The following is a 72,089-nucleotide window of genomic DNA, read 5'->3' as shown; positions in this document are numbered from 1 at the left end:
GGATGACCGACTGTCCCACGAGTGACAGAAAACTGAGCCAGTCATGACAGAAAACTGAGCCAATCGGGCACAATGCTCTGTCTTGCCTGCTGGCTAGCCCCACCACCACAGAAAGCACTGAGCTTGGCTGAAACACCTGCATTTTGGAGCTGCCTTACTCAAGAAATCAAAAAAAAAAGATTATGTTTGTATGCGGCTTTATTAACTCAATTTGTTTTTTTAAATTGTTTGCAAACTGATATGTGACACGTATTAATGCCAAAATAACAAGCAGAACATGCAAGCCCCCCCCTGCCCTGAATGACAGTTCGCCACTGCATACAGTACATAGCTTTAGCATGGTTACCAGAGTTGTCACGTTCTGACCATAGTTCTTTTGTATTTTCTCTGTTTTAGTGTGGTCAGGGCATGAGTTGGGTGGGTAATCTATGTGGTGTGTTTCTGTGTTGTATTTCTGTGTTTGGCCTGATATGGTTCTCAATCAGAGGCAGCTGTCAATCGTTGTCCCTGATTGGGAACCATATTTAGGTAGCCTGTTTTCTGTTGGGTTTTGTGGGTGGTTGTTTTCAGTCTTTGTGTGTCTGCACCAGATAGAACTGTTTCGGTTTTCACTTTGTTGTTTTTGTATTTTGAGTTGTTCACTTCCATTAAATAAGATGAACAATTACCACGCTGCGCATTGGTCCTCTGATCCTTCAAACTTCTCCTCCTCAGACGAGGAGGAAGACGACAGCCGTTACAAGAGTACTATACATGTTTTACTAAAAGTACTTAGTATTTAAAGATCATAAAGGATTTAGAACTGAGAGCAAAGAATTACCAATACACCACCTGCTGTTGTTAATATTAGAAACCAAAGTTTCTCATGGTTTGAGCCACAGATAGAAATATTAGACAGTTATTTCACCGGATATATAAATGTGAAGCATCTGGTTGGCTTTTCCACTCAATATGGTGGTGGGAGGAAGCCCAGTGGCCGGCAGTGGGGAAAGATGGCTCGACATAGATTTTGGCCAACATTCTGATAATTTTCTCATCGATAAAACATTTGCTCTCAATACAGTTTTCAGTTTGAAAAACTACAATATGTTACAAACAGAGTGGACTAAGTTTTATTGTCATGCCCTGACCTTAGTTAACTATGTTTTCTGTATTATTTTGGTCAGGTCAGGGTGTGACGAGGGTGGGTATGTGTGTTGTGCATTGTCTAGGGTTTTTGTATATCTAAGGGTTTTGAAAGTCTAGGTAATTGTAGGTCTATGGTGACCTGAATTGGTTCCCAATCAGAGGCAGCTGTTTATCGTTGTCTCTGATTGGGGATCCTATTTAGGTTGCCATTTTCCATTTTGGTTTCGTGGTTCTTGTTTATGTGTAGTTGACTGTTTCAGCACTCGGTGTATATAGCGTCTTGTGTGTTTGTTTGTTTGTTTGTTTGTTTAGTGTTCTTTATTAAAATAAGAATGTATTCATATCACGCTGCGTCTTGGTCTCATCAATACGACGAACGTGACATTTATAGACTCGACCCTTTGCCAAAGTTTGACAAAATTGCGTTGTTTAGAAGGAGTGCAAGGGTGAATTGAGTTATTGCACACACGCACTTCACAGGGAAGGCGTTCCCTAACGGAAATACATGTTAGAACGCGCCAAAAGACTCTCGCTAGCTCGTGTTTAGCTCTGCCCATCTCCTTGATTGTTCTGCCCACTTTGATTAATTTGCTCCCATTGGAAATGACAGGCTGTTGTCTATCTTGGGTTAGTTATACGTCCCCATGCTAGTGAGTCAGCAACACAACATGGACAACAAGTGGAGTGATTTGTACATTGGGTTTTATTCAAAACATCCTTCAGGTCAACCAGTGCAAATGACACAACAACCCTCCATTAGGAGGCGGAGGCTGATGTTTTATTTGGTCCATGAGGGGGTTGGTCCCTCAGTTTAGTGATCCAAATAAATCTTGGTTCACCGTCAAACACGTGGGAGGCATCATAATAATTTAAAGGCCCAGTGCAGCCAAAAATGTGATTTGCCTATGTTTTATACAGTTGAAGTCGGAAGTTTACATAGACTTAGGTTGGAGTCATTAAAACTTGTTTTTCAACCACTCCACAAATTTCTTGGTAACAAACTATAGTTTTGGCATGTCGGTTAGGACATCTACTTTGTGCAGTCATTTTTCCAACAATTGTTTACAGACAGATTATTTCACTTATAATTCACTGTATCACAATTCCAGTGGGTCAGAAGTTGACTGTGCTTTTTAACAACTTGGAAAATTCCAGAAAATTATGTAATGGCTTTAAAAGCTTGTGATAGGCTAATTGACATAATTTGAGTCAATTGGAGGTGTACCTGTGGATGTATTTCAAGGCCTACCTTCAAACTCAGCGCCTCTTTGCTTGATATCATGGGAAAATCAAAAGAAATCAGCCAAGACCTCAGATTGGGTGATTCATCCTTGGGAGCAATTTCCAAACGCCTGAAGGTACCACGTTCATATGTACAAGCAATAGTATGCAAGTGTAAATACCCTGGGACCACGCAGCCGTCACCGCTCAGGAAGGAGACGCGTTCTGTCTCCTAGAGATGAACGTACTTTGGTGAGAAAAGTGCAAATCAATCTCAGAACAACAGCAAAGGACCTTGTGAAGATGCTGGAGGAAACAAGTACAAAAGTATCTATATCCACAGTAAAACGAGTCCTATATCAAGATAACCTGAAAGGCTGCTCAGCAAGGAAGAAGCCACTGCTCAAAAACCGCCACAAAAAGCCAGACTATGGTTTGCAACTGCACATGGGGACAAAGATCGTACTTTTTGGAGAAATGTCCTCTGGTCTGATGAAACAAAAATAGAACTGTTTGGCCATAATGACCATCCTTATGTTTGTAGGGAAAAGGGGGAGGCTTGCAAGCCGAAGAACACCATCCCAACCGTGAAGCACGGGGGTGGCATCATCATGTTGTGGGGGTGCATTGCTGCAGGAGGGACTGGTGCACTTCACAAAATATATGGCATCATGAGGGAGGAAAATGATGTGGATATATTGAAGCAACATCTGAAGACATCAGTCAGGAAGTTAAAACTTGGTCGCAAATGGGTCTTCCAAATTGACAATGACCCCAAGTATACTTCCAAAGTTGTGGCAAAATGGCTTAAAGACAACAAAGTTAAGGTAGTGGAGTGGCCATCACAAAGCCCTGACATCAATCCAATAGACAATTTGTGGGCAGAACTGAAAAAGTGTGTGCGAGCAAGGAGGACTACAAACCTGACTCAGTCAGTTACACCAGCTCTGTCAGGAGCAACGGGTCAAAATTCACCCAACTTATTGTGGGAAGCTTGTGGAAGGCTACCCAAAACGTTTGACCCAATTTAATGGCAATGCTACCAAATACTAATTGAGTGTATGTAAACTTCTGACCCACTGGGAATGTGATGAAAGAAATAAAAGCTGAAATAAATCATTCTCTTGTCACGTTCCTGACCTGTTTTCTGTTATTTTTGTATGTGTTTAGTTGGTCAGGGCGTGAGTTGGGGTGGGCATTCTATGTTTTGTGTTTCTATGTTTAGGTTATTTGTAATTAGCCTTATATGGTTCTCAATCAGAGACAGGTGTTTGACTTTTCCTCTGATTGAGAACCATATAAAGGTAGGCTGTTCACACTGTTTGTTTGTGGGTTGTTGTCTCCTGTGTCTGTGTATGTGCACCACACGGGACTGTTTCGTTTTGTCGTTCGTGTATGTAGTCTGTTCCTGTTCGTGAGTTCTTCCTGTATTTATGTAAGTTCCATGTTCAGGTCTGCCTACGTCGTTTTGTTATTTTGGTAATCCTTTCAAGTGTTTATCATGTTTCGTCTTTTCTTTAATAAATTCGTCAAATTTGTCAAACTTTCATGCTGCGCTTTGGTCCAATCCCTACTCCTCCTCTTCGGACGAAGAGGAGGAGGACAACCGTTACAGAACCACCCACCAACCATGGATCAAGCAGCGTGAGACGAACCAGCAGCAGTGGCCAAAGAACCAGGACTCGTGGACTTGGGAGGAAATATTGGACGGAAAGGGACCCTGGGCTCAACCAGGAGAATATCGCCGCCCCAAAGCTGAGCTGGAGGCAGCGAAAGCAGAGAGGCGGCGATATGAGGAGGCAGCACGGAAACAAGGCTGGAAGCCCGTAAGTCAAACCCAAAAATTTCTTGGGGGGGGCTCTCTGGTAGTTTAGTTGGGTCAGTCGGGAGACGTGAGCCAACTCCTCCTGCTTACCGTAAGGAGCCGGTGAGGGCGGATTTGGAGGTGAGTGACGCAGAGACAGTAAAGGAGTTAATGGAGAAATTGGAGGAGAGAGTTATGAGGGATGTACTGGTTTAGTGCATGAGGCACGGCATCCGTCCGAATGAACGTGTTGGTGAGTTAATGTCACCGGGAACAGCTTTCCATACTCGTCCTGAGGTGCGTGCTAGCCGTCTGGTTAAGACAGTGCTTACAGCACGCACAAAGCCTCCTGTGCGTCTCCAGAGTCCTGTGCGTCCTGTTACTGCTCCTCGCACTAGCCCTGTGGTGCGTGTCCCCAGCCCAGTACCACCAGTGCTGACACCACGCACTAAGTCTCCTGTGCGTCTCCAGAGCCCTGTTCCTCCTCCACGCACTCTCCCTGTGGTGCGTGTCTTCAGCCCAGTGCATCCAGTTCCGGCACCACGCACCAAGCCTCATGTGCGTCTCCAGAGCCCTGTATGCAATGTTCCTTCTCCCCGTACTCGCCCTGATGTGCGTGCCCTCAGCCCGGTACCACTAGTGCCGGTACCACGCACCAGGCCTATAGTACGCCTTGAGAGTCCAGTGTGCCCTGTTCCTGCTCCCCGCACTAGCCTTGAGGTGCGTGTCTCCAGCCTGGTACCACCAGTTCCGGCACCACGCACCAAGCCTCCTGTGCGTCTCCAGAGCCCTGTACGCACTGTTCCTACTCCCCGCACTTGCCCTGAGGTGCGTGCCCTCAGCCCGGTACCACCAGTGCCGGCACCACGTACGAGGCCTATAGTGCGCCTCGAGAGTCCAGTGTGCCCTGTTCCTGCTCCCCGCACTAGCCTTGAGGTGCGTGTCTCCAGTCCGGTACCACCAGTTCCGGCACCACGCACCAGGCCTACTGTGTGCTGTAGCAGGTCAGAGTCGGCCGTCTGCTCAGCGCAGTCTGAGCTGCTTGCCTGCCCAGGGCCGGCTGGGCTGCCTGCCTGCCAAGTGCCGTCTGGGCTGCCTGCCTGCCCAGCGCCGTCTGAGCTGCCTGCCTGCCCAGTGCCGTCTGAGCCATCCGTCTGCCCAGCGCCGTCTGAGCCATCCGTCTGCCCAGCGCCGTCTGAGCCATCCGTCTGCCCAGCGCCGTCTGAGCCATCCGTCTGCCCAGCGCCATCTGAGCCGCCCGTCTGTCCCGAACCGTTAGAGCCGCCCGTCTGTCTCGAGCCGTTAGAGCCGCCCATCTGTCCTGAGCCGCTAGAGCCGTCCGTCAGTCAGGAGCCGCCAGAGCCGCCAGCCAGTCAGGAGCCGCCAGAGCCGCCAGCCAGTCAGGAGCCGCCAGAGCCGCCAGCCAGTCAGGAGCCGCCAGAGCCGCCAGCCAGTCAGGAGCTGCCAGAGCCGCCAGCCAGTCAGGAGCTGCCCTCCAATCAATCAATCAATCAATTTTATTTTATATAGCCCTTCGTACATCAGCTAATATCTCGAAGTGCTGTACAGAAACCCAGCCTAAAACCCCAAACAGCTAGTAATGCAGGTGTAGAAGCACGGTGGCTAGGAAAAACTCCCTAGAAAGGCCAAAACCTAGGAAGAAACCTAGAGAGGAACCAGGCTATGAGGGGTGGCCAGTCCTCTTCTGGCTGTGCCGGGTGGAGATTATAACAGAACTATGCCAAGATGTTCAAAAATGTTCATAAGTGACAAGCATGGTCAAATAATAATCATGAATAATTTTCAGTTGGCTTTTCATAGCTGATCATTAAGAGTTGAAAAACAACAGGTCTGGGACAGGTGGCGGTTCCATAACCGCAGGCAGAACAGCTGAAACTGGAATAGCAGCAAGGCCAGGCGGACTGGGGACAGCAAGGAGTCACCACGGGCGGCAGTCCCGACGCATGGTCCTAGGGCCCAGGTCCTCCGAGAGAAAGAAAGAGAGAAGGAGAAAATTAGAGAGAGCCAAGATTTTCAAAATGTTCATAAATGACAAGCATGGACAAATAATAATCAGGAATAAATCTCAGTTGGCTTTTCATAGCCGATCATTAAGAGTTGAAAACAGCAGGTCTGGGACAGGTAGGGGTTCCATAACCGCAGGCAGAAGAGTTGAAACTGGAATAGCAGCAAGGCCAGGCGGACTGGGGGCAGCAAGGAGTCACCACGGCCGGTAGTCCCGACGTATGGTCCTAGGGCTCAGGTCCTCCGAGAGAAAGAGAGAAGGAGAAAATTAGAGAGAGCCAAGATTTTCAAAATGTTCATAAATGACAAGCATGGTCAAATAATAATCAGGAATAAATCTCAGTTGGCTTTTCATAGCCGATCATTAAGAGTTGAAAACAGCAGGTCTGGGACAGGTAGGGGTTTCGTAACCGCAGGCAGAACAGTTGAAACTGGAATAGCAGAAAGGCCGGGTGGACTGAGAACAGCAAGGTGTCAGCATGCCCGGTAGTCCTGACGTATGGTCCTAGGGCTCAGGTTCTCAGAGAGAAAGAGAGAACGAGAGAATTAGAGAGAGCATACTTAAATTCACACAGGACACTGGATAAGACAGGAGAAGTACTCCAGGTATAACCAACTGACCCTAGCCCCCCGACACATAAACTACTGCAGCATAAATACTGGAGGCTGAGACAGGAGCGGTCAGGAGACACTGTGGCCCCATCCGAAGAAACCCCCGGACAGGGCCAAACAGGAAGGATATAACCCCACCCACTCTGCCAAAGCACAGCCCCCACACCACTAGAGGGAAATCCTCAACCACCAACTTACAATCCTGAGACAAGGCCGAGTATAGCCCACAAAGGTCTCCACCACAGCACAACCAAGGGGGGGCGCCAACCCAGACAGGAAGTTCACGTCAGTAACTCAACCCACTCAAGTGACGCACCCCTCCTAGGGACGGCATGAAAGAGCACCAGCAAGCCAGTGACTCAGCCCCAGTAACAGGGTTAGAGGCAGAGAATCCCAGTGGAGAGAGGGGAACCGGCCCGGCAGAGACAGCAAGGGCGGTTCGTTGCTCCAGAGCCTTTCCGTTCACCTTCACACTCCCGGGCCAGACTACACTCAATCATATGACCTACTGAAGAGATAAGTCTTCAGTAAAGACTTAAAGGTTGAGACCGAGTCTGCGTCTCTCACATGGGTAGGCAGACTGTTCCATAAAAATGGAGATCTATAGGAGAAAGCCCTGCCTCCCGCTGTTTGCTTAGAAATTTTAGGGACAATTAGGAGGCCTGCGTCTTGTGACCGTAGCGTACGTATTGGTATGTACGGCAGGACCAACTCGGAAAGATAGGTAGGAGCAAGCCCATGTAACGCTTTATAGGTTAACAGTAAAACCTTGAAATCAGCCCTTGCCTTAACAGGAAGCCAGTGTAGGGAAGCTAGCACTGGAGTAATATGATCAAATTTCTTGGTTCTAGTCAGGATTCTAGCAGCCGTATTTAGCACTAACTGAAGTTTATTTAGTGCTTTATCCGGGTAGCCGGAAAGTAGAGCATTGCAGTAGTCTAACCTAGAAGTAACAAATGCATGGATTAATTTTTTCCAGTCATGAGCTGCCCTCTAGCCATGAGCTGCCCTCCAGTCATGAGCTGCCTTCCAGTCATGAGCTGCCCTCCAGTCATGAGCTGCCCTCCAGCCATGAGCTGCCTTCCAGTCATGAGCTGCCCTCCAGTCATGAGCTGCCATTAGTCCGGAGCTGCCCTTCAGTCCAGAGCTGCCTCTCTGTCCGGAGCTGCCCTTCAGTCCGCAGCTGCCCCTCTGTCCTGTGCTACCTCTCTGTCCTGAGCTACCTCTCTGTCCTGAGCTACCTTTCTGTCTTGAGCTACCTCTCTGTCCTGAGCTACCTCTCTGTCCTGAGCTGTCTCCTCAATGTAGTGGGGACCTTGGTGAGGATTCCTAGGCCAAGGTCGGGGGAGAGGGTCGCCACTCAAAGGACGCTAAGGAGGGGGACAAAGACAATGGTGGAGTGGTGGCCTCGTCCTGCGCCGGAGCCGCCACCGCAGACAGATGCCCACCCAGACCCTCCCCGTGAGTTTTAGGGGTGCGTTCGGAGTCCGCACCTCAGGAGGGGGGTACTGTCACGTCCTGACCATAGTTCTTATGTGTTTTGTTTGTTTTAGTGTTGGTCAGGACGTGAGCTGGGTGGGCATTCTATGTTGTGTGTCTAGTTTGTCTGTTTCTGTGTTCGGCCTAATATGGTTCTCAATCAGAGGCAGCTGTCAATCGTTGTCCCTGATTGAGAATCATATATAGGTGGCTTGTTTTGTGTTGGGATTTTGAGGGTGGTTGTTTCCTGTCTTTGTGTTTTCTATGCACCAGCTAGGACTGTATCGGTTTGCCACATTTTGTTATTTTGTATTTGTAGTGTTCACTGTTTATTTGTTTAATTAAACATGTTGAGCACTGGCTACGCTGCGTGTTGGTCTGATCCCTGTTACACCCCCTCTTCTAATAACGAGAGGGAAGGCTGCCGTTACATTCTGAAGGCACTGTAAGTATCTTACTGTGATTATTTCCAATTCAAATGATACTTTTTTTTTTACAAAAATTGTTTCTTAGCAAAGAGAAATTTCTCAAGCAAGAATTGAGATAGGACTGTCTGGTAGTGGTTTGAGTGGGGAGGGGGAAACTGAAAATGAGCTGTTATTGGCAGAGGTTTAGAACTCTCTTTCTTATTGGTCTGTTAACTAATTTACCACCTGGTGATGTCACCAGGCAGGCCAAAACTCCATCCCAACAAAACAGGCTGACATTTCAGGCAATCTTTTCAAACAGTTCTTACACTGAAAGGGCATTATCGTAATTTCCACAATTTCAGAGTCTTATTCCAACCTCATAGTGTGGAAATATATACAGTTGAAGTCGGAAGTTTACATACACCTTAGCAAAATACATTTATATTCAGTTTTTCACAATTCCTGAAATTTAATCCTAGTAAAAATTCCCTGTCTTGGGTCAGTTAGGATCACCACTTTATTTTAAGAATGTGAAATGTCAGAATAATAGTAGAGAGATGTAACGGTTGTCCTCCTCCTCTTCGTCCGAAGAGGAGGAGTAGGGATTGGACCAAAGCGCAGCATGAAAGTTTGACATAACGAATTTATTAAAGAAAAGACGAAACACGATAAACACTTGAAAGGATTACCAAAATAACAAAACGACGTAGACAGACCTGAACATGGAACTTACATAAATACAGGAAGAATTCACGAACAGGAACAGACTACATACACGAACGACAAAACGAAACAGTCCCGTGTGGTGCACATACACAGACACAGGAGACAACCACCCACAAACAAACAGTGTGAACAGCCTACCTTTATATGGTTCTCAATCAGAGGAAAAGTAAAACACCTGTCTCTGATTGAGAACCATATAAGGCTAATTACAAATAACCTAAACATAGAAACACAAAACATAGAATGCCCACCCCAAATCACGCCCTGACCAACTAAACACATACAAAAATAACAGAAAACAGGTCAGGAACGTGACAGAACCCCCCCCCCCCTCCCCCCTCAAGGTGCGAACTCCGGACGCACCACCAAAAGTCTAGGGGAGGGTCTGGGTGGGCATCTGTCCACGGTGGCGGCTCAGGCTCTGGGCGTGGTCCCCATCCCACCATAATAAATCCCCGCATTTTTAGCCTCCTCCCAATGACCACCCTCCAAATTAACCCCACTGGATTAAGGGGCAGCACCGGACTAAGGGGCAGCACCGGACTAAGGGGCAGCACCGGACTGAGGGGCAGCACCGGAATGAGGGGCAGCACCGGAATGAGGGGCAGCACCGGAATGAGGGGCAGCACCGGAATGAGGGGCAACACCAGAATGAGGGGCAACACCAGAATGAGGGGCAACACCGGACTGACTGGCGGATCCTGGCTGGCTGGCTCTGGCGGATCCTGGCTGGCTGGCTCTGGCGGATCCTGGCTGGCTGGCTCTGGCGGATCCTGGCTGGCTGGCTCTGGCGGATCCTAGCTGGATGACGGCTCTGGCTGGTCATGGCTGGATGACGGCTCTGGCGGATCCTGGCTGGCTGGCTCTGGCGGATCCTGGCTGGATGACGGCTCTGGCTGGTCATGGCTGGATGACGGCTCTGGCTGGTCATGGCTGGATGATGGCTCTGGCTGGTCATGGCTGGATGACGGCTCTGGCTGGTCATGGCTAGATGACGGCTCTGGCTGGTCATGGCTGGATGACGGCTCTGGCTGGTCATGGCTGGATGACGGCTCTGGCTGGTCATGGCTGGATGACGGCTCTGGCTGCTCATGGCTCGCTGACGGCTCTGGCTGGTCATGGCTCGCTGACGGCTCTTCCTGGGATGAAGGAGAGGACCAAAACGCAGCGCGGCTAGTGTTCAACATAATTTAATAAAGAATATGTGAACACTACAAACACCAAAACAATAAATGTGAAAACCGAAAACAGTCCTATCTGGTGCAGAACACAAAGACAGAAGACAACCACCCACAATCCCCAACACAAAACAAGCCACCTATATATGATTCTCAATCAGGGACAACGATTGACAGCTGCCTCTGATTGAGAACCATATTAGGCTGAACACAGAAACAGACAAACTAGACACACAACATAGTATTCAGACCCCTTTACTTTTCCACCTTATTCCAAAATCGATTACAAAAAAAACATCCTCAGCAATCTACACACAATACCTGTCACGACTTCTGCCGAAGTCGATGCCTCTCATTCTTCGGGCAGTGTTCAGCGGTCGACGTCGCCGGTCTTCTAGCCATCGCTGATCCATTTTTTTTTTTTTTTTCCATTTGTGTTTTCTTGTTTTCCCACACACCTGGTTTCATTTCCCTCATTATGTGTTGTGTATTTAGCCCTCTGTTTCCCCCATGTCTTTGTGCGTGATTGTTTATTGTTAGGTCAGTACGTTTCCGGCTGGTTTATACCCGGATGCTGTTTCACCCGTGTTTAGTGGCAACCGTTATTTTTGTTCGTAAATTGGGTTTGTTACATTGTAAATTTGCCTTTCTAAGCACACTGGCTTTGGGACAAGTCTGTGAATGTCCTTGAGTGGCCCAGCCAAAGCCCATACTTGAACGCGATCTAACTTCTCTGGAGAGACCTGAAAATAGCTGTGCAGTGACTGTCCCGAACTACCAGATAGAGCTTGAGAGTATCTGCAGAGAAGAATGGGAGAAACTCCCCAAATACAGATGTGCCAAGCTTGTAGCGTCGTACCCAAGAAGACTCGAGGCTGTAATCGCTGCCAAAGGTGCTTCAACAAAGTATTGAGAAAGGGTCTGAATACTTATGTAAATGTGATATTTCCATTTTCTTTGTTATACATTTGCTAAAATTTCTAAAAACCTGTTTTCACTTTGTCATTATGGGGTATTGTGTGTAGATTGATGAGGGGGGAAAAGAATGTAATCAATTTTAGAATAAGGCTGTAACGTAGCAAAATGTGGAAAAAGTCAAGGGGTCTGAACACTTTCCAAATGCCCTGTATTCAACTCTTTATTCAATGCTCTGGTCATGACTGTGTTACATTGCCTGCAGTACACTTCCTGTCTGCCAGGTGGAGTAAGTGCATCTGTTTCTGTTAGATCGTAATCAAAAGTATGATATTGCATGGATACATTACTGCATTGTTATCAAAACATTCTTCTTGGTATGATCGATCAATACTAGGAACTAATGGTTAAAAAAACTAAAGGATAATTCAGTACCCATCCATTCATTGATTTCCCTGTAGTGTTCTTGTAGACACACCAACCCCATCAAGGAGTCCTGTTACTAACCACAAATCTACTGTGTGTGTGTGTGTGTGTGTGTGTGTGTGTGTGTGTGTGTGTGTGTGTGTGTGTGTGTGTGTGTGTGTGTGTGTGTGTGTGTGTGTGTGTGTGTGTGTGTGTGTGGGGGGGGGGGGGTGGGTGGTCTGCCCTATCAGTACCCACATAGATTCAGCAGCTGCCCAAGAAGAGGATCCCTCCCTCCCTCCCCTTTTCCTGTGTGATTGTATTTGGTTGACAGGCAGTATTTCCTAGAGCTGACAAGGCAAAGGTGACATTACACAATAGGTACTTCTTTAGAAACAATGTATTGATTAGTGGGTTTTCTGTGGGTTTTGATTCAGTGGGTTTAATAATTTAAATAGTTACATAAATGTGTTGTAAGTTATTCTGTATGAGCTAAAAAAAAAATACAAAACAATATTATCAATGTTTAAATAGAAAACAAAAGGAGAATGTGCAGAAGAGGTAGAAAAACACTGACAGGCTTACAAGACACCTTTCAAATGAAATTGGAATGATTATTTACACAAATAAATGATTTACAAGCCCATCAGAACTTTCTTGACACAGCAGATTATCACACAATAATTAATCAGTATCTAAAGAATGCAGATAATCTCATTTATTTTAGCTAGATAAATGTAGGTTAATTTGTTAATTCTCTCAACTTCAGGCTATTATTTGAATCTATCATATTAGGACATGGTTGAACAAAAACTGAAGCTGCTGTATGCTTCACAGAGCAGGAATATATGTGACGTTTATTGTTGGCAACTCAGTTTCAGGTACTAGACTATATGTAACCTTTCTTCCCAAATTGATGTCATTACTGTTTAATGAACATGTTTAGCATTTTTTTCTGGTAATTTCTTTGTCATTTCTGTATGAGCATCAGCGTGCCATGCTCTCATCACCTCCGCGCCAGCACATGATGAGAGAACTGTTACAAAGAAACCGAAGATGAAAGAATGTTAAGTGAAACTGATTCGATGTCACAATGTATCTTTTTACCCTTTGTTTCCCAGTAATCTAATCAACTCCCTAAAGAAGTTTAATCAAATTTGTTGTTTCAACTTTAGAGAGTTGATGAAAACGGTCAAGAGGTCAGGAATCACATGCTGGGCTATTTACACCGGGCGGGACATGCGATCTTTTAAATGATCTTTCAGCGGGCCGGCAGTGTGATATACGGTCCCCTTTCAGCCAATCACAAGCCAGCCCCCCCATTATACGACATATAGCTGGCTGTATAAAGTCTAGTGTCTAGTACACTGACTACACATCAACAGCAGCAGAAATCATCACCCTGCAACTGCAAATTGACGGGAAAAGTAAGTACGACTTTCTGTTATGTTGTTTGTACAGTGTTAGGTCTTGGGTTATGGACATTTACCAGGGTCATTTGCTCTTTGATTTGATTGATACAGAAAGACAACTTTAGTCTACCGTTTCTGATGTTGCTTTTTCTTCCGGCTGTTACCAAACATTCCCTCGAATATCTCTGTGGATATCAACATTACTTTATATAATTTGGAACACTGGTAGTGTAGTAGCCTAGTAAGAGAGGGAGGGGGGGCTTGGAAGTTAAAAAAAAATATTCTCACAAACCACTTTTCCATCCAACCGTGTTATGCGAGTAAAGTACATGTCGGATAAATGTAAATGTCAAACTTGATGGCAACATCATTTTCCAGTAAACTTTCCAAATGTCCACAACACAAAATACGCTAGACAAGGTAGAGTTTTTTGTGTCAGTAAAATTAATTATGCGATTGTTGATGAATATAATAACCATCATATCGAAGTAAACTTGGAGTAGTAGTGTGGACCTCCCTCTACTACTCGTTGGGAAAGCATGCAGTTTATTAGGCTGCAGATTAAATCAATTATGATGAATTCACTTCACAGAATGGTGAAAGTGCAAGGTGACGTGTTTGTGAACCCTAGGTTGAATTTAAACAATAGCTGCTGATGACTTCACAAGTGCTTTATTGGCATAAATATCACAATTGATGACTTATAAAGAATGGTTACATTTCATTTTCTGTTAAAGCTACCCTTTGGAATGACTTGGATTTTTAAAATTTTTATTGGTATTTTATGATCATCCCCATTAGCTGTTGCAAAAGCAGCAGCTACTCTTCCTGGGGTCCACACAACATTAAACATAATACAGAACATCATTAGACAAGAACAGCTCAAGGACAGAACTACATACATTTATAAAAAGGCGCACGTAGCCTACATATCAATGCATACACACAAACTATCTCGGTCAAATAGGGGAGAGGCGTTGTGCCTCGAGGTGTTGCTTTATCTGTTTTTTGAAACCAGGTTTTCTGTTTATTTGAGCAATATGAGATGGAAGTTCCATGCAGTAAGGGCTCTATATAATACTGTATGTTTTCTTGAATTTGTTCTGGATTTGGGGACTATGAAAAGCCCCTGGTGGCATGTCTGATGGGATAAGTGTGTGTCAGAGCTGTGTGTAAGTTGACTATGCAAACTAAGTATTTTCAAAACAATCTTTCTTATAAAAAGAAGTGATGCAGTCAATCATTCACACGATACCACATTGTAGTAGTCAGTGACATGTCAAAGCTAAGCTGGCCTTGGTTTAAACCCTGGATGGGAGACCAAATGGATAGCTGTAGATCAACTCTCCAGTAGGAGGAGCTGCCCAGACTTTTTGTTGTTGTATATAACGTTGAAGATCTGCCATTGCTTCAAAGGTACAAATTCAACAGTTTATACTATATAGCTTCTTTACACTGAAAATACAAGGCTGACTGAGCTCTGCTCTCTCTCTCTCTCTCTCCACAGCTGTTTGACCATGACGTCTCTCTACTTGGCAATGTTGGTGCTCTGTATGAGTGCTGTGTATGCAGCCCCTATGTTTGACTCTCAGTTGGAGGGCCACTGGCACTTGTGGAAGAACTGGCACAGCAAGAACTACCATGAGGTGGGTGTTTAAGCACAAGTAGAGGAGCACATCCTCATAGGAACCCCTCAGTAGTTCCCAAAGATTGGAGGCTGGTGGGATGAGCAATAGCAGGATGGGCTCATTGTAAAGGCTGGAATGGAATTATTGGAATGGTATCAAACATTTGGAAACCACGTTTGACTCAGTTCCGTTACAGCCAGTACAATGAGCCTGTCCTCCTATGACTCCTCCCACCATCCTCCACTGCTCTCAACAGGGGGCTCAAATTGATCAATTGGTGCATACATGTAGCTGTAAATTACACCTAATGCAGTATATCATTAATTGCATGGATTTTGCCCATAGTTCTGGGACAGTATATGATTGTGTATATTTTCTCACTGTTTTTCACTCATTGTTACAGAGCGAGGAGGGCTGGAGGAGGATGGTTTGGGAGAAGAACCTGAAGAAGATTGAGATGCACAACCTGGAACACTCTATGGGAAAACACTCCTACCGTCTGGGCATGAACCACTTTGGTGACATGGTAAGAAGAATCACCTTGCTGAGCAGTGCTTGACATGGATGAAATGGGTGCCGGTACTCATTCTGGGGGCCTGTACTGTATATATTTATATCCAGGAACTCTGCAGGACTTGAGCTAATATTCTATGAGGTGCAGGGACTCAAGCAGTAGAAAGTTTGAGGTGCCGCTATCAGTTCCAGTGAGCTTCTGTCCAAGTCTGTTGCTGAGACATTTTACTGTGGAGCAGGAGGTACTTCTCAGCAGCTCTTTCCCATACTGTGTGTGTGCTGTAGCTGGATCTTTTTGTTGTCATGCCATAGATTTGCTGAAGCACATACAGTATGAACTATTTCACAGGCACTTTGACAACACACAGGTATCAGCGTTGACAATGAAGGCAGGAATGTATTCAGACTCGCAGGTTAGGTTTCTTTAACTATCAAGCAGCAATGGAATAGTTATCCTGAGAAGGGAATTGAAACTTACTTAAAGATGCACACTAGATTCATAGTTCCGTGCACAACTTTTAAAACAGTCCTAAGACATTAATAAAACCTACATTTCGAGCACGCCCCCCATTCTCATCAACGGGGCTGCAGTGGAGCAGGTTGAGAGCTTCCAGTTCCTTGGTGTCCACGTCACCAACAAACTAACATGATCCAAGCACACCAAGAACGTTTTGAAGAGGGCATGACAAAACCTATTCCCCCTCAGGAGACTGAAAAGATTTGGCATGGGTCCTCAGATCCTCAAAAGGTTCTACAGCTGCACCATCGAGAGCGTCCTGACTGGTTGCATCACTGCCTGGTATGGCAACTGCTCGGCCTGCGACCGCAAGGCACTACAGAGGGATACGCTAACGGCCCAGTATATCACTGGGGCCAAGCTTCCTGCTGTCCAGGACCTCTATACCAGGCGGTGTCAGAGGAAGGCCCTGAAATTGTCAGACTCCAGCCACCCTAGTCATAGACGGTTCTCTCTGCTATAGCAAGCGGTACCGGAGCGCCATGTCTAGGTCCAAGAGGCTTCTACCCCCAAGCCATACGACTTCTGAACATCTCGTCAAATGGCTACCCAGACTATTTGCAGTGCCCCTCTCACCCTCTCTTTACACCACTGCTACTCTCTGTTGTCGTCTAGTCACTATGCATAGTTAATAACTCTACCTACATGTACATATTACCTCAACTAACCGGTGCCCCCGCACATTGATCCTGTACAGGTACCCCACTGGATATAGTCTCACAATTGTTATTTTATTGCTGCTCTTTAATTACTTGTTACTTTTATCTCTTATTCTTATCTTTTTTTTTTTAAACTGCAATGTTGTTTAGGGGCTCTTAAGTAAGCATTTCACTGTAAGGTCTACCTACACCTGTTGTATTTGGCGCATGTGGCTAATAAAATTTGATTTCCCATTCAGATGGTAAATTACAAAGCACATCTGGCCAGGGAAGACATTACGCTTCAACGTGTTCTGACTTCTTCCTCCCTAGACCAACGAAGAGTTTGGGCAGCTCATGAACGGCTACAAGCAGACAACTGAGAGGAAGTACAAGGGCTCTCTGTTCATGGAACCCAGTTACCTGCAGGCCCCTGAAGCTGTGGACTGGAGAGAGAAGGGCTACGTCACTCCCGTCATGGACCAGGTGAGACCAGAATCACTCATGAGTCATGACTCATATCCACAAACACTGCTGTGTCACTTAATGCAGACTTTCCTGAGTTCTTACATCCAGGGAAATGTCTGGCTTGTTTACTTACCTATGACATGCCTGTAATTTACAGTATATGTACAATGGTTTTTCACATAGTTATTACTTACATACACTGGCTTAGTATGCACATGTCAGTGTGTTCTGACATGAAATACTAACAAGATCTTTAACAATTTTTCCTCCAGGGCTCATGTGGGTCTTGCTGGGCGTTCAGTGCCACCGGGGCCATAGAGGGCCAGCTATTCAGGAAGACTGGCAATCTGGTGTCTTTGAGTAAACAGAACCTGGTGGACTGCTCCAGACCCCAGGGTAACGAGGGCTGTAATGGAGGTCTCATGGACCGGGCGTTCCAGTATGTGAAGGACAACGGTGGCCTGGACACAGAGGCGTCCTACCCCTATGTGGGCAAGGTAAGGCCCTGTTTTCTGTTAGTCGGAATTCAAATGTAATGGCGTATGAAGATGCATTTATTAAAAGTAAGGCCCTGTTCTGTTAGCCTGGTCCCAGATCATGCAGTTTCCTGTAGAACCAACTCCTATGGTTGTTATTTTGGAATGACTTGACATTTTCTACTTCATTAGTGGGATTTATGTCTCCAAGGATGACTGACTTGCTTGAATAATTGGAGTATGTTTTTGACTAATCATGGCCGTTGGTCTTATCTGGTAACTCAGGATGCCCTTTGCCGCTACCGACCAGAGTTCAGTGCTGTCAATGAAACCGGCTTCGTGGATATCCCCAGTGGCAAGGAGCACACTCTGATGAGTGCTGTGGCGTCTGTCGGCCCCATCTCTGTCGCCATCGATGCCAGCCACGACTCCTTCCAGTTCTACAAGTCTGGTGAGTAGCAGTTAGCGGTGCAACTTAAATTACGTGTTAGAATATTTGAAAGTATTGGATTCCCTACCTACTATTTTTGGGTAGCAGTGAGCTGTTCTGGTCTGTCCTTTTCACACTGTAGCTAAGATTTACAAATGGTATCATCTAAAGTAAATTGTTTGTTACCAATATTTCAGTTTTGCCCTCTCGTAAAGAGCTACACGCTACCTAACTACCTTTAGCTTTGAGATCAGGTGGTTTTACATACTGAGGTAAACCCAGCATCTTAGCCTACTAATTTAACTATGTCCTCTCCCTGTAGGTATCTACTATGAGAAGAAGTGCAGCAGTGAGGAGCTCGGCCATGGAGTTCTGGTGGTGGGATATGGTTTTGAAGGAGAGGATGTAGATGGCAATAAATTCTGGATTGTCAAGAACAGGTACAGTACATAGTATCTTCCTAGGATGTTTTTTGTTTGTTACGTCACCACTACGGGATTGGTTGATTTCCTCATCGGGGAATATGCATCTCTACATTGCCTTTATTTGTATACAGTGTTGGTGTTGTCCTGATACTATGGTCTAAGTCATTTCTCTAAAGCAGCAGTGAATCTATAATTTCCTACTAACTAGAACTGTGGGACTAACATGTTTTGTCTCTTTCTCAGCTGGAGCGAGAAATGGGGAGACAAAGGCTACATCTACATGGCCAAAGACAGGAAGAACCACTGTGGCATCGCCACGGTAGCCAGCTACCCACTGGTCTAGTGTTCTAGAACCTGGCGGTTCTAGTACACTAGACCTTAGTTTTAGAAACGTTTGAAAGTTCTGGATAAAGGGTCATGATTACAGTGCTGCCTTAACTAAGTCTGTGAAAGGTGCATGAGAACCTGCTGCTAGGGTTTTAAAGAGGCACATTTAGGGAATTTATGAAATTCTACCCATTTTTGTTTTACACTTTTTTATGTCTATGCATGTTGAGCCAAGTGAATGTTACAGGTGTAACCTGTGTACATTCCTCATTTTCTGCTTTTACACCAGTTTTGTACATCAGCAAAATAAAATAAAAATTAAATTGTATTGTGAGTCTACTTTGTGGTACTAATCAACTACGTTTTCCTACGATGTAGCGCTAATTTTTGAATGTTGGCACTATCTAGCAGCTATTATGACCGTCACTGAAGGCTGACTCTCAAACACAAACATGTCATGTGGAAGCTAGTTGCATTGCAACAGCACTAGGCTGTGTTCAAAACAAATCTCCCCTGCATCCCATTTCCCTGTAACATGACACTCCTGCTTGAGATTTTTACTTTAATATATTTCAGTGATTTTCATGGGTCGCGGATTCTCTACACTATTCAGTGCTTGTTTTCTCAACTTAAATTGAGTGAACATTGTTGCATTTTAGCAACCAGGAAATGACAGCTGTTCTTAAGTTAAGTTTTTGTGTCTTAATTTTGGTTTTCAACACCGGCTTCAAAATGCTGAAAATACAATATTTTGGGTTATGGAAAATATATTTCAGAGGTTTAGATGAAACAATGGTTCTCTACACTACTTTTGTCACAAACTGAAATAATTCGAGCAACCAGGAATTGGCCAGAGCTATTTCTGCATAGTGCATCTTTCCTCATAAATTATAATTTTTTTAGATAAACGCTGCATTGGGCATTTAAAATGCAGAATTCTTAACTGTTAGTGAAGTGTATGTGTACTGAATTTGGCATGTTTAGCTGGTCCTAATTTAAATACATGCCAGGCTGGAGTGAAGAACAGACCGTGCAGTAATTTAAAACCTTAACGTTGTGCGGCCTACAGACAGTACTGTGCAGCCGTCTTCATCGACCTGGCCAAGGCTTTTGACTCTGTCAATCACCGTATTCTTATCGGCAGACTCAACAGCCTTGGTTTCTGACTGCCTGGCCTGGTTCACTAACTACTTCTCAGAGTTCAGTGTGTCAAATCGGAGGGCCTGTTGTCCGGACCTCTGGGTCTCTATGGGGGTACCACAGGGTTAAATTCTCGGGCCGACTCTTTCTCTGTATATATCAATGATGTCGCTCTTGCTGCGGGTGACTCTTTGATCCACCTCTACGCAGACGACACCATTCTGTATACATCTGGCCCTTCTTTGGATACTGTTTTAACAAACCTCCAAACAAGCTTCAACGCCATACAACAACCTTTTCGTGGCCTCCAACTGCTCTTAAATGTTAATAAAAAGAAATGCATGCTCTTCAACCGATTTCTGCCCGCACCTCCCCGACCGACTAGCATCACTACTCTGGACGGTTCTGACTTAGAATATGCGGACAACTATAAATACCTAGGTGGCTGGCTAGACTAAACTTTCATTCCAGACTCACATTAAGCATTTCCAATCCAAAGTTAAATCTAGAATTGGCTTCCTTTTTCACAACAAAGCTTCCTTCACTCATGCTGCCAAACATACCCTCGTAAAAGTGACTATACTACCGAGCCTTCACTTCAAAGATGTCATTAAATAGCCTCCAAGACTCTACTCTGCAAATTGGATGCAGTCTCTCACAGTGCCATCCGTTATGTCACCAAAGCCCCATATACTACCCACCACTGCGACCTGTATGCTCTCGTTGGCTGGTCCTCACTTCATATTTGTCGCCAAACCCACTAGCTCCAGGTGATCTATACATCTATAAGGTAAAGCTCCACCAGGAGGTATATTTCACTCGTCATCCCCAAAGCCAACGCCTGCTTTGGCCGCCAAATTGCAAAAATCACTGAAGTTGGAGACTTATATCTCCCCCAGCTACAGCTGTACTCAGCCCATCTGTAAATAGCCCATCCAACCAACTACCTACCTCATCCCCATATTTATTTGAGTTTTTCTGCTCTTTTGCACACCAGTATTTCTACTTGCACATCCTCATCTGCACATATATCACTCCAGTGTAAACTGCTAAATTGTAATTACTTTGCCACTATTGGCCTATTTATTTATTGCCTTACCTCCTTACTTCATTTGCACACACTGTATACAGATTTTTCTGTTGTGTTATTGACTGTACGTTTGTTTATCCCATGTGTAACTGTGTTGTTTTTGTCCCACTTCTTTGCTTTATCTTGGCCAGGTCACAGTTGTAAATGAGAACTTGTTCTCAGCTGGCCTACCTGGTTAAATAAAGGTACAATAAAACAAATATTACAGGAGCGTCTGTGACTTTGCTAACACGATCAACAGTATGTGAAGAGACATTTGTCCCTCAGCATTCAGTTTATTTGTAGCTTTACTTGATGAGACCAACTACTTGACAACAGTCTCTAGTGTAGCACAAAACAAGTCAGTTTGTGCTTACTGCTGGTATGTCTGTCTTTACAACACAGTTATAGACACAGTATATATACCCCTACTCAGCTACCTATATACAGTTGAAGTCGGAACACATTTGTGGCCTGCTGGAGGTCATTTTGCAGGGCACTGGCAGTGCACCTCCTTGCACAAAGGTGGAGGTAGCGGTCCTGTTGCTGGGTTGTTGCCCTCCTACGGCCTCCTCCACGTCTCCTGATGTACTGGCCTGTCTCCTGGTAGCGCCTCCATGCTCTGGACACTACGCTGACAGACACAGCAAACCTTTTTGCCACAGCTCGCATTGATGTGCCATCCTGGATGAACTGCACTACCTGAGCCACTTGTGTGGGTTGTAGACTCCGTCTCATGTTACCACTAGAGTGAAAGCACCGCCAGCATTCAAAAGTGACCAAAACATCAGCCAGGAAGCATAGGAAGAGAAGTGGTCTGTGGTCACCACCTGCAGAACCATTCCTTTATTGGGGGTGTCTTGTTAATTGCCTAGAATTTCCACCTTTTGTCTATTCCATTTGCACAACAGCCTGTTGAAATGTACTGTCAATCAGTGATGCTTCCTAAGTGGACAGTTTGATTTCACAGAAGTGTGATTGACTTGGAGTTACATTGTGTTGTTTAAGTGTTCCCTTTATTTTTTTGAGCAGTGTATATTTCCACACTATGAGGTTGGAATAAGACTCTGAAATTGTGGAAATTATGATAATGCCCTTTTAGTGTAAGAACTGTTTGAAAAGATTGCCTGAAATGTCAGCCTGTTTTGTTGGGATGGAGTTTTGGCCTGCCTGGTGACACCACCAGGTGGTAAATTAGTTAATAGACCAATAAGAAAGAGTGTTCTAAATCTCTCTGCCAATAACAGCTCATTTTCAGTTTCCCTCTCCACTCAGACCCCTCCCAGAGAGTCCTAGCTAAATTCTTGCTTGAGACATTTCTCTTTGCTGAGAAGGTATTTTTGTAAAAAATTGTATCATTTGAATTTAAAACAATCACAGTAAGATACTCACAGTGCCTTCGGACAGTATTCAGACCCCTTGACTTTTTCCACATGTTGTAATGTTACAGCCTTATTCCAAAATCGTTTCTTTTAAAAATTGCGATCTACACGCAATACCCCATAATGACATTGTGAAAATACATTTTTAGACATTTTTGCAACATTTTCTTTTTTAAATCCTGTTTCCATTGATCATCCTTGAGATGTTTCTACAACTTGATTGGAGTCCACCTGTGGTAAATTAAATTGATTGGACATGATTTGGAAAGGCGCACACGCCTGCCTGCCTGCCTGCCTGCCTGCCTGCCTGCCTAAGGTCCCACAGTTGACAGGGAATGTCAGAGCTGTCCGCCTGGCTAAACGGAGCAATCGGGGGAGAAGGGCCTTGGTCAGGGAGGTGACCAAGAACTCGATGGTCACTCTGACAAAGCTCTAGAGTTCCTCTGTGGAGATGGGAGAACCTTCCAGAAGGACAACCATCTCTGCAGCACTCCACCAATCAGGCCTTTATGGTAGAGTGGCCAGATGGAAGCCACTTCAAAGTAAAAGGCATATGACAGCTCGCTTGGAGTTTGCCAAAATATACCTAAAGACTCTCAGACCATGAGAAACAAGATTTGTTTACCTGCCTGACCAAGGCCCTTCTCCCCCGATCGCTCAGTTTGGCCTGGCAATCAGAACTAGGATGAGTCTTGGTGGTTCCAAACTTCTTCCATTTAAGAATGATGGTGTCACTGTGTCCTTGGGTACCTTCAATGTCTAGGAGCTCTACGAAAAATTCCTTCAACAACATGGTTAGGTTATTGGGTTCTTGGTCACCTCCCTGACCAAGGCTGCCAGGCAGCCAGCTCTATGAATTGTCTTGGTGGTTTTAATATTTTTTCCATTTAAGAATGATGGAGGCCACTGTGTTCTTGGGGACCTTCAATGCTACAGACATTTTTTGTACCCTTCCACAGATCTGTGCCTCGACACAATCCTGTCTCAGAGCTCTAAGGAAAATTCCTTCGACCTCATGGCCTGATTTTTGCTCTGACATTAACTGTCAACTGTGAGATCTTATATAGACAGGTGTGTGCCTTTCCAAATCATGTCCAATCAATTAAATTTACCGCTGGTATACTCCAATCAAGTTGTAGAAACATCTCAAGGATGACCAATGGAAACAGGATGTATCTGAGCTTAATTTCGAGTCTCATAACAAAGGGTCTACTTATGTAAATAAGGCATCTGTAAGATGGGGCCGGAGAGGATGGCAGAGGTTTTACGTGCCCCCAGCCGATTGTGTTTTTTTGTTAGCTTATTTGCGTTGTTTATAACTTATTTTTATTTGTACATAATGTTGACGCTACCGTCTCTTATGACCAAAAATAACTTCTCGACATCAGGACTGCGATTACTCACCACGGACTAGCAGAATCCTCTTTTTCCTTTAACGACTCTGACAAGCCCGACGCGAAGGATACACCGCTTGATCGGGAATAGTATCCAGAATTGAATTAGCTGTATTCCGCCATAAGCAAACAAGAAAACGCCTACCCAGAGGCGGTGCTCCTAGTAGCCGGGGACTTTAATGCAGGGAAACTTAAATCCGTTTTACCAAATTTCTGTCAGCATGTTAAATGTGAAACCAGAGGGAAAGAAACTCAAGACCACCTTTACTCCACACACAGAGACACGTACAAAGATCTCCCTCGCCCTCCATTTGGCAAATCTGACCATAGTTCTATCCTCCTGATACCTGCTTACAATCCAAATCTAAAGCAGGAAGTACCAGTGACACGCTCAATACAGAAGTGGTCAGATGACGCGGATGCTATGCTACAGGACTGTTTTGCTTGCACAGACTGGAATGTGTTCCGGGATTACTCCGATGACATTGAGAAGTACACCACATCAGTCAATGGCTTCATCAATAAGTGCATTGATGACGTCGTCCCCACAGTGACTGTACGTACATACCCCAACCAGAAGCCATGAATTACAGGCAACATCCGCACTGAGCTAAAGGCTAGAGCTGCCGCTTTCAAGGAGCGGGACTCTAACCCGGAAGCTTATAAGAAATCCCGCTATGCCCTCCGACGAACCATCAAACAGGCAAAGCATCAATACAGGATTAAGATCGAATCGTACTACACCGGCTCTGACGCTCGTTGGATGTGACAGGGCTTGCAAAACATTACAGACTGCAAAGGGAAGCACAGCCTTAGAGTTGCCCAGTGACAGGAGTCTACCAGACGAGCTAAACTACCTCTATGCTCGCTTGTTCCGGAAGACTGTGTGATCACACTCTCTGCAGCTGATGTGAGTAAGACCTTTAAACAGGTCAATATTCACAAGGCCGCAGGGCCAGACGGATTATCAGGACATGTACTGCGAGCATGCGCTGACCAACTGGCAAGTGCCTACACTGACATTTTCAACCTCTCCCTGTCCGAGTCTATAATACCAACATGTTTTAAGCAGACCACCATAGTCCCTGTGCCCAAGAACACTAAGGTAACCTGCCTAAATGACTACCGACCCATAGCACTCACATCTGTAGCCATGAAGTGCTTCGAAAGGCTTGTCATGGCTCACATCAACACCATCATAACAGAAACCCTAGACCCTCTCCAATTTGCATACCGCACAAACAGATCCACAGATGATGCAATCTCCATTGCACTCCACACTGTCCTTTCCCACCTGGACAAAAGGAACACCTATGTGAGAATGCTATTCATTGACTACAGCTCAGCGTTCAACACCATAGTGCCCTCAAAGCTCATCACTAAGCTAAGGACCCTGGGACTAAACACCTCCCTCTGCAACTGAATCCTGGACTTCCTGACGGGCTGCCCCCAGGTGGTAAGGGTAGGTAACAACACATCCGCGACACTGATCCTCAACACAGGGGGCCCTCAGGGGTGCGTGCTCAGTCCCCTGTACTCCCTGTTCACTCATGACAGCACGGCCAGGCACTCCAGCACCATCATTACATTTGCAGATGACACAACAGTGGTAGGCCTGATCACAACAACGACGAGACAGCCTATAGAGAGGAGGTCAGCGACCTGGCTGTGACTGAAATGGCATGGGTCCTCATATGCTCAAAAGGTTCTACAGCTGCACAATCGAGAGCATCCTGACTGGGTGCATTACTGTCTGGTATGGCAACTGCTCGGCCTCCGACCGCAAGGCACTACAGAGGGTAGTGCGAGCGTTCCAATACATCACTGGGGCCAAGCTTCCAGCCATCTAGTACTTCTATATCAGGCGGTTTCAGAGGAAGGCCCTACAATTGTAAAAGACTCCAGCCACCCTAGTCATAGACTGTTCTCTCTGCTACCACACGGCAAGCGGTATCGGAGCGCCAAGTCTAGGTCCAAGAGGCTTCTAAACAGCTTTTACCTCCAAGCCATAAGACTCCTGAACATCTAGTCAAATGGCTACCCAGACTATTTGCAGTGCCCCCACCCCATCTAACTCCCTCTTTTACACCACTGCTACTCCCTGTTGTCATCTATGCATAGTCATTTTAATAACTTGACCTACATGTACAGTATATACTACCTCAAATAACCGGTGCCCCTGCACATTGACTCTGTATCGGTACCCCCCTGTATATAGTCTCGCTTTTGTTATTTCACAGCTGCTCCTTATTTACTTGTTACTTTTATCTCTTTTTCTTATCTGTATTTTTTTAAACTGCATTGTACGCATTCGGCGCATGTGACTAATGTATTTTTTAAAATATTTTATTTAGTTTTTTATTTTGAATGAATTAGCAAAAATTCTAAAAACTGGTTTTCACTTTGTCCTTATTGTGTATAGATTGCTGAGTTTTTTTATTTATTTAATCCATTTCAGAATAAGGCTGTAACATAACAACATTTGGAAAAAGGGAAGGAGTCTGAATACTTTCCAAATGCACTGAAAGTTTAGATTTTTTTAAACTTTCAGCCTCACTACATTAAGGGAAATAATAATTTCTAACTAAGATATCTACATATATTTCAGGACGTTGTGATCAGAATTAATGTAAACATAACAGTTTTGAAAACATACCTAGTCCAAAACAAGGTGGTCTCTTGGCACAACTTACCCCCGGGTATGAGGTAAATTGATCATCGGGACAGGGTAAATTGAGCCACCTAGGGTTAAGTGGCAGTGTGACAGTGTGTGACACGGTTGGTAGGTCATAGTTTAATTCATGAAATGGGGGTGGCGTATATTGTATATCTTAAATGTATGCCTACATTCAGAAATAGATCTCTCTGTTAAATATCACTTCATGACAATAGGCAATTTCTCTGCATTTGAGGCCACTAATCCCATGAAGTTTATATGTTTAGCAAGCTCATACTCCATGTCATCTGATAAGAACTTGTGTGCCTCTGCTACTCTATCATAGCCTCTGTTTGAGAATCACGCAGCTTATCTGCCCTGCAGACAGGTTGCATTAAGTGGTAAAAAAATATTTAAAAATATCAGATTTCTCGCGTTGGTCTTTTTGGTGAAGAGGGCGACTCTAACGGTCTCTGGTGATCGCTTATGCGCCATGTTGAGGAGACCTATCCCTGTAGTCGCGTTCGAGGAAACTCTTTTTCATTATTTCAGCTTTAGTCAAAAAAAAATATTGATTTGCTGCAGTTTTGCCTTAATCTAAGGAATTGACTGGTAGGAATGTTGCGTTTTAGAGATTTAGGATGGTTACTATCATACCTAGGATAATGTACCTACTGAGAGGTTTGCAAAAAAATGAAATGTTTAAGCATAGCCTATCACCATTGCCTTTAAAAATAGTGAGGTCTAGGAAATTGATAGAGGAAGTGTAATGCTCTTCTGTAAACAATAAATGGGGATTAGTAGAGTTGGCATACAACACAAATTTACTCAAATCCTCTGTGACCCTCCAGACTACCAGAACATCATCAATATATCGGAGCCACAGAACAATGTTAGAAACAACCGTGTTAGATACAGCATTGTTAATGCATTTTTCTTCCCAGAAACTCAGAAACAAATTAGCATAATTTGGCGCCAGGTCTGCTGTTCCCTGGCGTGGGATGTAAAAAGAGCCAGTTTATAGATGCTACTTCGGTTAGTTTCAAAATAAAACCAGAAACGGGGCAGCAGACCTTCAGGGCATGTATCGAGATAGCGGCAAAGGGCTTCTAGGCCTCCTGCATGGGGGATGTTTGTATAAAGACTTTGAACATCCAAAATTCCAAGTAGACTATTTACATAAGTGTGTGGACACCCCTTCAAATTAGTGGATTCGGCATATTTCAGCCACTCTCATTGCTGACAGGTGTATAAAATCGAACAGGCAGTCATAAAATATCCATAGACAAACATTGGCAGTAGAATGGGCATTAATGAAGAGCTCAGTGACTTTCAAGGTGGCACCGTCATTGGATTCCAACCTTTCCAACAAGTTTTTTTGTCAAATTTCTGCCCTGCTAGAGCTGCCCTAGGTCAACTGTTCGTGCTGTTATTGTGAAGTGGAAATGTCTAGGAGCAACAAAGGCTCATCCACAAAGTGGTAGGCCACACAAGCTCACAGAATGGGAACACCGAGTGATGAAGTGCGAAGCGCGTAAAAATCATCTGTCCTCGGTTGCAACACTCACTACCGAGTTCCAAACTGCCTCTGGAAGCAAGGTCAGCACAAGATCTGTTTGTCGGGAGCTTTATGAAATGGGTTTCCATGGCCAAGCAGCCGCACACAAGCCTAAGATCATCATACGCAATGCGTATATAAATGTGAAGCTCGCCGCCATTGGGCTCTGGAGCAGTGAAAACGCGTTCTCTGTGGTGATGAATCACGCTTCACCATCTGGCAGTCGGATGGATGAATCTGGGTTTGGAGGATGCCAGGAGAACGCTACCTGTCCGAATGCTTAGTGCCAACTGTAAAGTTTGGTGGAGGAGGAATAATGATCTAGGGCTTTTTTCATGGTTCGGGCTAGGCCCCTTAGTTCCAGTGAAGGGAAATCTAAATGCTAAAGCTTACAATTACATTCTAGATGATTCTGTGCTTCCAACTTTTTGGCAACAGTTTGGGGAAGGCCCTTTCCTGTTTCAGCATGACAATGCCCCGTTCACAAAGCTAGGTCCATACAGAAATGATTTGTCGAGATCCGTGTGGAAGTACTTGACTGGGCTGCACAGAGCCCTGACCTCACCCCCATCGAACACCTTTGGGATGAGTTGGAACGCAGACTGCGAGCCAGGTTTAATCCCCCAACATCAGTGCCCAACCTCACTAATGCTCTTGTGGCTGAATGGAATGAAGTCTCCACAGCAATGTTCCAACATCTAGTGGAAAGCCTTCCCAGAAGAGTAGAGGCTGTTATAGCAGCAAAGGGGGGGACCAACTCCATATTAATGCCCATGATTTTGAAATGAGTTGTCCACATACTTTTGGTCATGTAGTGTATATCATTAGATTCAACTTTGGCATTCTCAAGGATCGCTATCACATCAGTGGTGTCGCCCAAGAATGCTGGGAAGGAAGGAACCAACTGTTTAATGAAAAAATGACAAATTGGGATAGGGGTTCCATGAGGCTATCATTACCAAAGACTTTAGGCCTCAGAGGAGGGTCAGATAGTTTCTTGTGAATCTTAGGTAGGCCATAGTAAGCTGCACATACTGGGTGAGGGGTGATAAGGAAATCAGTAATCAAACCTTGGTCTAAAGCACTGTAAATATATACAGCAATTTCACTCTAAATACAATCCGTAGGATTTGCATGTAAGGGGTCACAGAATTCTCTTTTGTTCAGATGACTCATAATGCCCTTGTGATATTGTTCATAGCTTTGCACCACAACAGTGCCCCCCTTATCAGCAGGGAGAATGACAAGATTACAGTTGTTTTGTAGACCTTTGTAGACCTTAGCACTGAGATCTTCTGCACTGAGGTTACCTTTAGAGTATTTATGCTTACTGGCATCTTCTCTAAGGTCATTTTCAACCAGGTGATTGTACATTATGTGGTAATAGAGGGGCTCCGATTAGAGAACGGTGAAAAGGTAGACTTCTTTTTGAAAGGGGTAGGAATTATTATTCCTGATTGGTTTCAATACCAGTGGTCAGCTGATTTCCAAGAACAGTGTTACTCAAGACTGAGTCAGAGGCAAATAAATGCTTTAAATGCAGTTGTCAAACTAATTTTAAGCTGCCTACTCTTAAAAGGATCAACTACATCAGTTGGGGTGAAGGAGAGGCCTTTCCTGAGCACAGACACTTACGGTTAAGCTCAGTGAATGCTCAGAAATATTTATGACCGATAGTTATTTTTCCTCTCAGACCTTCTCACATTGTAGGGAGGGGGATTTCCTCCCCCTAGTGCCCCGCCTTGTCCACAGCAGGGTTGGTTGTGGCATCGGCCAGGTGAGTTGGCCAAAATAAGTTGAGAATTACTCCATGTGTCGTCAGCGCTGCTCGCATCAGAGGATTCTCTCTCGCCGACAGATGAGTTGTTGGTGTCTTGGTTCCTCTGGGACCACGTTGGGAGAACTTGGATTGGTACCTGCATTTGGCACCATGCCAGCCTGTTCGGTTATTTTTGAAAGGTCGGAGATCGAAGTGGTGATTGTCTCTGTTAATGTGGCAAGCATGTCCGGATAGACTTAGCTTTTTATTTCCTGTTCAAGTGTAGTAGCACTCTGTCGCATTTTCTCTGTCTCTGCTTTAAGCCCCGTACACATCCTTACATATTTCAGAGTCTTGCCCTGCTACTAAATGGACAAGTGTAGTGTTTGTAATGCAAGATGGAGGAGAGCCTGTCTCTCATCAGAGATCACATTTATTTTGGGAGATTGTCAAATATATTTCTTTCAAGACAGGTGATAACATTCAGTTACTTTTTCCTCAACTTTTCTCTAACTTTACAGCAAGTCAATCTAGCTTTGCTGCAGAGCAGCTAGCTAGCTAAAAACGAGGCTAAAGGTAACACTGTAGCTATAGCGACCTCCACCTAATAATTATCACAAAAAACAAACGTCATTACCATCACAAATAACTTAAACGGAGGCAACAGTCATAATATAATTGGCTTAACAGCCAATGTGTATTATTTAACATGACTATTAAAATAGTACTCACTCATAGGAATGGGTAGGTTGCTAGCTATCCCATAAAGTCATCGCCATAAACCACATCGAGTATTTTTATCTTCTTCTGTGGTTTGGTAACTTCTTCGACGGACTCTGGCTGGACTGAAGAAGACCAAAGTTTGGAAAATTCTGCAGTGTCCATCTCGCAATGGAGCCTTTAACCGTAAGGGGAGTGCTTATGGGAAATGTGAACAAGGCTTTAGTGTTTTCAATGGCAAACAACATGAGATATAGAGAGCATTTGTTCAAAATATTCTCCCATCTGCATAAAGTTACTGTCCTCTAAGCCAAAAGCGAGGGCCTGGTTAATTCTAAAATACTGTACACTTCTCCCTCCAATACTCTGATAGAGAAATAGAATTCAATAGTTGGTGTCTCTTTCTTCCTCTCTCCTTCCAAGTCTCTGTTTAATTTGTCAATGTCAATATTGGCTTTTCGACTACCTCGACAAGATCTTGGAAAAGTGAATGTGGAAGAATAATGTTCGGTCCCTGCTCTTCCAAATTAGAAAGAGTAACAGATCTTGCAGACGTCTTTGTACTTATTTCGGCAGACGTGCTCACTGTAAAAATCGCTTTTTAGACACCTGCATTTAATGTATTTATTTGCCTCTGACTCAGTCTTAAGTCACAGTGACACTGTTCTTGGAAATCAGGTGAATACTGGTATTGAAGCCAATCAGGGTGTAACGCTTGTTCTCCTCCTCTTCGTCCGAAGAGGAGGAGTAGGGATCCGACCAAAATGCAGCGGGTTTTGAGAACATAATGAATTTATTCAACCACGAAGACGAACACGAAACAACACTTGCAATAATTACAAAATAACAAAACGAACGAAGACAGACCTGAAATAGAGTACTTACATAAAACACGAAGAACGCACGAACAGGTAATGACTACAAACAAAACGCTACAGTCCCGTGTGGTACGAACATACAATACAGACACGGAAGACAACCACCCACAAACAAACAGTGTGAACACCCTACCTTTATATGGTTCCCAATCAGAGGAAACGACAAACACCTGTCTCTGATTGAGAACCATATAAGGCTAATTACCAATGGCCTAAACATAGAAACACAAAACATAGAATGCCCACCCCAACTCACGCCCTGACCAACTAAACACATACAAAAATAACAGACAACAGGTCAGGAACGTGACACAGGGAGTGAGAATTCTTACCCCTTTCGAAAAGAAGTCTACCCTTTGAACATTCTCTAATCGGAGCCCTTCTATTACCACATACTGTACAATCACCTGGTTGAAAACGACCTTAGAGAAGTTGCCAGTAAGCATAAATACTCTTAAGGTAACCTCAGGGCAGAAGAGGTTGTAGCACTCAAAGGTCTACAAAACAACGATTATCTTGTAGTTTTCCCTGCTGATAAAAGGGGCGCTGTTGCAGTACAAAGCTATTAACAGTATCACAAGGACATTATGAGTCATCTGAACAATAGAGAATTCTATGACCCCTTACGTGCAAACTCTATGGATTGTATTAACAGTGAAATTGATGCATATATTATTAACAGTCCTTTCTGCTAAGGTTGGATTACTGATTTCCTCATCACCCTTCACCCAGTATGTGCAACTATCTGACACTCCTCTGAGGCCTAAAGTCTCTGGTAATGATAGCCTTACAGAACCCCTATCCCAATTTGTCGATTTTTTTCATACTAATCCCCATTTATCATTTACAGAAGAGCATTGCACTTCCTCTGTCAATTTCCTCGACCAAGCTATTTTTAAAAGCGACAGTGATATGCTTGAAACTACTCGTTTTCACAAATCTTGCAGTTAGAACATGCTCCTAAGGCATGATAGTAATCATCCTCATGCCCGATATCCACCAGATGCATAGGCGTTTTGCCAGATGTCTAGCCCACATTTTCTGTACTTGACGCACCTGCTTTGCTTTTCAACTAGCTACAAGCTAGCTAATTGGAGTCTGTGTGTACTTCCAATTGTACCACTGCATGGTAACGTAAAGCACAACTTAAAATATTAAACACAGAACGCACTGTAGCCTAGTGTGGAACCCCCAATGTAGCGTTCCCAACTGCTCCATTAACAATGAATGACTTCTTAAGCCTTCTTTAAGACTTCTTAAACTCAAAGAGTTTCATGCATCCGGTGGATATGAGGCGTAAACCTCTAAAACATTAAAATTCCTTCTGGTCAATTCCTACTGCAGAAAATCAATTGATTTTGAGACTAAAGCTGTTGTTAACATGCTCAAATGCCCATTTGGGCTTGTTTGCATTGGTCAGAGGAAACGCACACTCAATTATAAATAGCTGAACACAAAACAGCTAACCACACCACAAATATGTACTATGCGATTGCGCAGCACTATATGAATGCCAATCATGGCCTGGGAAGCAACTTTCACTGGGGATGGGGGTCATACAATGTGAGACAAAAATCGGCCCCGGGGTACTTTAGGACCATGCGGACGCCTCAGAGCGGTCGGTCGGGTAAGCTGTTTGGAGTTCCAGCTTGCTGGAATGAGTAGGTGTGTCCAAACTTTTGACTGGTACTGTATATATAATTCATTCTCACAACTATCTACGCGCTCTCATCCTCTCAACTTTTCTCTTCGCTTGTGTGCGTCAGTGCATAACAAATCAGCTGTCTGTGAACAGGTGAAAAAAACGTACCTTGACTTGGAAGAGTTTCACTGTTGGATAGCCAGCTAGCTAACATATCATCCTTTTGACCCTGTCACACCCTGATCTGTTTCACCTCTCTTTGTGCATGTCTGCACCCCTCTAAAGATGTCGCGCATCTTCCCCATTATCCCAAGTGTATTTATACCTGTGTTCTCTGTCTGTTGCCAGTTCGTTTTGTTTCGTCAAGCCGACCAGCAGTTTCCTTTGCTCCTGTTGTTTTCTAGTTCATGTTTTCTAGTTTTCCCGGTTTTGACCATTCCGCCTGCCCTGACCCTGAACATGCCTGCCATTCTGTACCCTGTCAAACCACCCTGGATTTCTGACCTCTGCCTGCCCTGACATTGCCTGCCGTTCTGTACCTTTCAGACTCTGCTCTGGATTACTGACCTCTGCCTGCACTTGACCTGTTGTTTGCCTGCCCCCCCTCCTCGGTTTTGTATTGAAGTCAATGTACACAGAGGAGGACAGAAGCTAGCTACACCATGGTGCTAGTGTGTTTTAATCAAGTATTTGGTGACTTGAATATATTTAGTATAGTTTTATCTAAAAAGGATAACTTTTTAAATGTTTCACTATGTTTATTTTTATGAAATTCACTGAGGAGGATGGTCCTCCCCTTTCTCTTCTGAGCAGCCTCCACTGTTATAGGTCTACAGGCTGGCCCTATTCGGATGGAACTAGTATTACTAAAGAAATTGGTTAAGTAATTAACAAAGCATGTGGGTTATTGCAGGAGACGATTCAAATGGGATTCGTTTTTCCAAACAGCCCCCTGTAATTCTATAATTTTTTTCATTCAATTGACTCTGTTGAGGGAATCTTGGACTGGAGGTTTTTATTCTCTGCGTGAAGATATTTCAACTGTCTAGACGATAATAGACTACACCGATAACTCTTGCTTGGCTGCTAAATATATAGGTGTCCCCATAATACTTCAATTGAGGAAGTGTGATCATCATTATTTTAGCAATCCATGGTAGACTTCACTCCAAATAAAAATGCCCACCACCCTGATGATTTGAGATGCTGAACAGTATTTGCTCTTGAGATGCATTTAACGGTTTATGGATAAGAAAATGAACTTGCCATTGTCAAAAAGTTTAATTCAGTCGGGAATCGGCGATGCCAAGCATTGTGATCTATTGCCTCGGATATCAACAGCCAGGGTTTCATTAAATAAGCCATAGGCACAATAATTTGTATTGCACATTTAGGCCTAATTAAACCGACGCATTAAGTGATGCTCAACTTCAATTCACTGGCACAATGTAGAATAGCTTAGCCATAGTCATTGGTAGTGAAAGGGGTTCACCTAGGGGTCATGATAGGGGCTGTACCAAATGTTTGATATATTATAATAATTGATTATGCTTATGTTGTATTAATAGAAGGGGGGGTTATAAGACCCTGCCCTCCTTACATTTATAGGGTCCTAGACTACAGATGAACAATATATATTCATTATAGAGGTTTAGTATTGTTCCACAGTTGTTTTCTGGTCTCTTTGCCTCTTATAAAGAGACCCCTCTGAAGTCGGTTTCTCTCCTTGTTCAGGCGGCGTTCGGCAGTCGACGTCACCGTTCTTCCAGCCATCGCCGATCCAACTTTCATTTTCCATTTGTTTTGTCTTGTTTTCCCACACAACTGGTGTACATTCCCTCATTACGTGACGTGTATATAACCCTCTGTTCCCCCCCATGTCTGTGTGTGGAATTGTTTGTTGTAAAGTGTTTGTGCATTTCCAACTGGTTTGCGACAGGTTATTTTAACCCATATTTTGTTGTTTCTGGGTGCAGTTTTTTTTGCCTAAATAAACTGCTCCGGTCTGCTGTCCAGCGCCTGACTTCCCTGCAGCTAGTTACGCACCTCTTACAGCTTTATAACAGGAATATAGCCTACCTGGCTAGCATGAAACGTAAGTCCTCTTTACATTTAAGTGCATAGATGACATGTATTTTTCCCTTGTTCTGAAACCGGTGCATGATTGTCCATTCTAAATCAAAACAAATTTCTCACGTATTATTTAGTATATGTAAAGACAAGATTAAATCAAGAATAGTCTGATGGATGACAATATTAGCCTATCACTTGTCAATGATATATTATCATTTGTAAGTGATGCCCAGGCAAGTAAGGCAAGAAACAGTGCGTGACTTTTTCTTGTGTCGTATTCACATCATAGTCTCACACCTCATGTAGCCTAGTCTATAGGCCTATATGTTTTTGATAAAGTTTATATCACAACTAAGTGGCCAGATAATTACTTAAAATGAAGAACATTAATCTGCTTTACAACCGGTCCAGAGCCTAACTTGCATCCTTAGGCGGCGCGTGAGTTTTGAGTTTTGAGGAAGATCATTTTCACAATAAGAATGCACCTTTATATAAAGCAAAACATGCAAAATAGCATTTGTGGTCACTTTTGACAATGGTGTTTTCCCACTAATTGATTGCATTTAGGAACATTCGCACATAGCCTACTGCCGTGTGTGCATTGCTGCGTTTATAATGTGAAAAAAAGCCTAATCGTTTATGAGAATTTTAAGCTAAACATTCTGATCTGTTGCATCAGCCTCATTGCTTTTGAAATGTTTTTTGATGCGAGTGGTTGTATTAATTTGGGTTTCAAATATTTCGTTCTCACACGAAAGGACAAGTTGACCAATAGAATAGGTCAACTTTGTACTATGGGGGTTAGTAGATTGACATAGGCTAGTGCTTTTGCTGTTTGTTAGGCCAACTCATCTTGTTGGCTGACGAAAAGTAAATGTGGACAGTTTTTCTAACATCTTCAATATGCACCTCGGGAACTCGATAAGAAGGACCCAATCAGTTGAGTCCCGGATGTGACTGTCAGATATCTGTGAGAAGAATCTGATCACGTGAGAAGAATCTGATCACGTGAGAAGCATTGGTTAATACGAATTTAGATATCTGAGAGCCATATGAGTGAGAGGTGCTTTGGAACATGCAACTGGAAGAAGAGAATTATACATATTATATTCAGCCCAAGGGCACTACGACATGGATTTCTTTAGGGGGCGTTATGGCCACACTAGGAGGATGCCGCCAGGATATTCGAGGCATTATCAAGTGCTTGTCAAATTGTGAATGAGAGACTGATGAAGTGTGTGCAGCCTGTACACAAAACAAAGCAGAGCGCATGCCTTTAATGCAACTTTTTTCAAATCATCATTAGTCGCATCATGCGGCCTTAGAATGTATAAAACATCTAAACATATAGCCCAACGTTTGTATCACAACTACAGTTTCAGAAATAACTCTAAATTAAGCATATAGGAGGACCTGTTTCTTTGTTAACCACTCAACACAGAATAGCCACACTCCCTGAGAAATTGTTTGGAGAAACATCCTTCCTATTTTATTCAGCTATGTTCAATTGAATTCTTCATGTGTGTGTGTGTGTGTGTGTGTGTGTGTGTGTGTGTGTGTGTGTGTGTGTGTGTGTGTGTGTGTGTGTGTGTGTGTGTGTCTGCCCTATCAGTAACCACATAGATTCAGCAGCTGCCCAAGAAGAGAAACCCTCCCTCCCCTTTCCTGTGTGATTGTATTTGGTTGACAGGCAGTTTTTCCTAAAGCTGACAAGGCAAAAGTGACATTACACAATAGGTATTTCTTTAGAAACAGTGTATTGATTACTGTGTTTTCTGTGGGTTTTGATTCAGTGGTTTTAATAATTTAAATGGTTACATAAATGTGTTGTAAGTTATTCTGTATGAGCTAAAAAAAAAAAATACAAAACAATATTATCAATGTTTAAATAGAAAACAAAAGGAGAATGTGCAGAAGAGGTAGAAAAACACTGACAGGCTTGTAAGACACCTTTCAAATGAAATTGGAATGATTATTTACACAAATAACTGATTTACAAGCAAATCAGAACTTTCTTGACACAGCAGGTTACCACACAATAATTAATTAGTATCTAAAGAATGCAGATAATCTTATTTGAGCTAGATAAATGTAGGTTAATTTGTTCATTCTCTCAACTTCAGGCTATTATTTGAATCTATCATATTAGGACATGGTTGAACAAAAACTGAAGCTGCTGTATGCTTCACAGAGCAGGAATATATGTGGCGTTTGTTGTTGGCCACTCAGTTTCAGGTACTAGACTTTATGTAACCTTTCTTCCCAAATTCATGTCATTACTGTTTAATGAACATGTTTTGCATTTTTTTCTGGTAATTTATTTGTCGTTGCTGTATGAGCATCAGCGTGCCATGCGCTAATCTCCTCGGCGCCAGCACATGATGAGAGAACTGTTACAAAGTAACCGAAAATGAAAAAATGTTAAGGGAAACTGATTCAATGTTACAATGTATCTTTTTACCCTTTTGTTTCCCAGTAATCTAACAATCTCGCTGAGAGATGTTTAATCAAATTTGATATTTTCATCTTTTGGGGAGTTGATGGAAACGGTCACGTGGGCAGGAATCACATGCTGGGCTATTTACACCGGGCGGGACATGCGATCTTTTAAATGATCTTTCAGCGGGCCGGCAGTGTGATATACGGTCCCCTTTCAGCCAATCACAAGCCAGCCCCCCCATTATACGACATATAGCTGGCTGTATAAAGTGTCGTGTCTAGGACACTGACTACACAATCACAGCAGCAGAAATCATCACCCTGCAACTGCAAATTGACGGGAAAAAGTAAGTACGGTTTTCGGTCATGTTGTTTGTACAGTGTTAGGTCTTGGGTTATGGACATTTACCAGGGGCATTTGCTCTTTGATTTGATTGATACAGAAAGACAACATTAGTCTACCGTTTCTGATGTTGCTTTTTCTTCCGGCTGTTACCAAACATTCCCTCGAATATTTCTGGACATCACATAAAATAATTTATATCAATTTATTTAATTTGGAATACCGGTAGTGTAGTATCCTAATTCCATATGTTTATTTTTTTTTTCTTGTGTTGAGCGGAAGGTAGGTAGGAAGGTTTTTGTTTTGTTCTTACAAACCACATTTCCATCCAACGGTGGTATAGCAAGTAAAGTACATGTCGGATAAAAGTAATGACACACCTGGTGGAAACAATTTTTCAGTTAACTTTCCAAATGTCGACAACACAAAATACGCTAGACAATGTAGTTTTTTTGTGTCAGTAAAATGAATTATGCGATTGTTGGTGAATATAATAACCATCATATCGAAGTAAACTTGGAGTAGTAGTGTGGACCTCCCTCTACCACTCGTTGGGAAAGCATGCAGTTTATTAGGCTGCAGATTAAATCAATTATGATGAATTCACTTCACAGAATGGTGAAAGTGCAAGGTGACGTGTTTGTGAACCCCAGGTTGAATTAAAACAATAGCTGCTGATGACTTCACAAGTGCTTTATTGGCATAAATATTACAATTGATGACTTATAAAGGATGGCTAAATGTCATTGTCTCTGTTAAAGCTACCCTTTGAAATGACTTCATACTAACAGGAAATTAAAAAAATAATAATTAAATTGAGATTTCTCAATCATTCACACGATACCACATCGGTAGTAGTCAGTGACATATGAAAGTGACATGTCAAAGTTTTAAAACACTGGATGGGAGACCAAATGGATAGCTGTAGATCAACTCTCCAGTAGGAAGTGCTGCCCAGACTTTTTGTTGTTGTATATAACGTCGAAGATCTGCCGTTGTTTCAAAGGTACAAATTCAACATTTTATACTATATTGCTTCTTTACACTGAAAATACAAGGCTGACTGAGCTCTGCTCTCTCTCTCCACAGCTGTTTGACCATGATGTCCCTGTACTTGGCAGTGTTGGTGCTCTGTATGAGTGCTGTGTATGCGGCCCCTATGTTTGACTCTCAGTTGGAGGGCCACTGGCACTTGTGGAAGAACTGGCACAGCAAGAACTACCACGATGTGGGTGTTTAAGCACAAGTAGAGGAGCACATCCTCATAGGAACCCCTCAGTAGTTCCCAAAGAGTGGAGGCTGGTGGGATGAGCTATAGGAGGATGGGCTCATTGTAAAGGCTGGAATGGAATTATTGGAATGGTATCAAACATTTGGAAACCACGTTTGACTCAGTTCCGTTACAGCCAGTACAATGAGCCTGTCCTCCTATGACTCCTCACACCATCCTCCACTGCTCTCAACAGGGGGCTCAAATTGATCAATTGGTGCATACATGTTGCTGTAAACTACACCTAATGCAGTATATCATTAATTGCATGGATTGTGCCCATAGTTCTGGGATAGTATATGATTGTGTATATTTTCTGACAGTTTTTCACTCATTGTTACAGAGCGAGGAGGGCTGGAGGAGGATGGTTTGGGAGAAGAACCTGAAGAAGATTGAGATGCACAACCTGGAACACTCTATGGGAAAACACTCCTACCGTCTGGGCATGAACCACTTTGGTGACATGGTAAGAAGAATCACCTTGCTGAGCAGTGCTTGACATGGATGAAATGGGTGCCGGTACTCATTCTGGGGGCCTGTACTGTATATATTTATATCCAGGAACTCTGCAGGACTTGAGCTAATATTCTATGAGGTGCAGGGACTCAAGCAGTAGAAAGTTTGAGGTGCCGCTATCAGTTCCAGTGAGCTTCTGTCCAAGTCTGTTGCTGACACATTTTACTGTGGAGCAGGAGGTACTTCTCAGCAGCTCTTTCCCATACTTTCCCATACTGTGTGTGTGCTATAGCTGGATCTTTTTGTTGTCATGCCATAGATTTGCTGAAGAACATACAGTATGAACTATTTCACAGGCACTTTGACAACACACAGGTATCAGCGTTGACAATGAAGGCAGGAATGTATTCAGACTCGCAGGTTAGGTTTCTTTAACTATCAAGCAGCAATGGAATAGTTATCCTGAGAAGGGAATTGAAACTTACTTATAGTCTTTTAAAGATGCACACAATATTTATTGCTAAGTGCACAACTTTTAAAACAGTTAGATTTCCCATTCAGATGGTAAATTACAAACCACATCTGGCCATGGAAGACATTACGTTTCAACGTGTTTTGACTTCTTCCTCCCTAGACCAACGAAGAGTTCGGGCAGCTCATGAACGGCTACAAGCAGACAACTGAGAGGAAGTGCAAGGACTCTCTGTTCATGGAACCCAATTACCTGCAGGCCCCTGAAGCTGTGGACTGGAGAGAGAAGGGCTACGTCACTCCCATCAAGAACCAGGTGAGACCAGAATCACTCATGAGTCATGACTCATATCCACACACTGCTGTGTCACTAAGTAAGGTTTTACTTCCAGAAAACTGTCTGGCTTGTTTGCGTGCTGTTTACCATGATTGTAATTTACAGTATACAGAAGGTGGCAAATTGCAAAGATATATTTTTTATGTATTTATTACTTGTGTAATATGCACATGTCAGTGTGTTCTGACATGAAAAAGTAACAAGGTGTTTAACAATCTTTCCCCCAGGGCGCATGTGGGTCTTGCTGGGCGTTCAGTTCCACCGGGGCCATAGAGGGCCAGGAATTCAGGAAGACTGGCAATCTGGTGTCTCTGAGTGAACAGAACCTGATGGACTGCTCCAGACCCCAGGGCAACGAGGGCTGTAATGGAGGTCTCATGAACCTGGCGTTCCAGTATGTGAAGGACAACGGTGGCCTGGACACAGAGGCGTCCTACCCCTATGTGGGCAAGGTAAGGCCCTGTGTTCTGTTAGTCTGAATTCAAATGTAATGGCGTATGAAGATGCATTTATTAAAAGTAAGGCCCTGTTCTTTTAGCCTGGTCCCAGATCATGCATTTCGCTGTAGAACTGGAATGACTTACAACTTCAACTTTGAAAAATAAACTAGTTTCCACTTCATTACAGTGGGATTGTCTCCAAGAATGACTGACTTGTTTGAATATTTGAAATATGTAGTTTTTTTACTAATCATGGCCATTGGTCTTCTCTGGTAACTCAGGATGATGATGTTTGTCACTACCGACCAGAGTTCAGTGCTGTCAATGAAACCGGCTTCGTGGGTATCCCCAGTGGCAAGGAGCACGCTCTGATGAGTGCTGTGGCGTCTGTCGGCCCCATCTCTGTCGCCATCGACGCCAGCCACGAATCCTTCCAGTTCTACCAGTCTGGTGAGTAGCAGTTAGCGGTGCAACTTAAATTATGTTTAACATTATTTGCAAGGATTGGATTCCCTACCTACTATTTTTGAGTAGCAGTGATCTGTACTGGTCTACTGTCCTGTTCACCGTGTACAAATGGTGTTGTCTTTGAAGTAAATTGTGACCAATTTTTCTATGTTTTGCTAACTAGATACTAGCTAAGTAACCAACTATTAGGTTTGAGATCAGGTGGTTTTACATACTGAGGTAAACCCAGCATCTTAGCCTACTAATTTAACTATGTCCTCTCCCCGTAGGGATCTACTATGAGGAGAAGTGCAGCAGTGAGGAGCTCGACCATGGAGTTCTGGTGGTGGGATATGGTTTTGAAGGAGAGGATGTAGATGGCAATAAATTCTGGATTGTCAAGAACAGGTACAGTACATAGTATCTTCCTAGGATGTTTTTGTTTGTTACGTCACCACTACGGGATTGGTTGATTTCCTCATCGGGGAATATGCATCTCTACATTGCCTTTATTTGAATACAGTGTTGGTGTTGTCCTGATACTATGGTCTAAGTCATACATTTCTCTAAAGCAGCAGTTAATCTCTATAATTTCCTACTAACTAGAACTGTGGGACTAACATGTTTTGTCTCTTCCTCAGCTGGACCGAGAAATGGGGAGACAAAGGCTACATCTACATGGCCAAAGACAGGAAGAACCACTGTGGCATCGCCACGGCAGCCATTTACCCACTGGTCTAGTGTTCTGTAAGTTCTCGAACACTAGACCCAGAGTTTTAGTTTTAGAGATGTTTGACGAACGTTCTGAAAAAAGGGCCATGACGACTGCAGTGCTGCCTTAACTAAGTCTGTGAAATGCGCGAGAGAAACCTGCTGCATGGGTTTTAAAGAAACACTGTTTTAGGGAAATTATGAAATTCGACGTATTTTGTTTTATTCTTGATTTTATGTGTGTCGGTGCGATTGTGTGTATAGTTCTATTTGAGCTAAGCATTCAGTTTATTTGTAACTTTACTTGATGAGACCAGCTAGACTACATTCTATAGCACATAACATGTCCGTTTGTGCTTATTGTTTGTGTTTACAACACTGTTGTAGACACAGGATATATTCCTGAGGTACAGTTGATAATACAGTCTATTTTTAACTGGAGCGTTCTGTGTGGAGCTGAGAGCAACAACCACTGAATGATAAGACATTGAGGAAGACTAGAGCTCTGACTTGACTGAGTTTGTTTCTGGAAGGGAGAAACAGAGAACGGTACACCTGGGTTTGTTTCCTCCACTTCTTTTTATCTGCAGCTAGTGTTTGAGGTAAGGCATTGAATGGTAATGCCTAGACAAGAGCCCAGTGACGTAGAGACTGATATGCCTCAGGGTGGTGAGAGGAGTTGTATAACATTCTAACACACACATGTAGATGACTTCAAATTGTGTTTAATAATAATAAACTACATCAATCTGACTCCATTATCATGTGACTAACGGCTATAGATGATACATGTATACTGGTGAATCTAGCCAGCTTGTGAGTCTACACATTATCACTCAGATGCTATAATTACATTTGTTCTAAGATAACTGATTATTAAGAAGTTTATGTGCTGTCTATAGCACCCATAGTCCCAGCTTTAATTTATCTAGTTGATCTTAGACCAAGATGTAAAGTACCTATGTGTATAGTGTACATAACATTTACTGTTAGACTTAAACATCAAATATGAGCACAACTGTAGTCTCAATTTTAAAGTAATCTGACGTGTTAGTTTAAACAGTAAGCATACTATTATCAAATGGTGCTTCACAGTAGTCATAACAGCTTAGAAAATACACCCCTATGACATAAAATGTACACCAACAGATCGGTTTACCAATGACTCCACTAATTTATGAGCTTATATTCAATCAAAGAATGGCTCTGTAAAACGGGGACTGCATTTACTCAATTCAACTAACAGGATGTATTACAACAATTGACACAAACGATTACAGTGTAGGCTACATGCAACACATGATACTTTTATGGAATGATTCCGATTAAATGACTACATCCAATAGGCAAAGACTTACAGTGCCTTCAGAAGGTATTCACACCTGTAACGCCCTGGGCGTCGGGGGGTGTGAAGTCAGACGCAGGAACAGCACAGCTTCAATATGTTGTTTCTTTAATGCCCAACTGGCAAACAAAATGTCCAACACAGATTTACTGGGTGTCATACACAACTGTCCCAAAACACGGGAGACAAACCCAGTCCATAATACATATGTCCACTCCCGAAATCCAAAGCTACAAATGAACAATCCCGCACAAAGAAGCGTACGGGCTGGCTGACTAATAAAGCCACACGAATTCCCAACTACCTGAACACAGGTGATACAAATTAACAGATAAGGGAGGGGGAGGAAAAAGAGTCAGTGGCAGCTAGTAGGCCGGTGACGACGACCGCCGAGCGCCACCCGAACGGGAAGGAGAGCCTGCCTCGGTTGAAGTCGTGACAACACCCTTGTTTGTTAAAAACATTTTGTTGTGTTACAGCCTGGTTTTAAAATGAATTAAATTGAGATGTCTTGAGTCAATAAGTATTCAACCCCTTTATTATGGCAAGCTTAATAACCTCTCTGGGATATGTGGGACCATAGCGTCCCACCTGGCCAACATCCAGTGAAAATGCAGAGCGCCAAATTCAAATAAATTACTATAAAATTTTACTTTCATGAAATCACACATTCAATATACCAAAATAAAGCTACCCTTGTTGTGAATCCAGCCAACGTGTCAGATTTCAGAAATGCTTTACGGCGAAAGCAAACAATGCTATTATCTGAGGATAGCACCCCAGGTAACAATCACAGACCATCATATTTCAACACTCCCGGCACGACACAAAACGCAGAAATAAAGATATAATTCATGCCTTACCTTTGACGAACTTCTTCTGTTGGCACTCCAATGTGTCCCATAAACATCACAAATGGTTCTTTTGTTTGATTAATTCCGTCGATATATATCCAAAATGTCAATTTATTTGGTGCGTTTTATCCAGAAAAACACCGGTTCCAACTTGCACAACGTGACTACAAAATATCTCAGAATTTATCTGTAAGCTTTGTCCAAACTTTAGGTATTTTTTAACGTAAATAATCGATAAAATTGAAGATGGGATGATCTGTGTTCAATACCGGAGGAAAACAATGTGTAGCATGCTTTCTGGTCACGCGCCTCTAACAAACAGTACACTTCACTGGAGCCTCATTCTGAACAGGGTTACTTCTTCATTTCTCAAAGGAAAAACCTCAACCAATTTCTAAAGACTGTTGACAGCCAGTGGAAGCAATAGGAACTGCAGGAATGTCCCTTAGAAATCTGGATTCCCAATGAAAACCCATTGAAAAGAGAGTGACTTCAACAAAAACAAAATATGAATGCTTTGTCCTTTGGGTTTTGCCTGCCAAATAAGTTCTGTTATAGTCACAGACATGATTAAAACAGTTTTAGAAACGTCAGAGTGGTTTCTATCCAATACTATTAATAATATGTATATATTAGCATCTGGGACTGAGTAGGAGGCAGTTTACTCTGGGCGCGCTTTTCATCCAAACGTGAAAATGCTGCCCCCTATCGTAGAGAAGTTAAATAAATTTAGTAGTCACAAGTTGCATGGACTCACTATGTGTGCAATAATAGTGTTTAACATGATTTTTGAATGACCACCTCATCTCTGTACCCCACACATACAACTATTTACTAGTTCCCTCAGTCAAGCAGGGAATTTCAAACACAGATTCACCACAAAGACCAGGGAGGTTTTCAGACAGAGCTTGAAGAATAAAAAATAAAAGTGCAAATATTGTCAAGTCTAGGTGTGCAAAGCTCTTAGAAACTTACCCAGAAATACTCACAGCTGTAATCTCTGCCAAAGGTGATTCTAACATGTACTGAATTGACTCAGGGGTGTGAATACTTATGTAGGCTAAATTAGATGTTTCTTTATTTCATTTTCAATACATTTGAAAACATTTCTAAATTTGTAACATGTTTTCATTTTTGTCATTATGGGGTATTGTGTGTCGATGGGTGAGAAATATAATCTCTAAGAGAGAAACTGTGTGTCTGATACAAACAAGAGGTTTGCTAACAAGCAAATGAGTGAATTCACTTCCCTTTTTTTTAACCAAATTCAAGAGGAAACTCACCCATAACCTGAATTAACAATTCCTTGCACTTTGCTAGTGAAAACAAAAGGTATGAACAACACACCCAGATTCTAATCTGATCAACTCAACCTTTTTCATTTCCACATGTAGGAAGCTTTTGTGTTTTGTGTTTTACAATAATCTACATTGGTAGTAGGTGAGTCAGAGACAATAAGCCTATCATTGTCATGCATCTAATTGGCCTATTGCTCAACGGCAGGAGACAGCCTGCCCCAGCCTACCCACTTAATTAGCAATCAAGTTCAAAAAAGTAAGTTGAATCAGCAGGTCGAACTCGGATACGGAGAGTGGGATGAATAAACAAAAGGCAAGATCAAGTGATGCACAAAAACAGGCTTCAGAATGCAGAGGAACATTTTACAAGTGTCTGTGCTCAACGCTACTTTGACATTGCAACCACACAACTCAAACGCCGGTTCACCAGAATGAATGAAATCGCAAACCGCTTTCTTTGTTTGAGCCATCAAGAACTGTTGTCCGCTAAAGATGATAATCTGTTTGCATCTGCCAGTTTATTGGCTGCCCAGTATCCAGAGGACTTGTACCAAGAGCTTCCTATACAGTTATTACCTTTCCGTAACGTGTTGAGGCTGGAAATTAAGGAGAATACAAGATGCTCAGTTAAATATCTTGCAGAACTGCTGTATTTGAAGCACCAATCCCTTCTTCCCAGTTTCCCTGATGTTGCTACTGCAATCCAGCTGTTTTTAACCATCCCTGCAACTGTCACTTCTGCAGAGAGACCGTTTTCTAAACTAAAACTCACAAAGAACTACATCAGAAACACAACGTCTCAGGAAAGACTTTCTGGGTTGTCAATACTCAGTACAGAAAACAATTGGGCCCGCAACCTGGACCTAAAATCTGTGGTGAAAACATTTGCACACAAAACTGCAAGACGATGCATTCTCATACTGTAGCAATAGAACTCTAAATTGAAAAAAGTAGAGAGAAGCACAGACCCAGAGAGACATTTTTTTCTAAAATAAGGAAATGGTGAAAGAGAAACAGACTTAACTCTTAAGGATCCGCCCCCTTTTTTCAATTTTCACCTAAAATGACATACCCAAATCGAACTGCCTGTAGCTCAGGCCCCGAAGCAAGGATATGCATATTCTTGGTACCATTTGAAAGGAAACAGGAGAATATAGGTGAATATAACACAATAGATCTGGTAAAAGATAATACAAAGAAAAAACCAACCCTTCTTTTGTATTTTTTATTGTACCATCATCTTTGAAATGCAAGAGAAAATCCATAATGTGTTACTCCAGCCCAGGTGAAATTTAGATTTTGGCCCCTAGATGGCAGCAATGTATGTGCAATTTTTTTGACTGATCCAATGAACCATTGCATTTCAGTTCAACATTTTGAATCAAGACTGCCCAAATGTATCTGATTTGTTTATTAATATCTTTCATTTTCCAAATTGTGCACTCTCCTCAAACAATAGCATGGTATTCTTTCACTGTAATAGCTACTGTAAAGTGGACAGTGCAGTTAGATTAACAAGAATGTAAGCTTTCTGCCAATATCAGATATATCTATGTCCTTGCAATTTTTCTTGTTACTTACAACCTCATGCTAATCACATTAGCCTACGTTAGCTTAACGGTTCCGTGGACGGGACACCGATCCCAAAGTTAACCAGTAACGGCACGTCACCCCACCTGTTTAGCTAAAAATTAAATAAAATACAAAATACAAAACAATAATACAATTGTTGCCTGTTTTGCATGTTATTTTGTCATAAATACGTTTCACATATCAGGTCATTGGTCACAGATAAAATGATGTCAAATCACGTTGTATCTACCGTAGCTTTGATTGGACTGATCATGTTAACATCGTACTTTCAAATTTTAGCTAGCAAGCTAAACAAGCAATCATCGACAATCTACTCGCAAATCCTTTCCGGTTCCAACACGAGTTAAGCGTGCATAAATGGAACTTAGCTTTTAATGCACTTTCCTCTTGAACCTTGAACTGAAGCATGAGAATAGCAGGTTATTCACACTATTAATTCGGCTGGAGATCTAAGAAATGAATGTGTGGCGGAGGAGTGTCTACAGATATGCCCTATTCTGACCTTGGCTTAATTGCCTGATAATTCCACCACCTTTACGTGCGAGGAAACTATGAATAAGGTCAAACAAACCTGTCGGTTCCAAGTGGGAAAAGCATCTATTTGATTTTTTCCGATAGAAACAACATCATTCTCTAAGCACTGTAATTTACAACTTTATAAGAGCTATTGATAAGAGCTAGGTTAATGAGTTATCCATTTGGATAAGGGAATTGTAAATATAAATGACACTTGTTTTAGATCTATTTTACCTTATAATCACTGGAGACAAATGTGAGAACAGTCATATGGCAGCAAACTGAAGCGGATCAACACATCAACTTTCCCACAGTAAAGTTTATGAAATGCTGTGCCAATATGCAGAATGTATATTGTATAGCCTTTTAACTTTCAGGAATGGGCACTCTCGAATGTCTTAATTATAGGCTACCCGACTTTCTCTGTTTCCTATTTCTATCATGTTAAATATTAGCCACTATCAGTATCGACCATCAGTAGGCCTAATGAACACACATATTCAACTGACATTTTACTGTTAGTTCCCTTCAGTTGGTATAGAGTCAGTCTCGTCCAAAACTGAGTTTTGTGAGACTTATGGTCGTGACTGCATCACAATGTAAATGAAGGTTGGATTTGTTTCAACCCTGCCCACATGCCCACAGCTGGCAGCACACAAGTAATCATCAATTCAGAATAGGGCAGTGGTGGTCATGAAATTATTGTCATGTACAGATCTGTTGCATCAGCCTAATTGCTTTTGAAATGTTTTTTGATGCGAGTGGTTGTATTAATTTGGGTTTTGAATTTTTCGTTCTCACACGGAAGGACAAGTTGACCAATAGAATAGGTCAACTTTGTACTATGTGGGTTAGTAGAATGGCATAGGCTAGTGCTTTTGCTGTTTGTTAGGCCAACTCATCTTGTTGGCTGACGAAAAGCAAATGTGGACAGTTCTTCTAACATTTTCAATATGCACCTTGGAAACTCAATAAGAAGGACCTAATCAGTTGAGTCCCCGATGTGCCTGTCAGATATCTGTGAGAAGAATCTGATCACGTGAGAAGAATCTGATCACGTGAGAAGCATTGGTTAATACGAATTTAGATATCTGACAGTTTTGTGAGTGAGCGGTGCTTTGGAACATGCAACTGGGAGAAGGGAATTATACATATTATATTCAGCCCAAGGGCACTACGACATGGGTTTCTTTAGGGGGCGTTATGGCCACACTAGGAGGAAGCCGCCAGGAAATTCGAGGCATTGTCAAGTGCTTGTCAAATTGTGAATGAGAGACTGATGAAGTGTGTGCAGCCTGTACACAAAACAAAGCAGAGCGCATGCCTTTAATGCAACTTTTTTCAAATCATCATTAGTCGCATCATGCGGCCTTAGAATGTATAAAACATCTAAACATATAGCCCAACGTTTGTATCACAACTACAGTTTCAGAAATAACTCTAAATTAAGCATATAGGAGGACCTGTTTCTTTGTTAACCACTCAACACAGAATAGCCACACTCCCTGAGAAATTGTTTGGGGAGACATCCTTCCTATTTTATTCAGCTATGTTCAATTGCATTCTTCATGCTATAAAATAATGCCACATAATTCTAAGCAAATCTTGTCTGCTAAGTGAACTAGTGTAGCTCACAGCCATTTGGCATAGCCAGATCAGGGAGTAACGTAAGGACAACTCAGAGTATGCTATTCCGTTCTCCTGAAATAGACTAGATTTTCTTCATATCATGTTTCTTTAGACCTGTCTAAAATAATTAATGGATTTATTGTGGGCAACATTACATGGATTTTTTCGACTTTTTAAAATGTATATGTTCCAAAGGTCTGCATCAGTGTCTTTTAGGCTATGCGTGGAAGCCAGGAGATGCTAAATGTTTTTATGTTAATTAACGGTCAATTACCGTGAGACCGGGAGTTATTTGCTTGACAATCACCGGCTGACAAAATTTCATGACCACCACAGCCCTAGTCATGACTCATGACAACTGGTGTGGCGGTAATACGTTCACGACAACAGCCCTAGTCATGGTCGTGTGTTTTAGTCCCCTTCGTGTGTGTATTGAGCAGTATGTTTCAGCTCGTGTTAATTTGAGAAGACTGGGCGGGCAGAGAGAAGCTGTGAAACTTGGCCTCCTTTGAGTAGGTGTTTCCAAACTTTTGACTTGTACTGTATATACTGTATTCTCGACATAGCTCATCCTAATATAGCTACTACTGCACATACTCTTTTCTTCCAGAATGTACTGTTCATGCACACCACATATCTATACTCTGGATTCTGACACATGCTCATGCGAATGCGTATATCTATTCTGGATTGTTAATTGGACTTGTTCTGTATTTCTGTATTTATTTGTGTATTGTATTTGCTCGACATTATACTGCACTGCGGGAGCTAGTAACATAAGCCTTTCACGCCACTTGTAAGAACACCTGCAAATCTGTCTACACAACCAATAAAGTTTGCTTTTATTTCGAGCAATATTATCCCTGTGTTTTTATGTTACACACCCTAGAGTCCATTTAGTTGAAACTGACAGAGAGAAGTGTAAAGTTAACATAGGGTTTTCTACCACACAAAAGTTGACCTGCCGTTAGTTCTCTTTCATTAAGTCAAGTTATCATTTGTCAGAGTAGGCTAAACTTGCAATTAGTGTGTGAATGTACAGTGTTTCTGTTCATGGTTGGCCTGGGATCTACTTCTGAGCTGACTAACCGTTAGAAGTCGCTCTCTAGTGGGAAAGAAGAGGAGAAGCTGAAAAATAAGTGTATCGACTATTCGATCTCTGAATGTTCGAATATGAAAAGCCAACTGACATTTACTCCTGAGGTACTGACCTGTTGCAACATCTACAACCGCTGTGATTATTATTTGACCCTGCTGGTCATCTATGAACGTTTGAATGCTCCAGGCTGGAATCACTCCTATAGGGGCTTCTACAAAGTACTGAGTAAATGGTCTGAATACTTATGTAAATGTCATATTTCAGTTTTTTATTTGTAATGCATTTACAAACATTTCTCTAAAGCTGTTTTTGCTTTGTCATTATCGGGCATTGTGTGTAGATTAATGAGGAAAAATTACGATTTAATCAATTTTAGAATAAGGCTGTAATGTAACAAAATGTGGAAAAAGTCAAGGGGTCTGAACACTTTCCAAATGCCCTGTATTCAACTCTTTATTCAACTGTATGGTCATGACTGTTACATTACCTGCAGTACACTTCATGTCTGCCAGGTGGAGTAAGTGCATCTGTTTCTGTTAGATTGTATTCAGTGTCAGCAAAAGTTTGAAGTTACACGGATACATTACTGCATTGTTATCAAAGCATACTTCTTAGCATGATCGATCAATACTAGGAAATCTTAAACAAACCTCATGAATTATTCAATACCCATCCATTCATTGATTTCCCTGTAGTGTTTTTGTAGACATGCCAATACCAATCAAGGAATACTTCTACTAACCACATATCTACAGGGTGTCTCTCTGTGTGTGTGTGTGTGTGTGTGTGTGTGTCTGACCTATCAGTAGCCACATAGATTCAGCATCTGCCCAAGAAGAGAATCCCTCCCTCCCCTTTTCCTGTGTGATTGTATTTGGTTGACAGGCAGTATTTCCTAAAGCTGACACGGCAAAAGGGACATTACACAATCGGTATTTCTTTAGAAACAATGTATTGATTAGTGTGTTTTCTGTGGGTTTTGATTCAGTGGGTTTAATAATTTAAATAGTTACATAAATGTGTTGTAAATTATTCTGTATGAGATGAAAAAAAAAAATACAAAACAATATTATCAATGTTTAAATAGAAAACAAAAGGAGAATGTGCAGAAGAGGTAGAAAAACACTGACAGGCTTGTAAGACACATTTCAAATGAAATTGGAATTATTATTTACACAAATAACTTATTTACAAGCCCATCAGAACTTTCTTGACACAGCAGGTTACCACACAATAAAGAATGCAGATAATCTTATTTGAGCTAGATAAATGTAGGTTAATTTGTTCATTCTCTCAACTTCGGGCTATTATTTGAATCTGTTATATTATGAACAAAAACTGAAGCTGCTGTATGCTTCACAAGAGCAGGAAAATGTATGGCGTTTGTTGTTGGCCATTCAGTTTCAGGTACTAGACTTTATTAAGTAACCTTTCTTCCCAAATTCATGTCATTACTGTTTAATGAACATGTTTTGCATTTTTTTCTGGTAATTTATTTGTCGTTGCTGTATGAGCATCAGCGTGCCATGCTCTAATCTCCTCGGCGCCAGCACATGATGAGAGAACTGTTACAAAGTAACCGAAAATGAAAAAATGTTAAGGGAAACTGATTCGATGTATCTTTTTACCCTTTTGTTTCGCAGTAATCTAAAAAAATCACTGAGAGATGTTTAATCAAATTTGATGGTTCATCTTTAGGGAGTTGATGGAAACGGTCACGTGTTCAGGAATCACATGCTGGGCTATTTACACCGGGCGGGACATGCGATCTTTTAAATGATCTTTCAGCGGGCCGGCAGTGTGATATACGGTCCCCTTTCAGCCAATCACTACCCCCCCCCCCCCCCCCCCCCATTATACGACATATAGCTGGCTGTATAAAGTGTCGTGTCTAGGACACTGACTACACAATCACAGCAGCAGAAATCATCACCCTGCAACTGCAAATTGACGGGAAAAAGTAAGTACGGCTTTCTGTTATGTTGTTTGTACAGTGTTAGGTCTTGGGTTATGGACATTTACCAGGGTCATTTGCTCTTTGATTTGATTGATACAGAAAGACAACTTTAGTCTACCGTTTCTGATGTTGCTTTTTCTGCCGGCTGTTACCAAACATTCCCTCGAATATTTCTGGATATCACATAAAATAATTTATATCAACTTATTTCATTTGGAATACCGGTAGTGTAGTATCCTAATTCCATATGTTTATTTTTTTTTCTTGTGTCGAGCGGAAGGTAGGTAGGAAGTTTTGTTGTTGTTGTTCTCACAAACCACATTTCCATCCAACGGTGGTATAGCAAGTAAAGTACATGTCGGATAAAAGTAATGACAAACCTGATGGAAACAATTTTTCAGTTAACTTTCCAAATGTCGACAACACAAAATACGCTAGACAAGGTAGAGTTTTTTTGTGTCAGTAAAATGAATTATGCGATTGTTGGTGAATATAATAACCATCATATCGAAGTAAACTTGGAGTAGTAGTGTGGACCTCCCTCTACTACTCGTTGGGAAAGCATGCAGTTTATTAGGCTGCAGATTAAATCAATTATGATGAATTCACTTCACAGAATGGTGAAAGTGCAAGGTGACGTGTTTGTGAACCCTAGGTTGAATTAAAACAATAGCTGCTGATGACTTCAAGTGATTTATTGGCATAAATATTGCAATTGATGACTTATAAAGGATGGTTAAATGTCATTGTCTCTGTTAAAGCTACCCTTTGTAATGACTTCATACTAACAGCAAATTTAAAAAAAATAAGAATAATTAAATTGAGATTTCTCAATCATTCACATGATACCACATCGGTAGTAGTCAGTGACATATCAAAGTGACATGTCAAAGTTTTAAAACACTGGATGGGAGACCAAATGGATAGCTGTAGATCAACTCTCCAGTAGGAGGGGCTGCCCAGACTTTTTGTTGTTGTATATAACGTCGAAGATCTGCCGTTGTTTCAAAGGTACAAATTCAACATTTTATACTATATAGCTTCTTTACACTGAAAATACAAGGCTGACTGAGCTCTGCTCTCTCTCTCTCCACAGCTGTTTGACCATGATGTCCCTGTACTTGGCAGTGTTGGTGCTCTGTATGAGTGCTGTGTATGCGGCCCCTATGTTTGACTCTCAGTTGGAGGGCCACTGGCACTTGTGGAAGAACTGGCACAGCAAGAACTACCATGCCGTGGGTGTTTGAGCACAAGTAGAGGAGCACATCCTCATAGGAACCCCTCAGTAGTTCCCAAAGAGTGGAGGCTGATGGGATGAGCTATAGGAGGATGGGCTCATTGTAAAGGCTGGAATGGAATTATTGGAATGGTATCAAACATTTGGAAACCACGTTTGACTCAGTTCCGTTACAGCCAGTACAATGAGCCTGTCCTCCTATGACTCCTCCCACCATCCTCCACTGCTCTCAACAGGGGGCTCAAATTGATCAATTGGTGCATACATGTAGCTGTAAATTACACCTAATGCAGAATATCATTAATTGCATGGATTGTGCCCATAGTTCTGGGACAGTTTATGATTGTGTATATTTTCTGACAGTTTTTCACTCATTGTTACAGAGCGAGGAGGGCTGGAGGAGGATGGTTTGGGAGAAGAACCTGAAGAAGATTGAGATGCACAACCTGGAACACTCTATGGGAAAACACTCCTACCGCCTGGGCATGAACCACTTTGGTGACATGGTAAGAAGAATCACCTTGCTGAGCAGTGCTTGACATGGATTAAATGGGTGCCGGTACTCATTCTGGGGGCCTGTACTGTATATATTTATATCCAGGAACTCTGCAGGACTTGAGCTAATATTCTATGAGGTGCAGGGACTCAAGCAGTAGAAAGTTTGAGGTGCCGCTATCAGTTCCAGTGAGCTTCTGTCCAAGTCTGTTGCTGATACATTTTACTGTGGAGCAGGAGGTACTTCTCAGCAGCTCTTTCCCATACTGTGTGTGTGCTGTAGCTGGATCTTTTTGTTGTCATGCCATATATTTGCTGAAGCACAGTATGAAATATTTCACAGGCACTGGTGTCAGCGTTGACAATGAAGGCAGGAATGTATTCAGACTCGCAGGTTAGGTTTCTTCAACTATCAAGCAGGAATGGAATAGTTATCCTGAGAAGGGAATTGAAACTTACTCCTAGTCTTTTAAAGATGCACACAATATTTATTGCTAAGTGCACAACTTTTAAAACAGTTAGATTTCCCATTCAGATGGTAAATTACAAACCACATCTGGCGAGGGAAGACATTACGTTTCAACGTGTTCTGACTTCTTCCTCCCTAGACCAACGAAGAGTTTGGGCAGCTCATGAACGGCTACAAGCAGACAACTGAGAGGAAGTGCAAGGACTCTCTGTTCATGGAACCCAATTACCTGCAGGCCCCTGAAGCTGTGGACTGGAGAGAGAAGGGCTACGTCACTCCCATCAAGAACCAGGTGAGACCTGAATCACTCATGAGTCATGACTCATATCCACACACTGCTGTGTCACTAAATAAGGTTTACTTCCAGAGAACTATCTGGCTTGTTTGCGTGCTGTTTACCGTGCTGTTTACCATGATTGTAACTTACAGTATACAGAAGGTGGCAAATTGCAAAGATATATTTTTTATTTATTTATTACTGGTGTAATATGCACATGTCAGTGTGTTCTGACATGAAAAAGTAACAAGGTGTTTAACAATTTTTCCCCCAGGGCGCATGTGGGTCTTGCTGGGCGTTCAGTGCCACCGGGGCCATAGAGGGCCAGGAATTCAGGAAGACTGGCAATCTGGTGTCTCTGAGTGAACAGAACCTGATGGACTGCTCCAAACCCCAGGGCAACGATGGCTGTAATGGAGGTCTCATGAACCTGGCGTTCCAGTATGTGAAGGACAACAGTGGCCTGGACACAGAGGTGTCCTACCCCTATGTGGGCAAGGTAAGGCCCTGTGTTCTATTAGTCTGAATTCAAATATAATGGCGTATGAAGATGCATTTATTAAAAGTAAGGCCCTGTTCTTTTAGCCTGGTCCCAGATCATGCATTTCGCTGTAGAACTGGAATGACTTACAACTTCAAAAAATAAGTTAGTTAGTTTCCACTTCATTACAGTGGGATTTGTCTCCAAGAATGACTGACTTGTTTGAATATTTGAAATATGTTGTTTTTTACTAATCATGGCCATTGGTCTTATCTGGTAACTCAGGATGATGATGTTTGCCACTACCGACCAGAGTTCAGTGCTGTCAATGAAACCGGCTTCGTGGATATCCCCAGTGGCAAGGAGCACGCTCTGATGAGTGCTGTGGCGTCTGTCGGCCCCATCTCTGTCGCCATCGATGCCAGCCACGAATCCTTCCAGTTCTACCAGTCTGGTGAGTAGCAGTTAGCGGTGCAACTTAAATTATGTTTAACATTATTTGCAAGGATTGGATTCCCTACCTACTATTTTTGAGTAGCAGTGATCTGTACTGGTCTACTGTCCTGTTCACCGTGTACAAATGTGTTGTCTTTGAAGTAAATTGTGACCAATATTTCTATGTTTTGCTAACTAGATACTAGCTAAGTAACCAACTATTAGGTTTGAGATCAGGTGGTTTTACATACTGAGGTAAACCCAGCATCTTAGCCTACTAATTTAACTATGTCCTCTCCCTGTAGGGATCTACTATGAGGAGAAGTGCAGCAGTGAGGAGCTTGACCATGGAGTTCTGGTGGTGGGATATGGTTTTGAAGGAGAGGATGTAGATGGCAATAAATTCTGGATTGTCAAGAACAGGTACAGTACATAGTATCTTCCTAGGATGTTTTTTGTTTGTTACGTCACCACTACGGGATTGGTTGATTTCCTCATCGGGGAATATGCATCTCTACATTGCCTTTATTTGAATACAGTGTTGGTGTTGTCCTGATACTATGGTCTAAGTCATTTCTCTAAAGCAGCAGTGAATCTATAATTTCCTACTAACTAGAACTGTGGGACTAACATGTTTTGTCTCTTCCTCAGCTGGACCGAGAAATGGGGAGACAAAGGCTACATCTACATGGCCAAAGACAGGAAGAACCACTGTGGCATCGCCACGGCAGCCATTTACCCACTGGTCTAGTGTTCTATAAGTTCTCGAACACTAGACCCAGAGTTTTAGAGATGTTTGACGAACGTTCTGAAAAAAGGGCCATGACGACTGCTGTGCTGCCTTAACTAAGTCTGTGAAATGCGCGAGAGAAACCTGCTGCATGGGTTTTAAAGAAACACTGTTTTAGGGAAATTATGAAATTCTACCTATTTTGTTTTATACTTGATTTTATGTGTGTCGGTGCGATAGTGTGTGTGTATAGTTCTATTTGAGCTAAGCATTCAGTTTATTTGTAACTTTACTTGATGAGACCAGCTAGACTACATTCTCTAGCACATAACATGTCCGTTTGTGCTTATTGTTTGTGTTTACAACAGTGTTGTAGACACAGGATATATTCCTGAGGTACAGTTGATAATACAGTCTATTTTTAACTGGAGCGTTCTGTGTGGAGCTGAGAGCAACAACCACTGAATGATAAGACATTGAGGAAGACTAGAGCTCTGAATTGACTGAGTTTGTTTCTGGAAGGGAGAAAAAGAGAACGGTACACCTGAGTTTGTTTCCTCCACTTCTTTTTATCTGCAGCTAGTGTTTGAGTGAAGGCATTGAATGGTAATGCCTAGACAAGAGCCCAGTGACGTAGAGACTGATATGCCTCAGGGTGGTGAGAGGAGTTGTATAAAATTCTAACACACACATGTAGATGACTTCAAATTGTGTTTAATAATAATAAACTACATTCATCAATCTGACTCCATTATCATGTGACTAACGGCTATAGATGATACATGTATACTGGTGAATCTAGCCAGCTTGTGAGTCTACACATTATCACTCAGATGCTATAATTACATTTGTTCTAAGATAACTGATTATTAAGAAGTTTATGTGCTGTCTATAGCACCCATAGTCCCAGCTTTAATTTATCTAGTTGATCTTAGACCAAGATGTAAAGTACCTATGTGTATAGTGTACATAACATTTACCGTTAGACTTAAACATCAAATATGAGCACAACTGTAGTCTCAATTTTAAAGTAATCTGACGTGTTACAGTTTAAACAGTAAGCATACTATTATCAAATGGTGCTTCACAGTAGTCATAACAGCTTAGAAAATACACCCCTATGACATAAAATGTACACCAACAGATCGGTTTACCAATGACTCCACTAATTTATGAGCTTATATTCAATCAAAGAATGGCTCTGTAAAACGGGGACTGCATTTACTCAATTCAACTAACAGGATGTATTACAACAATTGACACAAACGATTACAGTGTAGGCTACATGCAACACATGATACTTTTATGGAATGATTCCGATTAAATGACTACATCCAATAGGCAAAGACTTACAGTGCCTTCAGAAGGTATTCACACCTGTAACGCCCTGGGCGTCGGGGGGTGTGAAGTCAGACGCAGGAACAGCACAGCTTCAATATGTTGTTTCTTTAATGCCCAACTGGCAAACAAAATGTCCAACACGGACTTACTGGGTGTCATACACAACTGTCCCAAAACACGGGAGACAAACCCAGTCCACAATACATATGTCCACTCCCGAAATCCAAAGCTACAAATGAACAATCCCGCACAAAGAAGCGTACGGGCTGGCTGACTAATAAAGCCACACTAATTCCCAACTACCTGAACACAGGTGATACAAATTAACAGATAAGGGAGGGGGAGGAAAAAGAGTCAGTGGCAGCTAGTAGGCCGGTGACGACGACCGCCGAGCGCCACCCGAACGGGAAGGAGAGCCTGCCTCGGTTGAAGTCGTGACAACACCCTTGTTTGTTAAAAACATTTTGTTGTGTTACAGCCTGGTTTTAAAATGAATTAAATTGAGATGTCTTGAGTCAATAAGTATTCAACCCCTTTATTATGGCAAGCTTAATAACCTCTCTGGGATATGTGGGACCATAGCGTCCCACCTGGCCAACATCCAGTGAAATTGGAGAGCGCCAAATTCAAATAAATTACTATAAAAATTTTACTTTCATGAAATCACACATTCAATACACCAAAATAAAGCTACCCTTGTTGTGAATCCAGCCAACGTGTCAGATTTCAGAAATGCTTTACGGCGAAAGCAAACAATGTTATTATCTGAGGATAGCACGGCGGACGTAGAGGACGTAGGCGGCGGACGTAAAGGTAACGTAAAGGTAATGGCGGACTGAACGAAGTTATGTAGAGCACCTCAAGATAAAACATAATATTCGAAATATCTGCTAAATTAGACTAAAATATTAGCACTAAATAATCTGGTGGGTGATAACCTTCAATCTGGATAATAACACAAAACAAATCCTAAGACTAGAGACATTTATCGACAAATATTACGAAAACAAGCAACACCCAAACATGATGGAGAGTAAGACAGGGGAACCGATTCAAAAACGAAAACGTGACTCCTCAACCGACACTGATGATCTAATATTCTCACCACCAGCAATGGTAAAGGTCGAAACCGATCTGTTAAAATCAATAAATGACAAACTGGGTATACTTGAATTAGTTAGTAAAGATAAAAAAGAGTTGAAGGCAAGCCTAGAGATGAGTGATGAAAAAGCTGCGACATTGGAGAAGGAAACACACGCGCTAAAAGGGACAGTCAATAAGATTGAAACCGAAATGAATGAATTTAAAAAGGAGAACAACGTTCTGAAAGAATGCTTACTGGACATACAAACTAGATCCATGAGAGAGAATTTGGTACTTACAGGTATCCAAGAGAAAGAAGGAGAGGTTCCTGAATCTGTAGTTAGAGAGTTCCTTTTTGCAGCGCTTCAGATTCCACCGAAGTTATCGATAAGATCCAACTTGAACGTGTACACCGCCTCGGACAGAGAGGGCAGAGGTACGAACGCCCAATCGTTGCCAAATTTGCTTAATTTAAAGATAAAATAATGGTTAAAAGCCTGGGTAAAAGACTTGCTGGGACCAAAATTGGCATGAATGATCAGTTTCCGAAAGAAATTGCAGAACGGCGCAAAGTTCTGTATCCAATTTTCAAAGAAAATAGATTAAAAGCGAAACGAGTAGCTCTCGTCGTGGATAAACTATATATTGATAACCAGTTGTTCAGAGACACAAAGATTACTCCATGGTTATTTTAAAAATTACAAAGTTCTCATAGATGAGGAAAATAAACACAATTCAAGCCCGGTTACTGATTGTAACAATACAATACAAAATATAGCTTTTCTATAAATCTTCACATATAACTAATTGAACACAAGCACTATTTCTACATAGTGAAGATAAAAACTAAGTAAACAGAAGGCACAGTATGTGTGGATGGTGTGGTGTGTGTTTATTTTTATTTGTTATGTTTGGAAAGTTGAGTGAGTGAGTAATGAAATAGTTGCATATCCCAGAGCCAGTGTATTGCTGTGGGCCGGGTATGAGAGGGCTTTCAATGTTGTTCAAATGATGGATATATTTTTATAATGAATTATACGTCTTATTTATTTATTGTCCTATCATGGGGAACTACATTTTTAAAATAAATTATATCTAATTATTTATTATCCTATTTTAATGGTACGGTCCATGGCCCTATACCCTAGACACCCACATGAATGGCCCAGATACTAAGGAGAAGTCCCTAACTGTTTTATGTGCATGCTGTAAACGGTCTGTATGCAGCCAAAATGAGGACAGGGACCATGAGCAGCACTGCCCCCTCAAGATTCTGAGCCTGCTTGGCAGGGTTGGTCCTGCAAAGCCAAAGCCCCCTAAAGGGAGAGCATAATAAACAAGGAAATTCTCAAAGCTGCTAATGAGAACCTTGACGACCTTGTACCTAGCCGGTGGGGATTCCGGTGGGGTGCCCCCACCCAGGCAGTGGCAGTGCTGGCAACACTAGCTGCAGTAACCCATGGGGAGGGGGTCACACTCGGACATTCAGAGAGGGGGTATATTATTGTGGCCCTGGTGGCACGAAACCAATCGGACTGCATGGAGATGCTTGGGAACATGGTCAAAATGGATGACCGTATTGTGGGTGTTTCAGGAAGAAGGTGCACATTTGACCTCCATCATCTAGGATGTGACAATGGTAAATAAATCTCTACATTTATGCTCATTTTTTGCGCGGTCTTGCAGGCCTTCTCATGCAGCTGCAACTGCAAGTACATTTGTAAATCATGACCCATCTTGAGTTGGGCTCTGGGATGGTGCAATTGTTGAGAGGGTGAGCTTATGGTTGTGTGGGGGTAAGGGCTGAATGTGTGTGGGTGAATGTGTGTATCCCACAACTGTTGCGAAGGAAGAAGTAAAAGATGTTAGGGACTATAGAGGATGATTCACAGCAATATGTAATAAAAATCGAGGTGAGGGCGATGGAAATGCATTTGGCAATGGATCTGCTTCGGTTCGGTGGATGGTGCTGTGTGCACTTTTCGAAGGATGGATCCCAGTCGGTCCGGGGCTGTGCGATGCGGGGGTCGGGGGTGGTCTGCCGGGCATTGGGATGACAACCCAACTCGAGATGGGGGCTTTTGGCGGGTGGAATAGTGGGGACCGATTGGAGGTTTGCTTAGTGGAGATGCAAATGTCATGGTACAACTATATAGACACTCAATCATTATGTTACTTTTTAATAGGACGTTTACAAACATATATTTTGATAAAAATAATTGAAAGGTGTGTCTCATTATGGTAAGTGGTGAAATAAGTATAGCCAGTTACAATTGTAATGGCTTAGCAGATAATAAGAAAAGACGATCAGTATTTACCTGGCTAAAAGAGAAGGATTATAATATCTACTGTTTACAGGAAACCCATTCGACAGTTTTAGATGAAGTTTTGTGGAAAAAGAACTGGGGGGGCGAAATATATTTCTCCCATGGGCAAAGAAATTCAAAAGGGGTGATGGTTTTAATTAATAATAACTTTGATCCAAATGTGCAACTTGTCCAAACAGATCCTCAAGGTAGATGGATTATTTTAAATATGTTATTGGACAATAAACATATATGGCTTATTAACCTATACGGTCCGAATAATGATGATCCAAGCTTCTTTGACAATATATATAAGAATGTATCAACTCTACAAGCAACACTAGACTCTATTATTATAGTGGGAGATTTTAATACGGTCTTAAATACCTCTATGGACCGGAAAGGAAATCACACTACAAACTATCACCCTCAGGCACTTAAGGAAATCAGGAATGTCATGGATATATTGGAATTAGTGGATATATGGAGACTTAAATACCCTGACCTAGTGAGATATACATGGCGGAGGCTTAATCAAGCTAGTCGCCTTGACTACTTTCTTATATCATTCTCTCTGGCACCAAAAGTTAAAAAGTGTTTGATAGGGGACAGAATGCGGTCGGACCATCACATAATTGGCATATATATTACTCTTACAGAATTTCCACGTGGGCGAGGATATTGGAAATTTAATCAAAGCCTACTAGATGATGAATTGTTTAGAACTAGGACAGAAGAATTTATAACTGACTTTTTTAGACATAACATAGGTACAGCAGATCCCCATATTGTATGGGACACTTTTAAGTGTGCCTTTAGAGGCCATGCAATTCAGTACTCATCTATAAAACAAAAGCAATTTCGATCAAAAGAGTCCATATTAACAAAGGAAATTGAAGGACTAACAGTACAGTTAGATAACAATAAAAACGGTACCATGGAGGCACAGAATAAGTTAGAGGAAAAACAAAAAGAAATGGAGGAACTTATTCAAGAAAGATCCAGTGTAATATATTACAAAAATAAAGCGAACTGGATGGAATATGGGGAAAAATGCACCAAATTCTTTTTCAATCTTCAATATAGAAATGCTACCAAAAAAAACGTATTAAAACTTGTTACAAAGGATGGAGTCACGCATGATTCACCAAATGATATTTTGAAAGAGGAAGTAAAGTACTTTAAGAATATATTTTCGTTTCAGGCTCCTCCATCTCCACTAACTGAAACTAATTGTATGGATTTTTTCCCTAATAATAATGTAAAATTAACATCTGTACAGAAAGACTCATGTGAAGGCCTAATTACAGAGGAGGAACTACTTGATGCAATTGGGGCCTTTAAGGATGGGAAAACTCCAGGACTGGATGGCATACCAGTGGAAGTATACAAACATTTTTTTGATATACTCAAAGGACCATTATTAGCTTGTTTTAACCACTCCTATATAAATGATAGATTATCAGACACGCAACAAGAAGGTGTGATATCATTATTACTGAAACAGGACCCAAGTGGTATATATAAAGATCCAGTCCATTTAAAAAATTGGAGACCTCTTACACTTCAGTGTTGTGATGCAAAAATCCTAGCAAAATGCTTGGCGCATAGAATAAAAAAAGTTTTGTCAGATATTATTCATCCTAATCAGACAGTTTTTTTACATGGACGATACACTGGAGATAATATAAGGCAAGTACTGGAAACAATAGAACACTATGAAATATCGGGGACACCAGGCCTGGTTTTCATAGCTGATTTTGAAAAGGCTTTTGATAAAGTACGACTGGAGTTTATATATAAATGCCTAGAATATTTCAATTTTGGGGAATCTCTTATAAAATGGGTAAAAATTATGTATAGTAACCCTAGGTGTAAAATAGTAAATAATGGCTACATCTCAGAAAGTTTTAAACTATCTAGAGGAGTAAAACAAGGTTGTCCACTATCGGCATATCTATTTATTATTGCCATCGAAATGTTAGCTGTTAAAATTAGATCAAACATTAATATTAAGGGATTAGAAATCCAGGGCCTAAAAACTAAGGTGTCATTGTACGCTGATGATTCATGTTTTCTTTTAAAACCACAACTAGAATCTCTCCACGGCCTCTTAGAGGATCTAGATACATTTGCTATCCTCTCTGGATTAAAACCAAATTATGATAAATGTACTATATTACGTATTGGATCACTAAAAAATACACATTTTACATTGCCATGTAGTTTACCAATTAAATGGTCTGACGGTGATGTGGACATACTCGGTATACAAATCCCAAAAGAAAGAAATGATCTCACTCCAATACATTTTTATAGAAAGTTAGCAAAAATAGATAAGATCTTGCTACCATGGAAAGGAAAATACCTGTCTATTTGTGGGAAAATCACCCTGATTAACTCTTTAATCATATCACAGTTTACCTATTTGCTTATGGTTTTGCCTACACCTAGTGACCTGCTTTTTAAATTATATGAACAAAAAATATTCAATTTTATTTGGAACGGCAAGCCAGATAAAATTAAAAGGGCCTATTTATATAACGAATATGAATTTGGAGGGCAGAAATTATTAAATATTAAAGCATTAGACCTCTCACTAAAGGCATCAGTCATACAAAAGTTATACTTAAATCCAAACTGGTTCTCTAGTAGATTGGTACGAATGTCTCATCCTATGTTCAAGAAGGGCCTTTTTCCCTTTATTCAGATTACACCTGCTCACTTTCGGTTGCTTGAAAAGGAAATAATCTCCAAAATATCTTTATTTTTTAAACAAGCCTTAGAAAGTTGGTTGCAATTTCAGTTTAATCCACCTGAAAGGACGGAACAAATAGTACAACAAATCTTGTGGTTAAATTCAAATATAGTAATTGATAAAAAAACTGTATTTATCGAAGAAATGTTTAAAAAAGGTATAATTTTTGTGAATGATATCATAAATAGGACTGGTGGAGTAATGTCACACATGCAGCTAACACAGACATATGGAAATGTCTGCTCTACCCAAAATTACAACCAATTAATTGCAGCATTACCACAAAAATGGAAGAGGCAGGTCGAAGGGGATAAAAGTAAGGAACTTGTATGTCGGCCTTATATTAAAGAACATAAATGGTTAAAGAAAAGTGTGATAAATAAAAACATATACCAATTTCATTTAAGGACCAAAAAACTTACAGCTGTGCCATATAAATTGCAAAATAGTTGGGAAGAGATTTTTGATGTACCCATTCCATGGCACATGGTTTATGAATTGATACGCAAAACAACGCCGGATTCAAAACTTCGAATTTTTCAATTTAAATTATTGTACAAAATTCTTGCAACTAATAGAATGTTATATATATATGGGGGATACAATCTTCCCAGCTCTGTAGATTCTGCTGTGAGGAGGCAGAGTCATTAGACCATTTATTTTGGTATTGTCCGCATGTAGCTCGTTTTTGGTCACAGGTCCAGGAATGGTTGAAGAATTGCAACGTTTGCGTAGAACTAACGCTACAGATAGCAATACTGGGGGATTTGAAAAGCCATAGTCAATCAATCAATAATATAATAATTATTTTAGCAAAAATGTTTATTTTTAATTTACAATCCGTGGAAGCTATGAGAATAGGAAGATTCAAATATTTTGTGAAGCATCACAGCACAGTTGAAAAATATATGGCAAATAAAAATCCGAAATGGATGATGTTGGAAGATAGATGGGAAAGGTTGAGTGGAGCTGAAGGGTGGGATTAATAACAAGATAAACAATGTAGGGCATACGGGATCTGTGAAATGTGTATAGGTGCGGAGCTATTGTGAAATAGCACAGTTACAAGTGGAAATCAAACTGGATGGACAACAGAAATAGAGGAAGGACTAAGAACAAACAAGAGAGAACTATTATAAAGTAGACTGTGTCTGTAAAATGTGTATAAGATGTATAAATTGAAGGTAAAAACAGAAATGTTTATCAGTTTACTCCAATTGGGGGATCGGTGGTAGGGTTTGCAGGGAATAATAATAAAGGTATACTCTTTAAAAAAAGTATGTATGTCTATGTAGGTATGTGTATGTATATATGTGTATATATATGCATACGTGAATAGATATATATATATTTACCCCAAAAAATATGGGGGATTGGAAATGATGCAGACAATTACATTGGAAGCAACATTCTTTCCGCAATATTAAGCTGATCCACCCCCCCAAAAAAATTAAAATAAATAAATAAATAAATTAATTAATTAAATAACAATAGCATGGTATTCTTTCACTGTAATAGCTACTGTAAAGTGGACAGTGCAGTTAGATTAACAAGAATGTAAGCTTTCTGCCAATATCAGATATGTCTATGTCCTTGGAATTTTTCTTGTTACTTACAACCTCATGCTAATCACATTAGCCTACGTTAGCTTAACGGTCCCGTGGACGGGACACCGATCCCAAAGTTAACCAGTAACGGCACGTCACCCCACCTGTTTAGCTAAAAATTAAATAAAATACAAAATACAAAACAATAATACAATTGTTGCCTGTTTTGCATGTTATTTTGTCATAAATACGTTTCACATATCAGGTCATTGGTCACAGATAAAATGATGTCAAATCACGTTGTATCTACCGTAGCTTTGATTGGACTGATCATGTTAACATCGTACTTTCAAATTTTAGCTAGCAAGCTAGACAAGCAATCATCATTATGAATCACGTCGACAATCTACTCGCAAATCCTTTCCGGTGCCAACACGAGTTAAGCGTGCATAAATGGAACTTAGCTTTTAATGCACTTTCCTCTTGAACCTTGAACTGAAGCATGAGAATCGCAGGTTATTCACACTATTAATTCAGCTGGAGATCTAAGAAAGGAATGTGTGGCGGAGGAGTGTCTACAGATACGCCCTATTCTGACCTTGGCTTAATTGCCTGATAATTCCACCACCTTTACGTGCGAGGAAACCATGAATAAGTTCAAACGAACCTGTCAGTTCCAAGTGGGAAAAGCATCTATTTGATTTTTTCCGATAGAAACAACATCATTCTCTAAGCACTGTAATTTACAACTTTATAAGAGCTATTGATAAGAGCTAGGTTAATGAGTTATCCATTTGGATAAGGGAATTGTAAATATAAATGACACTTGTTTTAGATCTATTTTACCTTATAATCACTGGAGACAAATGTGAGAACAGTCATATGGCAGCAAACTGAAGCGGATCAACACATCAACTTTCCCACAGTAAAGTTTATGAAATGCTGTGCCAATATGCAGAATGTATATTGTATAGCCTTTTAACTTTCAGGAATGGGCACTCTCGAATGTCTTAATTATAGGCTACCCGACTTTCTCTTTTTCCTATTTCTATCATGTTAAATATTAGCCACTATCAGTATCGACCATCAGTAGGCCTAATGAACACACATATTCAACTGACATTTTACTGTTAGTTCCCTTCAGTTGGTACAGAGTCAGTCTCGTCCAAAACTGAGTTTTGTGAGACTTATGGTCGTGACTGCATCACAATGTAAATGAAGGTTGGATTTGTTTCAACCCTGCCCACATGCCCACAGCTGGCAGCACACAAGTAATCATCAATTCAGAATAGGGCAGTGGTGGTCATGAAATTATTGTCATGTACAGATCTGTTGCATCAGCCTTATTGCTTTAGAAATGTTTTTTGATGCGAGTGATTGTATTAATTTGGGTTTTGAATTTTTCGTTCTCACACGGAAGGACAAATTGACCAATAGAATAGGTCAACTTTGTACTATGGGGGTTAGTAGATTGACATAGGCTAGTGCTTTTGCTGTTTGTTAGGCCAACTCATCTTGTTGGCTGACGAAAAGTAAATGTGGACAGTTTTTCTAACATCTTCAATATGCACCTTGGAAACTCGATAAGAAGGACCCAATCAGTTGAGTCCCCGATGTGCCTGTCAGATATCTGTGAGAAGAATCTGATCACGTGAGAAGAATCTGATCACGTGAGAAGCATTGGTTAATACGAATTTAGATATCTGACAGTTTTGTGAGTGAGAGGTGCTTTGGAACATGCAACTGGGAGAAGGGAATTATGCATATTATATTCAGCCCAAGGGCACTACGGCATGGGTTTCTTTAGGGGGCGTTATGGCCACACTAGGAGGATGCCGCCAGGAAATTCGAGGCATTATCAAGTTCTTGTCAAATTGTGAATGAGAGACTGATGAAGTGTGTGCAGCCTGTACACAAAACAAAGCAGAGCGCATGCCTTTAATGCAACTTTTTTCAAATCATCATTAGTCGCATCATGCGGCCTTAGAATGTATAAAACATCTAAACATATAGCCCAACGTTTGTATCACAACTACAGTTTCAGAAATAACTCTAAATTAAGCATATAGGAGGACCTGTTTCTTTGTTAACCACTCAACACAGAATAGCCACACTCCCTGAGAAATTGTTTGGAGAGACATCCTCCCTATTTTATTCAGCTATGTTCAATTGCATTCTCCATGCTATAAAATAATGCCACATAATTCTAAGCAAATCTTGTCTGCTAAGTGAACTAAGCTAAGTGATCCCTCTAGTGGTGTGGGGGCTGTGCTTTGGCAGAGTGGGTGGGGTTATATCCTTCCTGTTTGGCCCTGTCCGGGGGTTTCTTCGGATGGGGCCACAGTGTCTCCTGACCGCTCCTGTCTCAGCCTCCAGTATTTATGCTGCAGTAGTTTATGTGTCGGGGGGCTAGGGTCAGTTGGTTATACCTGGAATACTTCTCCTGTCTTATCCAGTGTCCTGTGTGAATTTAAGTATGCTCTCTCTAATTCTCTCGTTCTCTCTTTCTCTCTGAGAACCTGAGCCCTAGGACCATACGTCAGGACTACCGGGCATGCTGACACCTTGCTGTCCCCAGTCCGCCCGGCCTTGCTGCTATTCCAGTTTCAACTGTTTCTGCCTGCGGTTACGAAACCCCTACCTGTCCCAGACCTGCTGTTTTCAACTCTTAATGATCGGCTATGAAAAGCCAACTGAGATTTATTCCTGATTATTATTTGACCATGCTTGTCATTTATGAACATTTTGAAAATCTTGGCTCTCTCTAATTTTCTCCTTCTCTCTTTCTCTCGGAGGACCTGAGCCCTAGGACCATACGTCGGGACTACCGGCCGTGGTGACTCCTTGCTGCCCCCAGTCCGCCTGGCCTTGCTGCTATTCCAGTTTCAACTCTTCTGCCTGCGGTTATGGAACCCCTACCTGTCCCAGACCTGCTGTTTTCAACTCTTAATGATCGGCTATGAAAAGCCAACTGAGATTTATTCCTGATTATTATTTGACCATGCTTGTCATTTATGAACATTTTGAAAATCTTGGCTCTCTCTAATTTTCTCCTTCTCTCTTTCTTTCTCTCGGAGGACCTGAGCCCTAGGACCATACGTCGGGACTACCGGCCGTGGTGACTCCTTGCTGCCCCCAGTCCGCCTGGCCTTGCTGCTATTCCAGTTTCAACTCTTCTGCCTGCGGTTATGGAACCCCTACCTGTCCCAGACCTGCTGTTTTCAACTCTTAATGATCGGCTATGAAAAGCCAACTGAGATTTATTCCTGATTATTATTTGACCATGCTTGTCATTTATGAACATTTTGAAAATCTTGGCTCTCTCTAATTTTCTCCTTCTCTCTTTCTTTCTCTCGGAGGACCTGGGCCCTAGGACCATGCGTCGGGACTGCCGCCCGTGGTGACTCCTTGCTGTCCCCAGTCCGCCTGGCCTTGCTGCTATTCCAGTTTCAGCTGTTCTGCCTGCGGTTATGGAACACCCACCTGTCCCAGACCTGTTGTTTTTCAACTCTTAATGATCAGCTATGAAAAGCCAACTGAAAATTATTCATGATTATTATTTGACCATGCTTGTCACTTATGAACATTTTTGAACATCTTGGCATAGTTCTGTTATAATCTCCACCCGGCACAGCCAGAAGAGGACTGGCCACCCCTCATAGCCTGGTTCCTCTCTAGGTTTCTTCCTAGGTTTTGGCCTTTCTAGGGAGTTTTTCCTAGCCACCGTGCTTCTACACCTGCATTCTAGCTGTTTGGGGTTTTAGGCTGGGTTTCTGTACAGCACTTCGAGATATTATCTGATGTACGAAGGGCTATATAAAATAAAATTGATTGATTGATTGATAAAATAATGCCACATAATTCTAAGCAAATCTTGTCTGCTCAGTGAACTAGTGTAGCTCACAGCCATTTGGCATAGCCAGATCAGGGAGTAACATAAGGACAACTCAGAGTATGCTATTCCGTTCTCCTGAAATAGACTAGATTTTCTTCATATCATGTTTCTTTTGACCTGTCTAAAATAAATAATGGATTTATTATGATGGTGTAGGCAATATTACATGGATTTTTTCGACTTTTTAAAAATGTATATGTTCCAAAGGTCTGCATCAGTGTCTTTTAGGCTATGCGTGGAAGCCAGGAGATGCTAAATGTTTTTTATGTTAATTACATTGTCAATTACCGTGAGACCGTAAATGTAAATGTCATATTTCAGTTTTTTTATTTGTAATGCATTTACAAACATTTCTCTAAAGCTGTTTTTGCTTTGTCATTATCGGGTATTGTGTGTAAATTGATGAGGAAAAAATATGATTTAATCAATTTCTGAATAAGTGTCACGTTCTGACCATAGTTCCTTTTTTATGTCTTTATTTTGGTTTGGTCAGGGCGTGAGTTGGGGTGGGCATTCTATGTTGTTTTTCTATATTTTCCATTTCTGTGTTTGACCTGGTATGGTTCTCAATCAGAGGCAGCTGTCGATAGTTGTCTCTGATTGAGAATCATACTTAGGTAGCCTATTTTCCCCATTTTGGTTGTGGGTGATTGTTTTCTGTTTCGTGCCTATTCCTTACAGAACTGTTTCGTTTTCGTTCTCGCTCTTTATTATTTTTGTCATTTCAGTGTTCAGGTTATTTTGTTTATTAAAATGAACACTTACCACGCTGCACCTTGGTCCTCTTCTCCTTCACCAGACGAAAGCTGTTACAGAATCACCCACCACCAAAAAAGGACCAAGCAGCGTGGTAACCAGGAGCAGAGGGTTCTGTACTCCTGGACTTGGGAGGAGATACTAGACAGTAAGGGACCCTGGGCACAGGCTGGGGAATATCGCCGCCCCAAGGAAGAACTGGATGCAGCGAAAGCTGAGCTGCGGCGATATGAGGAGGTAGCACGGCAGCGCGACAGGCACGAGAGGCAGCCCCAAAACATTTTCGGGGGGGGGGGGGCACATGGGGGGTGTGGCGGAGTCAGATTGGAGACCTGAGCCCACTCCTCGTGCTTACCGAAGGCAGCGTAATACTGGTCAGGCACCGTGTAATGCGGTGGAGCGCACGGTGTCGCCAGTACGCGCTCATAGCCCAGAGCGCTATAGGCCAGCCCCCCGCAAGTGCCATGCGAGAGTGGGCATCCAGCCAGGGCATGTTGTGCCGGCTCAGTGTGTCTGGTCTCCGGTACGCCGTTTCGGCCCAGGGTATCCTGCGCCGGCTTTGCATGCTGTGTCTCCGGGGCGCTGGGAGGGTGCAGTGTGTCCTATGCCTGCGCTCCGCCCGTGTCGGGTGAATGTGGGCATTGAGCCTAAGGGAGAGGTGCGAGTAGTATGCACCAGATCTCCAGTGCTCACCCACAGCCCGGTTCAACCTGTGCCTGCACTCTGGAGGGTCCGGGCTAAAGTGGTCATCCAGCCTGGAGGAGTGGTGCTAAGGCTGCGCACCAGAGCTCCAGTGCTCCCCCACAGCCCGGTTCATCCAGTGCCTCCTCCACGCACCAGGCCTACTGTAGGTCTCCCCAGCATGGTGGGTCCTGTGGCAGCCCCACACACCAGGCTGTCTCTTCGTCTCCTCCCTCCAGGTTCGCACGTCTGTCCTGAGCTGCCAGAGCCGCCTGTCTGTCCTGAGCTGCCAGAGCCGCCCGTTAGTCAGGAGCTGCCAGAACCACCCGTCAGTCAGGAGCTGCAAGAGCTGCCCGTCAGTCAGGAGCTGCCAGAGCCAACCGTCACTCCAGCACTGCCGGAGTCTCCCGCCTGTCCAGCGCTGTCGGAGACTCCCGTCTATTCGGGGCCCGCTGCAAGGATGCCCCAGTCCGAGGTCGGCGGCGAGGGTCGCCGCTCCTAAGGCGCCACTTAAGTGGACCAAGACTATGGTGGAGTGGGGTACACGTCCCGAGCCAGAGCCGCCACCGCGGACAGATGTCCACCCAGACCCTCCCCCTTGGGTTTAGGTTTTGCGGCCGGAGTCCGCAACTTTGGGGGGGGGGGGGGGGGGGGGGGGGGTACTGTCATGTTCTGACCATAGTTCCTTTTTTATGTCTTTGTTTTGGTTTGGTCAGGGCGTGAGTTGGGGTGGGCATTCTACGTTGTTTTTCTATGTTTCCCATTTCTGTGTTTGGCCTGGTATGGTTCTCAATCAGAGGCAGCTGTCGATCGTTGTCTCTGATTGAGAATCATACTTAGGTAGCCTGTTTTCCCCATTTTGGTTGTGGGTGATTGTTTTCTGTTTTGTGCGTATTCCTTAAAGAACTGTTTCGTTTTTGTTCTCGCTCTATTATTTTTGTCATTTCAGTGTTCAGGTTATTTTGTTTATTAAAATGAACACTTACCACGCTGCACCTTGGTCCTCTTCTCCTTCACCAGACGAAAGCCGTTACAATAAGGCTGTAATGTAACAAAATGTGGAAAAAGTTAAGGGGTCTGAACACTTTCCAAATGCCCTGTATTCAACTCTGTATTCAACTCTATGGTCATGACTGTGTTACATTGCCTGCAGTACACTTCATGTCTGACAGGCGGAGTAAGTGCATCTGTTTTGGTTAGATTGTAATCAGTGTCAGCAAAAGTTTGATGTTACAAGGATACATTACTGCATTGTTATCAAAGCATACTTCTTAGTATGATCGATTAATACTAGGAAATCTTAAACAAACCTCATAAATTATTCAATACCCACCCATTCATTGATTTCCTTGTAGTGTTTGGTTGACAGGCAGAAATTCCTAAAG

General features: G+C 42.3%; 3 protein-coding genes across 3 annotated transcripts; all 3 read left to right on the top strand.

Annotated features, from left to right (window-relative positions):
* The first annotated feature begins 13,269 nt into the window (after window positions 1-13,269).
* LOC129818795 (procathepsin L-like) lies at window positions 13,270-19,035 on the top strand. Its single transcript, XM_055875033.1, has 8 exons — window positions 13,270-13,330; window positions 14,823-14,961; window positions 15,347-15,469; window positions 16,945-17,097; window positions 17,352-17,576; window positions 17,841-18,006; window positions 18,308-18,425; window positions 18,654-19,035. The coding sequence occupies exons 2-8, from the start codon at window positions 14,833-14,835 to the stop codon at window positions 18,751-18,753; spliced, it is 1,014 nt and encodes a 337-aa protein (XP_055731008.1). The 5' UTR covers window positions 13,270-13,330; window positions 14,823-14,832; the 3' UTR covers window positions 18,754-19,035.
* Window positions 19,036-37,698: 18,663 nt separating this feature from the next.
* On the top strand, window positions 37,699-42,675 carry LOC129818794 (procathepsin L-like). Its single transcript, XM_055875032.1, has 8 exons — window positions 37,699-37,794; window positions 38,880-39,018; window positions 39,404-39,526; window positions 40,151-40,303; window positions 40,552-40,776; window positions 41,046-41,214; window positions 41,502-41,619; window positions 41,853-42,675. Exons 2-8 carry the CDS (start codon window positions 38,890-38,892, stop codon window positions 41,950-41,952), a joined length of 1,017 nt encoding a protein of 338 aa, XP_055731007.1. The 5' UTR covers window positions 37,699-37,794; window positions 38,880-38,889; the 3' UTR covers window positions 41,953-42,675.
* A 9,455-nt stretch (window positions 42,676-52,130) lies between these two features.
* Window positions 52,131-57,078, top strand: LOC129818793 (procathepsin L-like). Its single transcript, XM_055875031.1, has 8 exons — window positions 52,131-52,216; window positions 53,310-53,448; window positions 53,834-53,956; window positions 54,554-54,706; window positions 54,966-55,190; window positions 55,458-55,626; window positions 55,913-56,030; window positions 56,259-57,078. The coding sequence occupies exons 2-8, from the start codon at window positions 53,320-53,322 to the stop codon at window positions 56,356-56,358; spliced, it is 1,017 nt and encodes a 338-aa protein (XP_055731006.1). The 5' UTR covers window positions 52,131-52,216; window positions 53,310-53,319; the 3' UTR covers window positions 56,359-57,078.
* Window positions 57,079-72,089: the final 15,011 nt, after the last annotated feature.

Source organism: Salvelinus fontinalis, chromosome 21 (genome assembly GCF_029448725.1).
Source record: "Salvelinus fontinalis isolate EN_2023a chromosome 21, ASM2944872v1, whole genome shotgun sequence".
Lineage (NCBI taxonomy): Eukaryota > Metazoa > Chordata > Actinopteri > Salmoniformes > Salmonidae > Salvelinus > Salvelinus fontinalis.
Note: the sequence above shows the minus strand (reverse complement) of the source record. Positions and strands in the feature narration are given on the sequence as shown.

Excerpts from the sequence above, each read along its gene's own strand:
- LOC129818795 (XM_055875033.1), top strand. The coding sequence starts at position 14,833 with ATGACGTCTCTCTACTTGGCAATGTTGGTGCTCTGTATGAGTGCTGTG. Across the intron at positions 17,098-17,351 it reads TCACTCCCGTCATGGACCAG|GGCTCATGTGGGTCTTGCTG; the intron begins GTGAGACCAGAA and ends TTTTTCCTCCAG. Across the intron at positions 18,007-18,307 it reads CTTCCAGTTCTACAAGTCTG|GTATCTACTATGAGAAGAAG; the intron begins GTGAGTAGCAGT and ends CTCTCCCTGTAG.
- LOC129818794 (XM_055875032.1), top strand. The coding sequence starts at position 38,890 with ATGATGTCCCTGTACTTGGCAGTGTTGGTGCTCTGTATGAGTGCTGTG. Across the intron at positions 39,019-39,403 it reads ACAGCAAGAACTACCACGAT|AGCGAGGAGGGCTGGAGGAG; the intron begins GTGGGTGTTTAA and ends TCATTGTTACAG. Across the intron at positions 39,527-40,150 it reads TGAACCACTTTGGTGACATG|ACCAACGAAGAGTTCGGGCA; the intron begins GTAAGAAGAATC and ends CTTCCTCCCTAG.
- LOC129818793 (XM_055875031.1), top strand. The coding sequence starts at position 53,320 with ATGATGTCCCTGTACTTGGCAGTGTTGGTGCTCTGTATGAGTGCTGTG. Across the intron at positions 55,191-55,457 it reads CCTACCCCTATGTGGGCAAG|GATGATGATGTTTGCCACTA; the intron begins GTAAGGCCCTGT and ends CTGGTAACTCAG. Across the intron at positions 55,627-55,912 it reads CTTCCAGTTCTACCAGTCTG|GGATCTACTATGAGGAGAAG; the intron begins GTGAGTAGCAGT and ends CTCTCCCTGTAG.